Genomic DNA, 71,049 nt, shown 5'->3' with positions numbered 1-71,049 from the left:
AGACAACTCAATAAGATAGGTAATGGAGAGAGAAGAGCTGCAGCAGCCCCCAGCTATTCCCTGGCCCAGAGGCTCAGACCCACCTGGCTTCAAAGAAAAAAAAAGCCAGGAAAATGGAAATAAATCATACAGGTGGCAAAGTGTCTGCTGGGGAGAAAGGCTGTGCTTTGGTGGGTCCCCATTTGGCCCCAAGCAGGGCTCCTAGGGTTTGCTCTCCACCAGGACCCTGCCCAAGCTCGCAGCCTGCTTGGGAGCAGCGGGAGTTTTTCTGCTCCAGCTGGATTAGCCCCAGGCTGTGAATGAACACAAGCATGGGGACACGAAGCAGCGGAGGCCTGGCCTGTTTGGGGTGCTGTTCCCTGTCCTGTTCCTCTCCAGGAGGTTCCCCAGGTGTCAGGCATGGGTGCAGACATTCAGCATCCCCTTCCCTCCCTCAGCCAGGACAGCACAGGGCTCCTGGGGAGCAGCTGGCACAGCTGGGGTTTTCCCAAGGGCAATGGGGGTCCCCCGAAGGGGACAGTGGTCCCCAGGGGCTGGGTGGGAAGCAGGGACAGCAGGATGTGCAGTGGGACAGTTGTCACAGCAGAGCTGCTGGACCCGCTGGCTGCAGGGCTCCTGTGCCCTGCTGGCTGTGCCCAAACAGCAGCACTTCAGTGATGTGTGTGCAATTAGCAGTGGGCTGTAATTGCTGTTTGTAACCTCTGGCTCTGCCCTGAGCCCCTGCTTAGAGCCCAGCACAAACACAGCTCCCCTGCGGCATCCCCCAGGCCAGGCCAGGGTTTTTGACCCCGGAGAAGGGGCAGGGGCCTGGACAGAGGCTGGGCAGTGAGTGCAGCTGCTGCTGAGCAAAGCTGTGGCTTCATTACCAACCTTTTCAAAACCAGAGCTTAAAAATATCCCCGGCTCACAGAGGCTGGCTCAGCTGCACGGCTGCTCCTCATCTCCCTCTTGGGATATAAATATATCTGAATAGCAGCGCTGGGCCAGCGCTTTTCCTGCTGCTGCACGGGAGGGGACGGTGACACCAGCCCCGTGGGTGCCTGGGGACATTGGCTGGGCAGCCTGGCCACGGCTCACAGGGCTGGGCTGTGCCTTCCAGTGTCAAAACAGGAGCTGCTTCCAGCTCAGAGCAGAATGCAACCAGGAGAGCAGCCAGGAAAATAGTGGTGCAGTTTTGGGATGAGGATGAAAGAAGAGAAGCTGGGGTCTGCAAACCCCTCCTGGCCCCCTGCGACCTACCCTGGGGACAGTGCTGCTTCTGAGCAAGCTTGGCTTTTCTTTCACGAGGTTCTACAGTCTTTTAGGGGAAATGGGTGATTTTTGTGATGAATTTTATTATAAATTTGCCATTTGCGAAAGAAGAGTCTCCTGCATTATGGTCCTTTGGTGGTACTGGATGAAGATGTTCCCACATCAGGTGTCCTCCAGCAAATCCTGACATCAGAGCAGGAGTACCCAGGAGAGAATGAAATAAATGCTGAAGTAAAATTAAAAAAAGAACACTTTTCCTTTTTTGGCTTCTAATAAGAGCCTGGTATTTAACAATGAAGGCAAGTCAGATGCCCAGATATGCCCTTATTAAATGAAAGGTGCAAATGTCTTTGCTTAATCCACAAGTGCAGCTCTCAGTCTAAACACAGGGCACAAGATCTTAGCACCTCTTCTGAACAAGTGGATGCTCTCATTATTATCCAATGCAGCTGTAGCTTCTCTGCTCAGGAAGCTCCTCAACTGCTTCATCACAGTCTCCCCCAGACTAATCCCTCTGTCCTGCCAGGAATTCAGCATTGCTCTCCACATTTTTAGAAGACAATCTCAAAGGGAAGTGGAAGAAAAGCTCACATGAAGCCTGTCCCGTTGTGCCCTTGGAAGCAAATTATTCACCATGCCACCAGGAGAGGCCATGAGACAAAACTGGGTGCTCAGTGGGCTGAGCAAAGCAGGAGGAAAAATTCATGCCCAAAGGCAAGGTGAAGAATTTCTTAGCTGTACATTTTATTTTTAAATTGACAATGAGGTCTCTTCTGGGAAAGGGTTGGGAAAATCTGCTGCAAAATTAGAAGCCCCTCACATCTCCATCACTTTATCCAGGCTGGGGCTGGGCTACAGAGAGCCACCAGTGGTGGCTGTGGTGGCATAAGGGCTCTACTGGAGGGTGCTGCAGCTGGGTGTCCCTTTCACCTGGTGTCCCTCCAGGTTAGTGTCCCCAGCTGTGGCACCACACTGAGCTTGGGGACAGACCTGATCTCTGCAGTCTTCAGGATTCCCACTGAAGTTGGATCTCGCTTTGTCTCCTATTCCTTTCCACCAGCAGCAGAAATCTGCTCCATGTCCTCCTTAATTTGGAGGACAGGGATATTGAACTGCCTGTGTTTCCTCCACTGAAATGGTCTCTGCCTCCAGATCTGTGCTGGAGGAGGGGATGCTCTGAGCCAGCTGCCTGCCTCAGTGGCCTAGGAGTTGTCATGAACACTTGAAACCACCCCTGTCCTGTTGGCCAAGTTACCCTTTAAAAAGTAATTTTCTGTGGAAAATGCTCATCTCATAACCATGACAATAAGGGAAAGCTCAGTTTTGGGCATCCCTGCTAGAGAGGGCAGAATCAGTGCCCAGACCGGGAAAGGCAGTGCTACCCTGGGAAGGGCCAGGAGCCCTCCTGTCCCAAGGGTAGAGATGGCCTTTGCCTCTGTCCCCAAGACAAAAAAAGCTGTGGCTCGGTGTGATCTCATGAGTCATCCCCAGCATGAGTCACTGCTGCTCCCTGGGCTATCATTTTGTTGGGAATGGGCTCGTGCTGGTTCCTCTGCAGCAGGCAGGGCAGGGTGGGAGCCAGAGCAGAGCCAGGGGACACTGCAACCACCCCTCTGGAGCAGAGACCTCTCTTCCCAGCCAAGGCACCAGAATCAGCCCTGCCAGAGCCACTCTCCTTTGAGTCTCCAGCTGCTCTCGGGGAGCTGGAATTGGTGGTGCCACTCCCGTTGTAAGCAGATTGTTTCTGCTGGGCGCTGGGCTCTTCGCCTGTGCACGGTCAGTCCCTAATCACATCTTTTTCACCAGTTAACTTGGGGGTTTATCAGTCTGAGCCCTCTCCCTTATCAGATCTCAGCCTTGCTGGGCCGATGAGCATCTCTTACCCTTCCCAGGCTCCCTGGAAGATCTCTGCTACTTATTTGAAGTGTACTGAAATGATGCCAGACTTGGTGAAACTGCCTCTCCTGGAACTCCCCGCAGCTCCATGAGGTGCTCCCAGCTCAGGGCACAAACTGGAGGGCCCCCAGATGCCTCGTGCCCACCATGCCACAGCCCCAGGGGGATCCATCCCAGCAAAATCTGCTCCTGGGAGATGCAAGGTCCTCCCAGAGGGTCAGGGGCTGATTCAGCTGCTGCAAGGGGCAGTGGCAGAGGAGAAAGCTGCTCCTGCAGCCCAGGCTGCTCTGTGCACGGTGCCCATGTGCCCACACACACACAGACGCACACACACACTCTGTGTGTCAGACCAGAGCTATCACTCCTCTTGCTGTGACCCAGTGACGCCCTCAGTGCCCTCGGGGACAAGGTGATGCCCTGGGTGATGCTCCCTGGCCCCTGGTCCTCAGCAGGGTGAAGTGAGGTGAGTCCTGTTTCATGGATGATCAGAACAGGAGGAGGAGGATCTGCACCTCAGCCCTGCCTGCAAAGCTCCTCCAGCCCGGGTCACAGTGAAGCCACCAGCCCCAGGTCACCCCTGTGAGAGCCCTGCCTATGGCAGCCCTGGCAGTGCCAGCTGGGAGGTGCCATTTGTTTTGTTGGCTCAGAAAGATCCCAGTGGCTCCCAGCACTGCTTCTTCCCTCAGTGGGGTAAAAATGACCCTGGAGCTCAGCAAGCAGGTCCAGAAAGAGCTGGAGCTCTGCTTTGCACCCCGGAGCCTCTGGAAGACCCAATGGGCCATGTACTCACCCTGCCTCAATGTCTCATGTGTGAAACAGGGATGAAAAGACCTTAAAACATGGCCAGGGAGCTGAGGAAATGGATGGGCTGTTTGAGAAGCACCTCAGAGAGCAATGCTGAGTGCCACGGGGCAGCCCAGGTAGAAATCAATGCCCTGGGCTCTGCTGAGCTGTGCAAACCTGGGCACAGAGTAATGCTCACTGCCCTGCACCTTCCACTTAGGGCCAGCCCCTGCTGCAGGCACAGCAGCTCAGGAAAGGCTGGGTGTCACTTCACCTGGCTGTTTTTTAGCTTGGCTGTGTTTGTCTCTGTGACTGAAGAAATCTTTTTAGCTAGGAGAGCATGTGGCTTCCAGGGGGCATCCTCACAGGATGGATACAAGCCAGGACTGGATACACTCAGGATGTTCCCTCTGCTGCTGTGGGACGCAAGGGTTAACCGAACCCTGCTCAGTTTATTATCTTAACTCAAAATAAGCTTTTTCACAGAAAGCTGCTGGGTGCGTGGAGCGAAACACGTGACTCCAGGGATGCTCAGTGCTGCTGAAGCCAATTTTCAGGAGTAAATACCTATTTTTGATGTATATTTTTTATGAAGCAGAAAAGTGACGTGGCTGGATGGTCAAGAACTTACCTGAGCTAATGGCCCAGCTGGAGCACTTCCAAGCAGTCTGTTTAAGGAAATGGATGATTTGGTGCTTAGCTCAGGCTTTAAATGCTTTTAAATAGATCTGTGCTGTTTCCCTGCTGTCCCTGTCGTGGTGAAGGAGATGGGTTCTGCTGGGCTGGCTCATGCTTGCGTGGGAGAAGTCCAGAAGATGCTGAAGAGGATGTGGCAGAGGGCTCACTGCTCTGAGCGGTGTGTGATGCTCAGTGCTGGAAAAACTCCTGGCCCCTGTATGCCCCCCGGGGAATGATTGACCCTGCCAGGCAGAGAACTGAGCTTGTCACCCTCTCTGGGTGCTTGCAGTGGAACCTGGGGCTCTACAAGAGCTTTTGGGACTCTGCTGTGGCTTCCCAGCAGCTCTGTGCCTCTGCCCGAGGGAAGGAGCAGCACTGCTAGTGACCCAGAGTGGTAATTAGCCTTTTAATTTGGCTACTGTCACTGCCAGGCCAGTCTCTGAACTGTGAAATTCTGCCAGGTCTGACACACACTGGGAGGTTGTTTAAACACCAGCAGCTCCTGTTGGAGCTGGAGAAGTTCCTTCTCTCAGCTGGAGAAAAGCCTCACAGCAGCCCAGATGCCTGATCCCAGGTTCCAGGCTGCTAGTCCCTCTTCTCTGAGCTTGGATCCCAGAAAATCTGGGTTTTTTTGAGCTTTCTGTGCTTTGTGGCACTGACCTCCAGAAGAACACTGCTTTTGACTTGAGGCCTTGGAGAAGGCTTCCAAATGTGAGTGATGGAAATAAAATCACTGGTGTGTAGTTGGAATAGAAGTGTGTGAATTCACATGGTGAAGGGTTTGGAAATTGGGGTTTTTATAATGTAGTAATAGGTATGGGACAATTTGGAGGATTTTGGGTGGTGTCTCTTTTCAGTGTCCTTCCTCCTTCTTCGTGATTTCAGGCAGTAGTTTCTGGTTGAACAGTCAGTGCTGACTGAGGGTCACGGGAGTTTGGTTATTGGGTTAAAAGTATAAATAATACAGGTATTAATTCTCTATTGGACTGTTAAGCTTTAAGAGACCTTTTAGCAGCTGGGTGTGAGATGTGCATGCTCACCACTAATCTACAAACCAGCTCAGAAACTCACTGAAAAATAGAGTATTTTATATGTATTTCTAGATTATAGAAGAATAATAATGCTTCTATAATCTATATATAGATAATAATCTATATAGATAATAATCTATATTCCATGATATATCATTATATTGTAGAATCATAGACTGGTTTGGGTTGGAAAGGAACTTAAAGCTCATCCCATCCCACCCCTGCCAGGTAGGGACACCTCCCACTCCCAAGCCCCAATGTCCAACCTGGCTTTGGGCACTGCCAGGGATCCAGGGGCAGCCACAGCTGCTCTGGGCACCCTGTGCCAGCCCTGCCCACCCTGCCAGGGAGGATTTAGAGTAGAGATGGATATATATACATATATATTTCTATATTATCTATATATTTCTATATAAATATGTAATGCTAGACATCTCTATCTATATATTTCTATATATAAAAAAGGAATTATTATATTTCTATAGAATCTCTATATAAGGGAAAAGCCTGTTGCTTATCAGGATGTGCCTTCAAGCCTTTCCACCCTTCCAGCAGCAGCTGCAGCCCCAGGGACATGCAGGCTGAGCCTGCTCCTGCTGCCCACCCTGGGCTTCCCACAGCCCCAGGTTTTTTGGGTGGCCTTGGGGTCAGGGCTTCTGGGGGGTTCTTCATGTCAGGGGGTTTGTCCCATAGCTGTGCTGGGCTTTGGGCTCTTTGTGTGTGAATTAATCAGCTGAATTTGCTGGTTTGGGCGCTGAGTTATTGCCTGGCACAGGGTGTTTGCTGCTTTCCCTGCACTCCAGGAATCTCCTTTGCTGGAGCTGCACCTCCCCTCTCCTCCCAGCTTTGCAGGAAGCTGTGACACAGTGATGGGGACACCATTCCCAACCTTTCCCAAACACCCAAGGGTGCTCTGGTGCCACCAGACCCCATCGATGGCCAGCAGCCATGGCTCAGTACAGGCAGCAATATTTGCAATAACCCTGCCAAGATGCCATGGTTTACTACTATTATTATTATTATTATTATTATTATTATTATTATTATTATTATTATTATTGTTGTTGTTGTTGTTGTTGTTGTTGTTGTTATCAAAGGTACCTCAGAACCCTTCAGGGTGGTTCCCTGGACAAGCTGTGAGCTGGACAAGCCTGGCTGGATGTACAGAAGGGTCATTGAGGAGAAGTCCTGCTGGGTCCCCTCCAGCCAAGACCACGCCCTGGAGATGGTGACAAGCCCAAAACAAGCCCTGAGTGCTTCCACAGGAGCTCAGGGGCTGAGCTGGCTCTGGATAATCGCTGCCTTTACAGGCTCAGAGGCAGCTGCCCCTCTTCAGGAGGCCAAGACAGAGGCAAGGCTGTTTCCCAGATTCCAAACAGAGATTCTGCTCCTCAGATCCTGCCTCTGGCTCCTTCCCACATGCAGCAGTGGGTGATGGAAGCTCCTTGGTCCTGGCTTAGCAAAACCTGAGCCACGCTCTGCTGGGCAATGAACCAAACTCACAGTCCCCAGATTTCACCCAGCCAAAATACACGAATGCTCAAATGTGTTGGGGATGTTCCAGGTCCCTGCTGGACATCTGGTTTGAGGGGGTTATTTTAGAGAAAAATCTGCATTTTGCTGGTGAAGGCAGAAAGACCAATTCTTGTCTCTTCTCCATTAATCTAAGTTCCACTTGCTCCCAAGTTGACCCAGTAATTGTAATTCTAAATTAAATGTAAATGTATTGGCTGCTGGTAAAGGTCATTCCACAGAAAATGGCTATGTTTGCCTCTCCTTCAGATGCATGAATACTAAACATGTATAATTCACAGGATCATTAGCAGATAAAGACATTTCCCACCTCTGCTCCCTAATCCTCACACAAACCCATTTTATACGTCAGTGGGTAAAAGGAAAACTGTTCACTCTTATTTAATGCTTATAGATCTGGCTGTCTGCTGTGAAAAAATGCAAGTGCTCAACATCCATCAGGATCCAGCCCTCTGGAAATGAAATCCATGTCCTAGAGGAGGCAGAATGACCACAGGATGTCCTTTAGGGCTCTGTGCAATTGAGTCTCTGCTCTGCCAGATCATTGCCCTGTATTGAAAAGGGTGGGCTTGGGGCAAGGTGAAACTTCCTTCAAACCTCCTCTCAGGGCAATTAGGGAATGCAGGTCTAATGAGGACCCGGGTACAAGGCACTGATTGTCTCTGGAGCTCCCTGGGGTGAGCTGGGTCACGTTGTGCCTGCTCAGAGAGCTCCTCAAACTGAGCAGTAACAAGCAGGTGGAGCAGAGCTTTGGAGCTGAACGAGGACTTTCCGCCCACCAAGTGCTGCAGAAGGAAAATCCACAGGGTCCAGCAGGAATCATGCCCTGGTGATGGCAGGAGGTGGCCAGGGAATTTCCCTGCCCAGACTAAGGCAGTAATTCGCAGCATCCTCAAATCACTGAGCCTCTTGTTGTCTGAGAATGTCACCATTTCCTCAGCTGTGATCAGGAGCTGGAATTGCTCAATACTTTGGATTTTCTCCCCTCTTTGTTGACTGATTGCAAACAACCCACCACAATCTGCTGGAGCTGCCACACTGGAGGCAGAATGAGCAGTGGATGCTCGTGCCAATGGCACAGCTTTGCTCTCAAGGCCCTGCTGGTGAATTCTGAGCCAGGGGAGGGTCCTGCAGCCTCCCCCCTGTGCAGGGCAGCCCTCGGTGGGAGGCTGAATCCAGACCCACTGCCTGACCCTGGCACAGGGATGAGGACGCTCTGTCTAACCTGTGAGCAGCTGAGATTCACTCCTTGCAGTTTTGGGGTCCCCTCCTCCATCCCCACTGGATGCTCATTCCCAGAATGTGCTGCCCTGGAAAAGCACAGGTTTACTGACAACAGAGGTTGTCAGCTCAGCATCCCTGAACACAGCCCCAAACCACCCCAAATTTGGCTGCAGATGGACACAGGATGGATGAGCTCCAGCTGTTCCCTGTCATCAGAACCACTTCCCAGGGAATAGGAGGGGTTGGGATGTCACTTCCAGTGCCCAGAAGGGCTGGGATAACCCCACAGGTCTGAGGGTTTGGGCTTCAGGATCAGAGGTGATGGGATGGATTGGGGGATAAGAGGTGATGGGATGGATTGGGGATCAGAAGTGATGGGATGGTTTGGGGATCAGAGGTGATGGGATGGATTGGGGTTCAGAGGTGATGGGATGGATTGGGGATCAGGATCAGAGGTCATGGATGGATTGGGGATCGGGATCAGAGGTGATGGGATGGATTGGGGATCAGAGGTGATGGGCTGTGCTGCCCAAGCCCTCTGTGTGCAGGGGCTGAGTGGTGCTGGGGAGCAGAGGAAGCCCCAGCACAGACTCCAAGCCTCTCGGTAGCCTATGCTGATTCCCAAATGTGTCCATCCCCGAGGGGCTGCATTTGCTGCTGGGGTTTGGGGGTGCTGTGCCTGGCTCAGGCTCCTGTGCCAGGTGGGCAGGTGGAGCAGGAGGGCAGAGCAGCCCCTGGGATGCTGCAGCTGCACAGAGACCCCAGCCATGGGGTGGGTGAGCAGGGCTGGCAGTGGTGACCCCACTGTGCTGGGACATTCTCTGTCACCCCCTCAGCTCCTTGCATCATCCCTCCTGGTGCTGCCAGAGTTTTCCAGGCTGTCCCACTGTAGGCAGGGGCTGCAGCCAGGATTTGGAGCCCTGCAGGCTCTCCCTGAGCCACTGCTGCTCACCAGGCAGTGACCAGTGAGGCACTGGCTGTGCCCATCCCGAGGGTGGTGCAACTCGTTCCTCTGTGTTCCAAGGAAAAGCCAAGCCTTGGTGGATCTCAGGGTGCCCCTGGGTGCCCAGTGGGGCTGAGGGCTCCCTGCTGCACTCACAGCACAGGTGGAGCTGCTCTCCCTGCCCTAACAGCACCTACCCAAATGTTCAGGGAGCCTGGCAGGACCTGGGCATGGCTCCCAGGGGCTGCTGGGCTGGCCAAGCCTCCTGTCCTTCAGCTGGACAGGAGGTTTGCAGCAAGGAGAGGGCTGGCAGCCCCTTCCTGGAAGGTGCTCATTCATGCACTGACATGTTTATTTGCATACAGACATTTTAGGCTTTTTGTTGTTGGCTGACTTATTGTACGAGTTCTCAAAGCTGTGATATTGAATTATAAATTGAGACAGTGTATCCATGAAAGATTGCTCTTTGACTATAGGCAGCACTATCAAATATGACAGTCACAATAAATGCATGCTTTAAAGCCAAGCTAAATATGCTCTGCAATCCAAGATGTGCAAATCAAGCAAGTAGAAAAATAACCATAATATTTTTTTTCCCCACAAACAAATCCCAAACCTTGGGTGATGATTTTGTTTAGCTTTATGTCTGGGCTCCTTGGCAAAATACTCAGGCAGCAAATAATGAAATGACCTACTTTTTCTGTCTTCATTCATGACAACACATAAATTAAGAATTATGCCCTTTCAAATTAAACTTATCGTTTTTGCAGGAATTAGGGTGTAATTTCTGCTGCAGGTTGGAAGTGAGGGAGGGGGAGGTGGCTCAGCTTCTGTAGGGTCCCCCTGTGCTGTGCCCACTTCCAGGAGCAGGAGCTGAGCATCCCTCTGGTCCCCACTACCAGCAGGGTCCTCTCTGCTCTTCTGACTCACCTGTGCTCACCTGGGAGCCTGAGCGGTGTCAAATTAACCAGATTTAACCAAACCCCCGGGTTTTACCTAAACCCACGATGGGCGGCACTGGAGGGAGCTCTCCTCTCCTCCTGCAGGGGAATTGTTTTGCCTCCACCCGCATGCGATGCTGGCTGCTGTGATGGTTCCTGACCGGTTGACAGCAATATAATGCTTGCCTTAATTGAATTTCAGATGGGGAGCGTGGGCTGCAGGGCCGGGCGCTCCTTTGGGGTGGGGGCTCCCCGCAAGGCCGCAGGCGATGCTGGGGGACTGAGCAGTGATTTATTCATGGCTGGGGTGTGTCTGGCTGTCCGGATCGGATCGCACGGCTGGGTCACAGCAAGGTTGTTCAGCAAGGCTGTGTCATTTCCTGAGGATGCTGGCGGCAGGAGGGAGGATGGAGCGTACCCGGGGGTGATGCTGGCCAGCTCCAGGTGGGCTGTGGAGAACTTCTGTCCTCCCCAAACGCCTCCGATGGATTTCATGGTCTACAAAATCCATTATGAAACCCAACGATGTATTTCCACAAACAAGAGGCTAAACACAGCCCCTGGAGCTCTCCATCCCTGCTGACACTGCAGGAGAGGGGTCACAGCCCTGCAGGGTCCCTGGCCCAGCCCTGCTCCCCTCCACTTGCCCACCCTGCCCAGAGGTGGCCACTGGGTCCTAGAGGTGAGAGCACTGCTGGTCCTCCTCCCTGGCAGAGCCCAGCAGGATCCAGGGGCAAGGTGTAGGGGATACAGCAATGCACCCCATGAGATAAGCAGGGCACCCTAAACATATCCCGGAGCCCCACAGCCCCCAGCTCCACGTGCAGTGATTTCTCTCCCCCAGAAGCTCCCTCCCAGCTTGCAGGTGATGGGTGAACTGCATTGCCCCTGGCAGGGTTTGGGTGGAGATGGGATGGACTGGGATCAGAGTTGATGGGATGGATTGGGATCAGAGGTGATGGGATGGATTGGGGTTCAGAGGTGATGGGATGGATTGGGGATCAGAGGTGATGGGATGGATTTGGGTTCAGAGGTGATGGGATGGATTGGGGATCAGAGGTGATGGGATGGACTGGGGTTCAGAGGTGATGGGATGGATTGGGGATCAGAGGTGATGGGATAGATTGGGGATCAGAGGTGATGGGATGGATTGGGGTTCAGAGGTGATGGGATGGATTGGGGATCAGAGGTGATGGGATGGACTGGGGTTCAGAGGTGATGGGATGGATTGGGATCAGAGGTGATGGGATGGATTGGGGATCAGAGGTGATGGGATGGATTGGGGTTCAGAGGTGATGGGATAGATTGGGGATCAGAGGTGATGGGCTGTGCTGCCCAAGCCCTCTGTGTGCAGGGGCTGAGTGGTGCTGGGGAGCAGAGGAAGCCCCAGCACAGACTCCAAGCCTCTCGGTAGCCTATGCTGATTCCCAAATGTGTCCATCCCCGAGGGGCTGCATTTGCTGCTGGGGTTTGGGGGTGCTGTGCCTGGCTCAGGCTCCTGTGCCAGGTGGGCAGGTGGAGCAGGAGGGCAGAGCAGCCCCTGGGATGCTGCAGCTGCACAGAGACCCCAGCCATGGGGTGGGTGAGCAGGGCTGGCAGTGGTGACCCCACTGTGCTGGGACATTCTCTGTCACCCCCTCAGCTCCTTGCATCATCCCTCCTGGTGCTGCCAGAGTTTTCCAGGCTGTCCTGCAGTGCTGCTCTGGCTCCAGTGGCTCTGAAGGTGTTGGCTCTGCTCCCTCTCCAGGCTGGCTTCTGTCTCCTGCTGGTTTTGAGCAGGAGCACTTTGCACTTCTTCATTCCAGCCTGTGGCTTCCAGGTTCAGGCATCCTTATAGGCTGTGATTTTTAAAATTAAATCTTTAGGATTGAGAACAAGAGGGCAGAGGTGATATTCCTGCAGTGTGTGCTGCTCTAGCTCCCTCTGGGATGCGTCACCTGATGGATGTGTCCCTTGCAGGACTTTGCTCCTGCCACTGCTCCTGGTGCTGCTGTGGCCAGACAGAGCTGGATGGGGCCACTTGCTGCAGACCCAGACCCAGCTGAGAGTGGATGTGCAGGTCACAGCTGCTCTCCACACTGATCTCAGCTTAGAAAATACCTTATTTAGGTCAATTTTTTTTTCTCCAGGCAGATCTTCTGCCATTCTTTGTTTAATCTGAGCTGTCTAATTGGGGCCCCCAAATTCAGCTGAACATGCTGTTAATCTCATTGAAGAGCTCTGGCCTCATGGGTTGGGTTTTTCTTTTCCCTTTTTTCCAGAGGATTGATTTTGCTGCCAGTGTGATTCCTCCCCACTGAAGTTCCCATCACTGCAAAGTTCAGGCTCCTCTTTGTTCTAATTATCTCTGTCTCCACACAAAGTGGAGGAGGCAAATGCTCTGCTCTATTTTAGGTGGAACTGAGATGATAGTCCTGCACAGCTGGGAAGGCTGCAGGGAGCTCTTGCTCAAAGGACCATCTTTCCTTGACCAGAAGAAAAGGAGCAGCCAGTCTTTGGGAGCACCTCAGGAAAGGCCACATCTCCATGGCCAGGCTGTGCTCAGCAGGGAGCAGCATTGCTGTCCCCTTGCCAAGGCAGGAGCTTTTCCTCCCCTGGGGAGACACTGGAATTTTTATCATCCCTAGATGCCCTGAGGATGCTCCTTGTCCTCCCATGACAGAGGAGCAGGTGGCCCTAGGCTGGATGGAGCTCTGGTGAAAGGCATGGATGATCTGTGAAGGTCCCTTCTGATCCAAACCATTCTGTGACAGGAGAAGGAGCCCTCCCATGGGCTGCTCCAGGCTGGAGACCTTCTACTTTAGTTATTCTTAATTCCTCAGGAAAGTCCACAAAGAGCTGGGGCTGTTTCTCCCCCCAGCCTGCCACAACTGCTGTTTGTGTTTTGGGAGCTGCCCTGGCTCCAGGTGAGGCTCTGCTGTGCCCAAGCCAAGCTCTGCCTCTCCCACACTCACTCATGGCTCTGCCCACAAATCCCACCTGCCCTAGAAGTGACATTGCTGGGGTACAAACAGCCCTGGTGGCCATGAGTGCCACTAGCACCGTGGCCATGCCTTAGCCCCCAGAGGGACAGGATATTGTTCTGGAGAAGGAAAAATGCCAGGGCTGGTCCTCTGGCTGGCACAGCAGGATGTGGGCAGCCCCTGCCAGCCCCAGAAACACCTCCAGGGGCTCAGCCAGACCCTAGAACTGCTCAGAGTGCTGCCACCCCCTTGTATTGGCTCTTCTAGGCCATGCTGGGCAAGCTGCACAAGGGCCACGGGATAAAATCCATCCCTGCTGCATTCCTTGGGATTTTCCCTCTCGAGCTGGCCTGAGCTGGGCTGTGGAATTGCAGGAGAATTTGGAGCTGGAGTCAGGCAGCCGTGAGCAGATGAAGTTACTGAGCCCCCTGGGCTCGGTGGCATTTCTCAGGTGAAGTGCTCTGTTACTGCCAAGATTAATTGGTGATGAAAATGGCATTTTTTGAGAAGGCTCTTCCTGACAAAATATTTGAAAGAGTTTTAAAATAGTTTGCGTGGAAACATGGAAAAGCTCAGGCTGAAAGGAGCTGTGGGGATCATCTGTTCTGCCCCCACTGCCAAAAACAAACTCAACCTGAGCTGCATCCAGTTTTGATTCTGTACCTTATTTTTACATTTTTTTAGTAGAAATCTGATGAAAACTTTCATCTTGATGCAACCCTTAAAATCTCTGTCAAAACAGTTCAACTGAAACTTCTGCTAGAAGTAGCTGAGAAAGTTGGCATGGAAAGAAATGTTTCCAAATGAAATGTTTACTGACCCCCTCTGGATCCTTTCAGTGATTTTTATTTTTCTATCTGGTTTTTGAGCAGGAAAATTTTGTAAGATCTTCAGATCTGGAGGTGGGGACGGGCTGGGCTGAGCCAGCTTTGTTGTCCCTCCCACATGGGATGCTTGGGCTGTGCTGAGCCCTTTTTGGGAGCTGGGGACAACAGCACTGGCCACAAATCCTGCAGATTTGTATCAGACATGGGCTTGATTAAAAATAAATGAATGAGTTTAAACCTTCTTGCTGTGTATGGTGAGGATGGGACTTTCAGAGGCAGAGGGACCAGTGTGTGCACAGAAAGGATCTGTATTTCATTACGCTCATCCTGGTTTCTTTTCCCCCTTGTTACTAATCTCATTATGTTTAAGACTATAAATTTAGGTTGGCACAAATCTGTATTGCTAAAATATTTTACCTTGAGTTCTTAGAAGCTCTCTCCATCTGTGAGGATAATACCAAGTATTAATTCACCAGCTAATCCTATGCAGTGCTTGGAAAACAAAACATGACAAAGAAGTGAGTCCAAAGTGCAATTCCATCCCACTCAAAGCAAACCTGTCTTTTTGCCTCTTTGGGGCTTCTTTTTGCTTTGAGATCAGCACTCAGCTTGCTTCAAGTATCTTCTCAAAGCTTCAAGTCACTTTTTTGGGTCAGAAAGGGAGATGGAAGGGTGGCCAGGACAGTGTGAGCTCGTGGCTGTCCCAAGGGCCAGCTGCTGCTCTGTCCCTGCCAGGGCAGCACACCCAGCAGGCAAAGGGGTGGAGCAGTGCTGGTTCCTGGGCCAGGGGCTCACTTTTGCCCCCTGACACTTGTGACACTTTCTGGCTTCTTCTCTTGGTGTGTTACAATCGAAGAGGTCACATTTAGCACCAAACCTGCTCCCCTGGCCTCTGGGGAGCGTTGGGTCCCAGATTCGGATCCAGGTGTGGAGGAGGCTCCAGAGGGAGTACAGGTAAAGGTGGACTGGGCTCTGTGGGGGTGCCTGGCAGCCTCCCCTTGGTGCTACAGGCTCTGTGCCCTCTGCCACGTCCTGAGCTCACTGGGATGTGTCACAAGAACATGGGGCACTAGAATGTTAGGGACAAAATGAGGAGTATGGGGATGTGGCTGATGGACACCCAGGGACACCCAGGGACATACGGACAGACAGGGAAAGACAGGGACAGACAGGGACACCCAGGGACAGACAGGGACAGACAGGGACGGGTAGGGACACCCAGGGACATCCATGGACACACAGGGACAGACAGGGACACCCAGGGACACCCAGAGACACTCAGGGACAGACATGGACACGCAGGGAGACACAGGGACATACAGTGACAGACAGGGACAGACAGGGAACCCAGGGATGCCCAGGGACACACAGTGACAGACAGGGGCACCCAGGAACACTCAGGGACAGACAGGGACACCTGGGACAGACAGGGACAGACAGGCCTAAGGGACATTGCCCTTCAGAGGGGACCATGTTCTGCTGCAGTCACAGCAGAGCTGCAAGTGCTGACTCCATCTCTGACTTCAAATCAAGCTCCCATGCTCACTCCAGCTTTCAGAGCTGTTCTTCTTCACTGTTTTCAGCTCTGGAGAAGACTTAGTGTAAATTAGGATTAGAGGGTGATGAACTGAGGTTGGGAACAGAGATATGATGCAGACTGTGGGGTTTAGTGGTCAGCACAATGCACAGCAAGGCAGGACATTTGTCCCCAGCCCCAGGCAGTGCGTCCCCACCCCTGTGAGACCAGCACAGACAGCTGGGTGTGCAGCTCCCCAGTGCCAGCAAAGCCCTGCTCCCCATTGCAGGAACCCACTGTGGTGCCCCACCTATGGCAGGGCGATGGAATGAGCTCACCTGTACGGTCCCATCCAACCCAAACCATTCTGTGATTCCTGTCTCTGAGCCTGTCTGCTCAAACAGTGCTCTCTTGGTCTTGAGTTGGTGTTAGGGTTTGAAAAACCTACACTGGTCTTTGAATGACCCAGATCAGAAAAAATGTGTGAAGTGGCTGCAGCCAGGTGCAGCAGGGAGCAGGAAGATGCTGCTCAGCAGCACAAACCTGAGGGTTGTGATGCATGAGCTCAATTTTGGCCCTGCACACAGAAAGCAGAAAATGAAAGAGTGTGAGGAATTTAAAAGGGGACCTGAGGCCAAGTGTTACCTCTGTGCCAGGAGTTATAGAGCAAGGAGTTGTTTCATTCAGTGCTGTGTGAGGAGGGACTGGCTGCCTGACCAGCATTCCTGACCTTGCAGGGATCCAGGACCTCACTTGTGTTCTTGGAGCAAAGCTGAGTCCCCATGGTGGGACCAGCTTCCCCCTTCTCTCTCTGTCCTTCACGTTCAGACTCGGCAAGTGGCAACCGCTTGGAATTCCTGATAACCCGGGATGGTCCTGCTCACTCCTGAGCCACTCCTGCCCACGGCCAGGCAAGGTCAGGCCCAGCTGTGAATGTGCTGCTCTCAACCCTCGCACTGCCTTTAAACAGCAAACACACGAAGGAAGAGGATCTGGAGGCCCTGGGAAGAGCAGCATCCCCTTGGTGGCTCTGGGAGGAGAAGCACTTGGGGGTTTTGGTTGTTGTCCCTGCCCAGCCATGTGTCCTGGGACATCTGAGGGGCAGCAGTGGCCACTGCTGGGGTGGCTCCCACTGCTGGGTTTTGTTGTGAGCCAGGGCTGGGAGGATTCTCTGGGCTCCGTGCTGATCCGATGTGACGTGCCACATCTGTCCTGCTCACAGGGCACGCACGGTCCCTGCCCAACACTGCAGGACAGGACCTGGCACAGCCACCTCACACCAGCTGGAGGTACTTTTGTTGCAGGGCTTGCGCCAGTTCTCTTCGAGATATCAACTGGAAACACTTTTTCTTTCTTTTTATTTTTTTCCCTCTAAATGCACAAGGATTTCTGCCAGCATTGTAATGTCACGTGGAAATCTGCTTCTGCATACACACCTCTTATTACTGGAGTAGCAAATGATCCTAATGGGGACTTGGCCAAACCTCTCCAGCTTGAAGGATGGATGCAAAATTTGAATCTGTGCTTCCTCAAAGCCTATTAAGAAACCTCTTTCACCTGCAGTTGCTGGGGCAGGAGCACATCCCAGCTTTGAAAATCCCTTCTCAAATGTGGCTGGGCAGCCCAGGCAAGGCATCTCCTCTCCACAGCAATGCCTGCACATCCTCACAGCCCTGGGCTCTTTGGTCCCCAGCTCTGCTCTGAGCTTGTGTCTCCTGGCTGAGCCATTTCAGCTCTGCCAGTCCAGTGCTGGGCAAAGCAGGGACAGTTCCCCATCCCAGGGCAGGTGCTGCCTGTGGGGCATCCCTGGGCTCAGTTGGAAGGTGGTTATGGGATCCCACCAAACTGGGGTGGGGCCCTGAGCAGCCTGACCTGGTGCTGCCAGCCCTGTCCCTGGCAGGGGGTTTGGGACTGGGTGTGCTTTAAGATGCCCTCCAGTCCAAACCATGCTGTGATCCCTGCTGGCAAATGGGAGCAGAAGAATGGCACATTCAGCATGTCAAAACTGGCACCTTCAGCATGGCAAAACTGGCACCTCCAGCACAGGAAAACTGGAACCTTAGCATGGCAAAATTGGAACGTTCATCGTGGCAAAAATGGAACCTTCATCAGGGCAAAACTGGAACCTTCATCAGGGCAAAACTAGAACCTTAGCATGGCAAAATTGGCACCCTCGACACAGTAAAACTGGAACCTTCATCATAGCAAAACTGGCATCGTAACATGGCAGAACTGGAACCTTCAACACAACAAAAGTGGAACCTTAGCATGGCAAAACTGGAATCTTCAACGTGGCAAAACTGACACCTTTAATGCAGCAAAACTGGTACCTTAACATGGTAAAACTGGCACCTTCAACATGGTTAAACTGGCACCTTCATCAGGGCAAAACTGGCACCTTCAGCACAGAAAAACTGGAACCTTAGCATGGCAAAATTGGCACCTTCAATATAGCAAAACTGGAACCTTCATCAGGGCAAAACTGGAACATTCATCATGGCAGAACTGGCATCTCCAGCACAGATAAACTGGAACCTTCATTGTAGTTAAACTGGCACGTTCAGCATGGCACAATTGGTTGTTCCAAAGCACCAGGATGAGCCCCATGGCCGTGGCAGAGCCTGCCCTGCTGTGCAGCAGGACGGGGCTGCAGGAGCTGTTTCTGCTGACTCCTGCCTCCCCTCAAACACTGCCCCAGCTCCCTGGGGTGATTGAGCCTGTGCTGTCCACACTCCCCGAGGAGCTGCCTCTGATCTGTTTATAGACACCTGTGAAGTCCTCACCCTGCTGCAGTCAAAGACTCCACTCCTGTTGCCTTCAAAGGCAGGACGCTTTCCTACTGAGCCTGCATCTCCCATCCCCTCCTCCTCAGATCCTGCTCCTGGACCTTTAGATGTCCTTCCCTTTTAACTCGACTTGATTTGTGCAGTCTGGAGCTATATTTGGGTTGGAATAAGCTGTGTTTGCCCCCTAACATCATTTGCTGAGCAGTCTGGAGCTGGGTTTTGCATCACTTGTCAAGCAGCCATGTCCCACGGCGGTGCCGTGTCAGCTGTGCTGTCTCGGGAGCTGCTCTGGAGCAGGAGTCTCTGAAAGCATCTGCACCCTCTGGGCTTTTTTCTTCTGGATTTTTAGGCTTGTTCCAACTTGGAAAAAAAAAATAAAAATATTTCACTCCCTGGAGGGGCATAAAGTTCTGCCCTGGCTCTGTGGGCCGTGGGAGTCTGGGGAATCTGTTCCAAGGGCAGTCCTAAGCCTGCCTGGTTTCCAGCTTAACTGATCAAAATCCCTGTGGAGCTTCCCAGTTTTGACAGATCACTAATTCCACCAGGAAACTGTTTAGCTCTGAATTTTCCTGACTCCTGGTAATGTATCTAGACTGTAGGAAGCAACTAAGAAATGCATTCTCCCTTCTCCCTTGGGTCTCAAAGACAACTGTGCATGAGCCAGGGATGCTGGGCTGCCTCTGAGGAAATACAGCTTATTCCTCTGGAATTATTTTGAATTTACATAGTGTCCCTGAAATCAGAATCTCAAGCATGATCTTTAATTATCATTAAGTTTTTCTCTGCTGCTTCATGCTTTCGCTCAGATTCACAAATTTCTGGTAATTCCAGCCTTCCCCCATCCCTCCAGCTTTAATTTGCAGCCTATCACAGAGCTGGTTAAGAGAATCAATCTCCAAGTTCATTACCTCAAGCTCTTTCCCGATACATTCTCCCGTAGTTTGGATAGATTGTGGTGTTCTTCCTTCAGATCTTTATTTTTTTTCTCTGCTGTGGCTGATTGAGACAAATTACCCTGGGTGAGGAACACAAGGTTGACGTTGCATCCTGGGCAGGGAACATCCCAGTGCTGGCTCCAGTGGGTGCAGAGTGGCCCCAACAGAGAAACCTTGGTCACTGGAGTGTCATTCATGGCACTGGTGGTGGCATTCATGGGATCTCAGAATGCTTTGAGTTGGAAGGGACCTGAAACTCAACTTGTCCCAACCCCCTGCCATGGCAGGGACACCTGCCACTGTCCCACGCTGCTCCAGCCTGGCCTTGGGCACTGCCAGGGATCCAGGGGCAGCCACAGCTGCTCTGGGCACCCTGTGCCAGCCCTGCCACCCTCCCAGGGAACATTTTCATCCCAATATGCCATCCAACTGTGCCATTCCCTGTGTCCTGTCCCTCCATCCTTGTCCCCAGTCCCTCTCCAGCTCTCCTGGAGGCCCTAGATGCACTGGAAGAGCTGTCAGATCACCCTGGAGCCTTCTGTCCCCAGTGCCATGGATTTCTCATTGCAGTTCTGTGGGGGAGTTGGCATTTGTGCAGCTGTGAGCTGGGCTGTGCCCAGGCTGGGTGCAGAGCTCTCCTCCTGGTTCCAGGTCTCCCTGGGGCTGCCCTGGCCTGGGGTGATGGCAGCAATGGGTGATGCCAGGAGAGCAGGGTACAGCTCCTCTTTCCCTCTGCCTTTCCATGCACAGCAAGGGCAGCTGGTGCAGCACAGGATGGAGCTGCAGGGCCATAGGAGCTCCTGCCTGGCACTGGCCATAAATCACTCCCTGGAAGAGCTGAGGCTTTCCTCAGTGCCTGAGCATCCCCAGTGGGCACAGGCACTGCAGAGGGCTCTGCCTGCACTCAAAAAGCTCTTCAGTAACTCCAGGTTCAGCTGTTCAGATGGTTTGTGTTTATTAAGGCTCAGACCAGCTCTTGGGACAGAACATTTGAGTGCATCTGTCCCAGCCCGGAACCTCAGCCTGCTCTGTCTTGCCCTGCTGCTGCTGCCCTGGGGGTGTTGGCTGGATTTTCCTGCTGACAGAGACAGGCTCACTGCTGGAATCATGGCTTTTTATCAGTCCTTTGTCCTGGGGACCAGGAGCACCTCATGTCCCAGGGATGAAACCATGGGTCAAGTTAAACACCCATGAAAAGCTGTCCATAGCCACAAACAATTGTTTCTTTAAGGTGTGTTGGCCTTCCACTGGAAAGAAGAAGGAAAAACATTTTAAGGGCTTGAAACATGAAGTCTCAAGTGAAGGATTTGTTTTAACACCACCCCCTTATCCCTGTTCCCTTCAAGCACAGTGAGCTTTCATAACCTCGTTTGGCCACAGTCTGGGTGGCCTTGGGGGCAGCCATAGCTGTCGTTTTGGGGGTGGAAAGAGGAAAAATTAGCCAATATGTGCTGGAGAAATTGGTTCTGTTCTTCATCTCAATGTCTGATCCCATTTCCCCGAGGAAAAAGACCAGAAGAAGGCAGAACAGGGGAAGGAGCAGCATACTTGCAGCCTGGAGAGCTCTTGTTCCCACTCCTCATGGGCTGGCAGCAGCACCAGCCTCTTCCCCTGGGGCTCCACACACCCAGGAAGGCTTTAGGAAACATTTGGGTAATGGGGCACTACCCCCAGGACAGCTTTTGCCCTCGGTGCCCTCTCTCCATCCATGGGGGACAGCATCACTCCTCTGCTGGAATGTGGGAATTCGGACAAACTGCTCGTTTTTTCTGCAGAGTGCAAAGTCCCAGTGGACCAACCACAAAACCTGCAGCAAAGGACACATCCTCCTGGCCCTGTTATTTGTGTCTGCACTGTCCCTGGCTCTCATTAGTGGGGATTTATTCCTGCAGCTCCTGCGGGATGCCTGCCTGGGCTGCAAGCAGCCCTGTCCTTCGCAGTGCTTTTGGCTCTGCCTGTCCCAGCATCCCTGCCCTCCTGGGAGCTGCCTCAGAGCTGCTCCCCAGCTAGGCAGGAAATCAGATTTGTAGCCCAATCACAGTTCCCTGAATTTGGATGAATTTTGGGGAAGTTTGCTGAATTTGAATGTAAGAGAAGCAGGATATCAAGCCACACTCACACAGCATACTGTGACCCCACGGCGCCTCTCCTGCCCTGGCACTGCCATCTCCTGCTTTGCTCTGGGATCATTTCCCTGCAGAGGAGCTTCCCCAAAGCTCAGACACCTGCAGGTCCCCTTCTGCGGGCACATCCATGGGATGTCCAAGGGATCCTGGCTGCCCACAGGTGCCACGTGCCCAAGGTTATTGCTGGCTGAGACTCCCAAGTATTTGTTTGCTTTCCTTCATTCCTCTGTTGACTTTGCAGGAGCAATATGTGCACGCAGGGACCTGCATACAGATGTCCCCGTGTGGCTGGCAGCTGAATCACGCCTCTCCTCCTATTTTTTCTTCAAACCCAGCCCCTGCTGACATTGAATTAAGGGCTTTTATTGTCACTCGTGCAGGGATTTTTCTTTGCCGGTGCCTGTGCAGCCACGGCCAAGCACTGCCCCACTATTAATAGCTGCTTTTGCCTTTCATGTGCGAGGCCCAGCACTTTTAGTACAGCTCTTTGGATGTACTTCAGGTGTTTCCAATTCTGCCAGCAATGTCTTCTCCTCGTTCAAATTCTTCCTGCCTGTTTTTACTTCTTTTTATCTCAAATCCTTCTTTTCCCCACCCAGAAACCTTCCTGCCAGAGGATGATTTTGGTGGTAGTACTGCTCCTGCATTTCAGACTTCTCAAGGACTAATGAACTTTATTAGATTATAATGAACTTATTACTCAGCGCTGCTGACCTGCTTTTGAAAGAACTTGAATTATTATTTGGAACAGGCCTGTTGAGGGACTGTATTTTTAATTTTTTTTTTCAGAGCAGTGTGGGTATATTAACTAATCAGAGGTGCATTTTTTTTCTTTTTTGCTTTACATTAATTATCTAAGATTCCCGTGAAATAGAGCTGGTCTGCACTGATGGAGAGCCTGGGAGTGGGGATGGGGCTGTTCCATCCTCCAGGTGGGCTGGAGGAGCTGTTCTATGATGAACTATTGGGTTCCCATCTCTTGCCTCCCTCCAGAGCATCATTCTCCATCCTGCCCTTGAGTCTCACCCTCCCCAGGTTCTGGGCTCAAGCTCCCACCCTCACAGCCAAGGGATGCTCTGGGTGAAAGTCCAGAGCTTGCACCCTCGTGCTGGCTCTGGGAGTGCTTTAATGGCCATTAGATTTGGGGTGTCCCCAGCTGAGCTCGAGGGAGGGTGGGTGAGCGTGGCTCTAGAGGAGGAGTGGTCAGTGGGTAGGAATGGATGGGCAGGAACACTGGGATAAAGCTCCAGGGAGAGCTCAGAGCTCTTCCAGTGCCTCCAGGGGAGCTGGAGAGGGACTGGGGATCAGGGACAGGACACAGGGAATGGCAGGGTTGGATGGGATCTTGGGCAGGAATTGTTCTCTGGGAGGGTGAGGAGGGCTGGGAGCAGCTGTGGCTGCCCCTGGATCCCTGGCAGTGCCCAAGGCCAGGCTGGAGCAGCCTGGGACAGTGGCAGGTGTCCCTGCCGTGGCAGGGGTGGAATGGGATGAGCTTTAGGATCCCTTCCCACCCAAACCCTTCTGTGATAAACTCAGAGATGCCACTTGGTGATTCCAGCAATGCCACATCCATCAGTGCTGTTCAGTCCCACACACTGGGAGCTGGAGCTCGAGCCCCCATGGCTGGAACTTTCCACTTTTCTGTGGATCTGTTGAGCACCTTTTCCTCCCTCCCAGCCCTCTTCTCCTGCTGCTAGGTTTTGGTTCCAGATTCTCCCCTGGTGCCGTGTGGCTCCTGCTGCTCCCGGGGCTGTGGCTCCTGGTGGCCAAGTGGCCAGGGGTGGTGGCCACCTTTCCTCAGCCCTGCTGGAGCTCCAGGCTGGGAGCAGGATGGTTTATGAGTGTGGGGGGATGTGTGTGCACTGAATGGATGAGTCAGGCATTGGCAGGGCACCAGTTCACTGCAAATCAATTTTCACCTGCCTGCAGCCTGCAGCCAGCTCGGGGGAGGAAAGGGAGAGACAGGGCTGAGGGAAGAGCTCCCTGCTCTTCCAAGATTGGGCTGCAGCCCTGCATGGAGAGGCAGGAAAGCTGAACAGCCAGAGATAGGAAGGGAGAGAAGGAAGAGAGGTGCTGGAATGAATCCCCAGCCACTGAGCTGCAGGAGAAAAGCATGGTGGGAAAAGAGCAAGTGCTCCTTACTGCATCACATCAGGGCGAGATCCCATGGGAAAGGCAGGAAAGGTGTCCAAAATATGCTCTACCTGCAGGGCTTGGCTGGTGGGTGACAGCTGAGACTGTTTGATGTCCCCAGGAGGTCACTGCTGGCCCCAAAAAATGTCACTGAGTGAGGGTAGTGCCCCAGAGAGAGCTCAGGGACGCCCACCTGCAGCACATCATCTCCAGAGCAGCACCTGCTCACCCCATGAACATCTGTGGGGCTGGGGACAGCATCTGTGGGGCTGGGGACAGTGTCTGTGGGGCTGGGGACAGCGTCTGTGGGACTGGGGACAGTGTCTGTGGGGCTGGGACAGCATCTGTGGGACTGGGGACAGTGTCTGTGGGACTGGGGACAGTGTCTGTGGGGGTGGGACAGTGTCTGTGGGACTGGGGACAGCGTCTGTGAGACTGGGGACAGTGTCTGTGGGACTGGGGACAGTGTCTGTGGGGCTGGGACAGTGTCTGTGGGACTGGGGACAGTGTCTGTGGGGCTGGGACAGTGTCGGTGGGGATGGGGACAGCATCTGTGGGACTGGGGACAGTGTCTGTGGGACTGGGACAGCGTCTGTGGGACTGGGGACAGTGTCTGTGGGGCTGGGACAGTGTCTGTGGGGATGGGGACAGCATCTGTGGGACTGGGGACAGTGTCTGTGGGGCTGGGGACAGTGTCTGTGGGGCTGGGACAGCGTCTGTGGGACTGGGGACAGCGTCTGTGGGGCTGGGGACAGTGTCTGTGGGGCTGGGACAGTGTCTGTGGGGCTGGGGACAGTGTCTGTGGGACTGGGGACAGCGTCTGTGGGACTGGGGACAGTGTGTGTGGGGCTGGGACAGTGTCTGTGGGGATGGGGACAGCATCTGTGGGACTGGGGACAGTGTCTGTGGGACTGGGGACAGCGTCTGTGGGGCTGGGACAGTGTCTGTGGGACTGGGACAGCATGTGTGGGACTGGGGACAGCGTCTGTGGGACTGGGGACAGTGTGTGTGGGGCTGGGACAGTGTCTGTGGGGATGGGGACAGCATCTGTGGGACTGGGGACAGTGTCTGTGGGACTGGGGACAGTGTCTGTGGGGATGGGGACAGTGTGTGTGGGGCTGGGACAGTGTCTGTGGGACTGGGGACAGCGTCTGTGGGACTGGGGACAGTGTCTGTGGGGCTGGGACAGTGTCTGTGGGACTGGGGACAGTGTCTGTGGGGCTGGGACAGTGTCGGTGGGGATGGGGACAGCATCTGTGGGACTGGGGACAGTGTCTGTGGGACTGGGGACAGCGTCTGTGGGACTGGGGACAGTGTGTGTGGGGCTGGGACAGTGTCTGTGGGACTGGGGACAGCGTCTGTGGGACTGGGGACAGTGTCTGTGGGGCTGGGACAGTGTCTGTGGGACTGGGGACAGTGTCTGTGGGGCTGGGACAGTGTCGGTGGGGATGGGGACAGCATCTGTGGGACTGGGGACAGTGTCTGTGGGACTGGGACAGCGTCTGTGGGACTGGGGACAGTGTCTGTGGGGCTGGGACAGTGTCTGTGGGGCTGGGACAGCATGTGTGGGACTGGGGACAGCGTCTGTGGGACTGGGGACAGTGTGTGTGGGGCTGGGACAGTGTCTGTGGGGATGGGGACAGCATCTGTGGGACTGGGGACAGTGTCTGTGGGACTGGGGACAGTGTCTGTGGGGATGGGGACAGCATCTGTGGGGCTGGGGACAGTGTCTGTGGGACTGGGGACAGCGTCTGTGGGACTGGGACAGTGTCTGTGGGGATGGGGACAACGTCTGTGGGACTGGGGACAGTGTCTGTGGGGCTGGAACAGCATCTGTGGGACTGGGGACAGTGTCTGTGGGACTGGGGACAGCGTCTGTGGGACTGGGACAGCGTCTGTGGGGCTGGGACAGTGTCTGTGGGGCTGGGACAGCATCTGTGGGACTGGGGACAGTGTCTGTGGGACTGGGGACAGCGTCTGTGGGACTGGGGACAGTGTGTGTGGGGCTGGGACAGTGTCTGTGGGGATGGGGACAGCATCTGTGGGACTGGGGACAGTGTCTGTGGGACTGGGGACAGCGTCTGTGGGACTGGGACAGTGTCTGTGGGGATGGGGACAGTGTCTGTGGGACTGGGACAGTGTCTGTGGGACTGGGGACAGTGTCTGTGGCGCTGGGGACAGCGTCTGTGGGGCTGGGACAGTGTCTGTGGGGCTGGGACAGTGTCTGTGGGGCTGGGACAGCATCTGTGGGACTGGGGACAGTGTCTGTGGGACTGGGGACAGCGTCTGTGGGACTGGGGAAAGTGTCTGTGGGGCTGGGGACAGTGTCTGTGGGGCTGGGACAGTGTCTGTGGGGCTGTGGACAGTGTCTGTGGGACTGGGGACAGCATCTGTGGGACTGGGGACAGTGTCTGTGGGACTGGGGACAGTGTCTGTGGGACTGGGGACAGCGTCTGTGGGGCTGTGGACAGTGTCTGTGGGACTGGGGACAGCATCTGTGGGACTGGGGACAGTGTCTGTGGGACTGGGGACAGCGTCTGTGGGACTGGGGACAGTGTCTGTGGGACTGGGGACAGCGTCTGTGGGACTGGGACAGCGTCTGTGGGGCTGGGGACAGTGTCTGTGGGACTGGGGACAGCGTCTGTGGGACTGGGGACAGCATCTGTGGGACTGGGGACAGTGTCTGTGGGGCTGGGACAGTGTCTGTGGGGATGGGGACAGCGTCTGTGGGACTGGGGACAGTGTCTGTGGGGCTGGGACAGCATCTGTGGGACTGGGGACAGTGTCTGTGGGACTGGGGACAGCGTCTGTGGGACTGGGGAAAGTGTCTGTGGGGCTGGGGACAGTGTCTGTGGGGCTGGGACAGTGTCTGTGGGGCTGTGGACAGTGTCTGTGGGACTGGGGACAGCATCTGTGGGACTGGGGACAGCGTCTGTGGGACTGGGGACAGCGTCTGTGGGGCTGTGGACAGTGTCTGTGGGACTGGGGACAGCATCTGTGGGACTGGGGACAGCGTCTGTGGGACTGGGGACAGCGTCTGTGGGACTGGGACAGCGTCTGTGGGGCTGGGGACAGTGTCTGTGGGACTGGGGACAGCGTCTGTGGGACTGGGGACAGTGTCTGTGGGACTGGGGACAGTGTCTGTGGGGATGGGGACAGCGTCTGTGGGACTGGGGACAGTGTCTGTGGGGCTGGGACAGCATCTGTGGGACTGGGGACAGTGTCTGTGGGACTGGGGACAGCGTCTGTGGGACTGGGGAAAGTGTCTGTGGGGCTGGGACAGTGTCTGTGGGACTGGGGACAGTGTCTGTGGGGATGGGGACAGTGTCTGTGGCGCTGGGGACAGTGTCTGTGGGGATGGGGACAGTGTCTGTGGGACTGGGGACAGTGTCTGTGGGGATGGGGACAGTGTCTGTGGGACTGGGGACAGTGTCTGTGGGGCTGGGACAGTGTCTGTGGGCCTGGGACAGCATCTGTGGGACTGGGACAATGTCTGTGGGGCTGGGGACAGTGTCTGTGGGGCTGGGACAGTGTCTGTAGGGCTGGGAAAGTGTCTGTGGCGCTGGGGACAGTGTCTGTGGGACTGGGGACAGCGTCTGTGGGACTGGGGACAGTGTCTGTGGGGCTGGGGACAGTGTCTGTGGGGCTGGGACAGTGTCTGTGGGACTGGGGACAGTGTCTGTGGGGCTGGGGACAGTGTCTGTGGGACTGGGGACAGCGTCTGTGGGACTGGGGACAGTGTCTGTGGGACTGGGGACAGCGTCTGTGGGACTGGGGACAGCGTCTGTGGGGCTGGGACAGTGTCTGTGGGGCTGGGACAGCATCTGTGGGACTGGGGACAGCGTCTGTGGGGCTGGGACAGTGTCTGTGGGACTGGAACTGACTTCGGGGTTCGGGTGCTCTTGCCCCCATGAATGCGGCCCCCAGCTGCCCCGGCTGCAGGAGCAGCTCTGTCCCAGGAGTGCCCCGTGCTGTGCCGGCCATGTTGGCCCTGCGGCCGCCCAGGCCCGGGCGCTGTGGCAGGGCCGGCTGCAGGGCGGCACAGCCCGGGGATGGAGTGCCCAGCTCCTGGCAGGCTGGAGTGCTGCCGGCCAGTGCTGACAGGAGCTCCTCGTGCTCTGTGGGGGCACAGCCCCCACAAACCTGCCCTGGGCCAGGCTGGACACCAGGCTGCTCTGGGGGGTCCACTGTGAGCCTTCACTGCCCCAGAGCCACCGAGCCGAGCCGTTCTTGCTGCCAAAATCCAAGGCGCAACCAGGCACTCTGTGATCTCTCCTTCCCCTCTAGCAAACTTTGCTGAAGACCCCACTGAGTCTGGGGGTCACAAAAAAAATGAGAACTCTGGTTGTCATTTAGCTGCTGAAGTTAGAACGAGATGATCAAAAAGCCCCCTGTGGGCACCAGCCAAGAAGCGTGGGGAGGGTCTCACCCCTCCCCCTGGCAGAGGCAGCTCGGTGCCCAGGACACTGCAGTGCTACTCCGGCAGGATGTCTTTGGGAACTGCAGCGATAAAACTCTTGTGAGGAGTGTGGGCAGAGCCCCGGGCAGGGTCTGTGCCTGCAGCAGCCCCGAGCTGCTCCCTGGGCTGCCGGCTGTGGATCAGCCCAGGCACGATGCAATAAACAGCTCTGGCAATCGCTGACAGCACTGCACAGATAACAGTGACCTTTTCTTCTGCAATTATCTCTTCTCATAAAAACCACATGCTGACTTTAATAAAAGAGAGAAGGGAGCGGATGGTTTCATATATGCTGCCATACAGGAGCCCAGTGTGTGCCTCCAAACCCAGGCAGAGCTGGGACCCTCTGGGCACTGGGAGGAGGTGATGCTGTCCCAGCCCTGCTGTGCAGGGTGAGGTGATGCTGCCCTCCCACACCCTCCTGCTCATCTGGCTGTGGGGACATGGCAGCTGAGCTGCTGCTTCAGCAGCCTCTACACACAGCAGAAACTTTTATTGCTTCCATCCTAGGTGTGGTTTGGCCATCCCTCGACTCCAGGAGCAGGGAATTCAGCTGGGATACAAGAGATGCTTTAATAGCATTGTCAGCAAGGAAACGGGGAAGGAATTCCTGGGATGTCTGTGTGCCTGCCCTGACTCCCAGCAAGCCACGTTAGCGTTGTGGTTCCCTGTGCCCTGGATGAATCCAGGGTGTTGGATCCATCCCTGTGGTGCCATCACAGGCTGCAGAGCTGCCCCTGCAGGCAGCTGATGAACAACGAACTGGAGATCTACATAAAACAAGCTGGAGATCTGTAAAAACCAACTGGAGATTTATAAAAACCAATTGGAAAACTGTAACAGCCAACTGGACATCTGTAACAACCACCTGGAGATCTGTAACAACCAACAGGAGATCTGTAAAAGCCAACTGGAGATCTGTAAAAGCCAATTGGAGATCTAGAACAACCAACTGGAGATCTAGAACAATGAGCTGGAGATCTGTAACAACCAACTGGAGATCTGTAAAAACCACCTGGAGATCTAGAACAACCAACTAGAGATCTACAGCAACCAACTGGAGATCTACAAAAACCAACTGTGACCTCCTGGCTGTTAAGTGAAGGGGAAGAGTTAGCACTGGGCCACTCAGAAATTATGGGGAATCATAAAGGCAGCCCCTCTGCACTGCTGCAGGGAAGCTGGGCAGGGAAGGATTCTGCTGGGAGGGGAAGGATGCTGCCAGGAGGGGAAGGATGCTGCCAGGAGGGGATGCTGTCTCTTCCCAGCTCAGAGTTGCTGAAGGAGGATTTGTGGCCCAGCTGGTGCCTGTTAGAGGGATGGGGAGGCAACTCTGGACCGTGGAGAAGGAGCAGAGAAAGGGGCTGGGCTGCAGGACAGCACAGTTCCCATCACAGCCACTCCTGTCACATCTCACTCACATCCTTCAGAGGGAGCAGCTCAAACTTCCAGCGTGTCCTGCTCATCCCCTGCTCTCAGAGCGTGCACTGGTACTGAACCTGAGACCTCTGAGACCTCTGTCCCCTGCCAGTGGGCTCATCAGCCACGCTGGCTTGGGTTGGGTTCCACTGGGTGAGATCTAGATTGGATATTAGGAACAATTTCTTCACCAAGAGGGTGATCAGGCACTGAACAGGGCACAGGGGAGTCACTGAGTGCATGTGGCATTTGTGGACACAGTTTAGTGGTGACCATGGCAGCGCTGGGGGGAATAGCTGGACATGATCATGACCTTAGAGGGCTTTTTGAACCTTCCATGATCCAGGGACAGGAGTGCTGTGCATCAGGGTGACATCTGCATCAGGGGTCCCCCAAAACAGCCATCACCTGGTCCCAGGGCACCAGGGATCCCCCAAAACAGCCATCACCTGGTCCCAGGGCACCAGGGATTCTCCAAAACAGCCATCACCTTGTCCCAGGGCACAAGAAATTCCCCCAAACAGCCATGACCTGGTCCCAGGGCAGCAGAGCCACCCTCTGGAGAAGGAGGAGCCCCATACTGCTGGGTGTGCACTGATGGCTGGAGATCACTGGCAATTATGATAATGGCTGGGATAGCCAGGGCTGACATCTTCCTCCAGGATGATGAATACACTGTCTGACTCCTGCTCATTTTTAATTCCCAACTTCAGTGCTGCCTAATCCCGGGCTCCGGGTGCTCAATGCTAATGAGCAGCGCCTTGCCTGACTCCCATACTTAACAGCAAAGCAACTCCCAGGATCAAGGGGGTTAAGTATTGAAATTGTCTCATACATTAAATAATTAGTAGACAAACAGGCTGACTTCTCAAGCCATCACCAGCCCCATCTGTTCCCTGCGTGTTTGCTCCCTCTCTTTGCTTGATCAGATAATTGGGTAGGGCTTCACTGAGAGGCACTCGCCTCACTGTGGGCCTCTGTGGTGTGTCAAGAGGGGAAATGTGGTGCTGAGGCTCTGACTGAGCCTGGCTGTGAAACTGGAGTCACCCTGCAGGTTGGTGATGCCAGGGATGGCTGGTGTGGGCTCCTGGGTTTGGGCTGAGATGAGAAACAGGCAAATGGTGCAAAAGATGTGGTTGGGCTCAGTCTGGATCTTGCTGAGAGAAGGTGTGAGCCCAAAACTCTGTGTATGGGCATACCTGTGTGTGGATGCGTGTGGAGGGAGACAGAAACATGGGACAAATAATCACAGAATCAGGGAATATCCTGAGCTGGAAGGGACCCACCAGGATCATTGACATCCAGCTCCTGTCCCTGCACAGACACCCCAACAATCCCACCCTGGGCAGCCCTGGAGAGGTGATGGAGCTCTGGCAGCCTCGGGGCAGTGCCCAGCACCCTCTGGGGGAAGGAACTTCTCCCAAAATCCTGCCCTGGCCCAGCTTCAGCCACTCCCTGGGTGCTGTCCCTGTCCCAGGGCAGAGCTCAGTGCCTGATGTGCTCCAGCCCAGCATGCACTGAAACTGTGAAACACAAACTCTGTGGCCCACCCAGAGGGGAACGCTCCAAAAATTCATTTCTTGCACTGAAATGTTTCTGTAAATGTTTCAAATGGATGTTTGAAAGCTTTTATTCTTTTATTTCCTTTTCAGTGCTAATGCTCGAAGGTTTCCTGTAATTGCTTCCCTGTTTTTACTGCTGCGTGGCTTTTGTGAAATATTTTTGTTTTAACTACAATATTGATTTAGATACAATGCTAAGAAGACCCCTGAAAAAAGGTAAATGAAAAGCAATTACTAGAGAGTGCTTAAATGGAAAGGAGCCTCACATGGGGAATCAGCCCAGAGCTCAGCAGTTATTATTATTTATAGGGCCCTGGGAAGGAGCACTTGCCTGGGCTGGCATGGAGAGTTATGGATGGGCAAGGCTGGTTCCATCAATAACTCAGCCAGGTCTGTGCCCAGCACACAGACAGGCTCTGCCCAGGTCCAGCATGGGGAGGAAGGCGTCTCTCCTCCTCCTCCTCTGCACCCCAAACCAGCCCACGGCTTGGTGAAGCCTTGGCTTTGGCAGAGTATGGAGGGTGCCAGCCCTTGGGAGGTCAGGGAGGTGCCCCGAGGGCACAGCACCCTTGGTCCTGCCCAAGGGGATGTGAGCATGAAGCACTCCAGGATTCTTTTGTGGTGTGCTGGGTTGTGGGCTTTTATTTGAAAAGCTCTCCAGAAGCTGTCACCATGACAGATCCCTGTGTTCGTGTTCATGGTGCTCATGTTCATCCCTGGAATGCTGTGAGGGTGATGTGGGCTGGGGGAGGGAGGTGGGCGTTGGGAGAGGAGGGGATGTTATTTTGTCAGGGCCATAAAAGAACTGAACCCTGGGTGTGCCATAAAGAGAAAGCTGACTTTTACCTAAAACACACCAGACATATTGCTGGAAAACCTCGATTAAGGATTTTAAGAGGTGAAAACCTTTCATCCAATTGACTCCTGAGGAAGTTCCTTGACACGGAATAGATAAATAGAGGCTCCTGCCCTTAGCTGTTCTAGCATGAAAGGGGAGTCTCAGGAATGCTCACCAGATTAATGAGACAGAGCACTCATAAATATGTCAGAAAAACACAATAGCTGGAGATGATATAGATATCTCCTTGGGATGCACATTAATATTCATGAGGTTTGGGGTTTGCCAGGGACCAGCAGCCCCAGAGATGGCTGTGCCCCGGCCAGCTGTGCCAGGCAGGTGCCAGGGCTCAGCCTGCAGGAAGGAGCTCATCCTCTGAGCAAGGCTCCAGCCCTGCTTGACCAGGGCAGGCACAGGAGGTGCCCATGGCCTCAGGGACAGGGTGAGAGGTGGGCTTGGCAGTGCTGGGGTAATGGCTGATTATCCCAAAGTCCTTGTCCAGCCTGAATGATTCCCTGGTTCCATGGCTGTCCCTCCAGGGTGGCAGGGCTCAGCTGTGCCACGTCTCCGGGGGGCTGTGCAGCTGAGTCTCACGTCTGCTGTAAAAATCCCCTCTTTGGGGTGTGCAGACTGGGATGTTCAGGGTTTCCAAGGTGGGAGCAAGTCCAGGCTGTGGAAGGAAGAGCAGCAGCTCCCTTGGAGTGTTCCCAAAGCACAGAGCAGGCAGCAGCACCCCCCATCATGGTCAGGTCCCCTGCACAGACACCTCTTGCAGATCTCCCAGGGGTTGGCAAACAGATGTGCTGCAGCTCCTGCACTGCCCCAGGCACCTCTGCAGAGCCTGGCCAGGGCTGGGAGGTGCCCTGCTTGAAATTGGGGGTGGTTGAGGGCTGTGGGGAGAGGGGATGCAGGGCAGAGGGCGAGCAGGGCAGAGTGCCCCCTGTGCTCACTCAGGGAATGCTCACAGGGAGGCTGCTGTCCTGGGAAAAAGATGGATTTGTTCTCCTGGCTCTGTTCTTCTCACAGGAAAACCCTGCTGTGGGTGGGTGATCCCCACAGTGACAACTCCCCTGGGCTCTGGAGAGCCACTTGCTCCAGGGGCTGGAAATTCTGTGTATTCAGGCTGGGAAGGGGGGGTGAGGATCTGCCCTGGCAGCCACAACCCTTCCTCCTCCAACCCCAGCCATTCCCCACTGTCACACCCCCCCAGCCTTGTTCCACCTTGTTCCAACCCTGCCTGCTGGGCGCAGCCCCCTCCTGCCTCCTCCTGCCTCCCTCATCCACCAGGGATGCTGGTGGTGGGGAACCCATCCTAAAATGCTGTGTGTGTGTGCAGCAGGGGACTGGCTGGTGTTCAGTGGGGCAGAGCAGCATCCCAGGGAGCAGCCTCACAGCCAGGGCTGCACCCAGGTGTTCCACAGTGCCAAGGTGAGCTTGGAACAGCAGCTTGGCCTGAGCACTGTGAGCATCCCAGCTCCTCCCAGCGCTGAGGATCAGCAGGGACAGGTGGCTACTGTCCACCTTCCCTCCAGCCTCTGTGTGCTCCGGGGATTTTGGGGAAACTCCCTGTGCATGTCAAGTTAAACAAGTCCCTCCAGCAGTGGCTGCAGGGCTCTCCAGGGGCAGGGGATCAGTCCAGGGCAGGTGGATGGGCACAGAAAAAGCTGCAGCAAGGGGAGCTGGGCACAGGCTCCTGGGGCATGGGGAGCTCATCCCCAGCCCTGTGTGTAGGTGTTTAATAGAAGTGCTGCACGGAGTGGCACTGCATTAATCACCATGGGAACACGGAGCAGTAAACAGTCTGAAATCATCCCGGAAAATATCACGCCAGCCTTCCCATCGGCCCAAACATGAATTAACAACCGAGCTGGCAGTGAGTCAGTGCAGCACAAAGCACAGCCAGGGCACCTCTGAGGTCCCCCAAAGGGCAATACCCGTGTGGCAGTCGGGGATGGAGCCCAGAGAGCACAAACCATGCTTCACCAGGGTCAGCCCACACAGCACAGGCATCCCCTGCCCACGGGCAAGGCTTGAGTGGAGCAGCTGGGAATGGCCAGGGCAGAGCATCCCCTCCTGCCTGCCCCATGGGAGGGGGTGAGGGACGAGGGCAGAGCCCTGGGGTTGGGACAAGACCCATTGTGGGCTGCTCTCGTGGCATTTGTCCCCCCCCAGTGTCACTCATCCTCACCTGGTATCCCTGCTGAGGCAACTTCCACAGCAGTGTTGGTTTTCCCAGCACAGGGGCTGAGCTGGCAGCACTGGGGAGTTCAGCCCGTGGCAGGGCTCTGCATCCAACAGCAGCCACGAAGGGTTCCCACTGTTTAAAAGGTTTAAAACCTCCTTCCTGGCATGCCTGGCTCACCCTCATCTACAGCTGGGTGTTGTCCCACCCTTGGTCCAACAGGTCAGTGCCTCCCTGGCACATCTCCTTAGGGTCCCTGAGCATCCTGTGCCCAACCCTGGCAGGGCCAGCAGCAGCTGAACCACAACCTCCAGCCCAGTGAGTGCTGCTGGTCCCCAGAGCCACCTCCCCTGGGGATGGCTTCAGGCTCTCCTGAGATGTCAGCCTTGGCAGAAAGCTCTGGACAGGCTCACGGGGCTTTTGGGGTGTCCTGGGGCCCCTGAGGCAGCTTCACCAAGGCAGAGCCTCTTATCCCATCCTTCAAACCTCTCTGTCTGGGGCCTACACCCACCCTGGTGCCTACATGGAGCTGATATCCCAGAATTTCTGGCACAGAGGAGATGGTGGGGTTGGCAGGGAGTGAGGTACCAGGTACGGGGAGCTCTGCATGGGGTGGGAGATTGTAAATCTCATTTCTTACCTAATAAAGGTACCAAGAGGTACCTTTCCCTCCCTTCCTGGTTCATCTACCTGGCACCTGAACTCTCCCTCAGCCCCACCTCGGCTCTCTGGCAGGTATTTGGGGTCTCAGGGCTGCCTGGGCATGCAGGGGTGGGTGCTGCAAGGGCTGCCCCTTGAGCTGGACCAGGACTGTTTCGCTTTTCCTGCTCCATTTATCTCTCCTGGTCCAACAGCTGCACTGTTGGTTTGTCTGGCTCCATCCTGCTATGCTCTCTGTCCTGTGGCCTGGGAGGTGCTGTACAAACATTTACAGCCACAATACCTGTGCAGCACTTGTGTTATGGGATGGCAGAGGGCTGGGACCTCCCCTGTAGCTCAGAATTCTTTAGGATCAGTTCCAGAGTGGAAGCAGCATCCTGCTGCATCCCTCCTGTGGGTGCTGCTCACCCCCAAGGAGGGAGGGGAATGCCTGCAAGGTGCTGGCAGATGCTGCCACCCTGCTGGGCCCTGATGTCAGCCTGTGTTAGTCATCGTCATGGAAACCAGGGGCTGGTACTGAACAACACAAACCATCCCCAAAAAGAACCCGCACAGGATGCCTGCGGAGACATGGCTCAGGGGCAGGAAGGACCTGCCTGGAAAACACCCCAGCAGCTTCCTGGAGGTGCCAAGGCACAAGCAAGGAAGAACAGGGACCCCAGTGGGTCAAAGAACAGGGACCTCAGTGGGTCACCTTGTCATCAACAGCTCACCTGGGTGTGGGCTGGGAGTCACCAGTGAACCCAAACATCATGCCACTGCTCCCCATTGGGTCCAGCACAGTGTGCTGACCACAGGAGGGACCCAGAGCCGGCTCTGGCCAAGCTGAGCAGCAGGGGAAACAAGAGAGAAAAGAGCAGAGGAAACAACAGGGGAAACAACAGAGGAGGAAGCAGGGGAAGGAGCAGGGGATGGAGCAGGGGAAGGAGCAGGGGAAGGAGCAGGGGGATGGAGCAGGGGAAGGAGCAGGGGAAGGAGCAGGGGAAGGAGCAGGGGGATGGAGCAGGGGAAGGAGCAGGGGAAGGAGCAGGGGAAGGAGCAGGGGAAGGAGCAGGGGAAGGAGCAGGGGATGGAGCAGGGGAAGGAGCAGGGGAAGGAGCAGGGGGATGGAGCAGGGGAAGGAGCAGGGGGATGGAGCAGGGGAAGGAGCAGGGGAAGGAGCAGGGGGATGGGGCAGGGGATGGGGCAGGGGATGGAGCAGGGGAAGGAGCAGGGGGATGGAGCAGGGGATGGAGCAGGGGAAGGAGCAGGGGAAGGAGCAGGGGAAGGAGCAGGGGATGGAGCAGGGGAAGGAGCAGGGGAAGGAGCAGGGGGATGGAGCAGGGGAAGGAGCAGGGGAAGGAGCAGGGGGATGGGGCAGGGGATGGGGCAGGGGATGGAGCAGGGGAAGGAGCAGGGGGATGGAGCAGGGGATGGAGCAGGGGAAGGAGCAGGGGAAGGAGCAGGGGAAGGAGCAGGGGGATGGGGCAGGGGATGGAGCAGGGGAAGGAGCAGGGGGATGGGGCAGGGGATGGAGCAGGGGAAGGAGCAGGGGGATGGGGCAGGGGATGGAGCAGGGGGATGGGGCAGGGGGATGGGGCAGGGGATGGAGCAGGGGAAGGAGCAGGGGATGGAGCAGGGGAAGGAGCAGGGGAAGGAGCAGGGGAAGGAGCAGAGGAATTCCTGTGTGGCTGCAGTCCATGCTGCTCTGCCATTCCCAGAGCTGCATTCCCAGAGGGATGGGGCTGAGCCGCTGCAGCCACCACTGGCCCCAGCAGCCTGCTGTGCCACCAGCCACCCTCAGAGCCTCAGCAGTGGAGCAGACCCAGCTTCTCTGGGTCACCTGCAGCCCCTGGGAGGTGCAACACCACAAAAGCTCCTTCGAGGGCAGAGGGACACACTGTCAGCGAGCAGAGGGGACAGCAATGTCCCCGTCAGGGTGACAGGAACAGGGGTGGTGGGGAGAATTGCCTGCCCCCAGCCAGGCTCACAGGGAAGGCAGTACCTGCCAGAAACTGGGTTTTGGCTTCGAGTTGTTTTGCCTTGATTTAGCAAGTGGAGATGGAGTCAGGGAAACCTCTGGGCAGCTGTGCCAGGGCAGAAGGGCCCATGGGAATGGTGTCACCCTCACCTCCGTCAGGGGTTCACACCCTATCTTGTTTCCAGCATTTTAGAAACCTCCTGGTTTCCTGGTGCCTTCCACAGTGTTTTTTTGGGGAAAGGAAGGAGATCTGCCCTGTCAGGAGCCCTGTTCTGTACCACAGCTAGGAGCTGCTGGTGTCTACACCATGTCCCCAGCCCTCATGCCCAAGGAAATGTTTCTTTCAGAAAGCCTTTCTCCACAACAGTTCTTAGTATTTGTTTTTTCATTAAGAGCCAAATCCCCTGCTTGCCCTCCTTAACTTTTGCTGAGTTTCTTTGTGTTGTCATTTCAGAGGCAGTTCCAAGGTTAAAGCAAACTCCTCACGCTGCAGTGACTGCAGCTCTCCAGGGGAAGGTTAAAGGATGCAAATTGTTGACAGAGGGCTTTTCAATTTAGCGTGCAAAGATCTGATGGTTGAAAGGTGAAGTTAGACAAATCCAGGGGAACAGGATGGGTGATCAGCAATTGGAGCCAGGGCTCCTAATGGATTCCCCTTCACCTGTGATTCTACAATGAAGATTGGGTGCTTTTCTAAATGATGTGGTCATGTTCAGAAAGCATTAACTGGGGGAAATGCTTCAGAGGAGCTTGGACTGGTCCTACCCATGAAGCCATGAGTCCTGAATCCCTCCTGGGCTTTTCCACATCTCCTGTGGTAGCCAGGACAGACCCAGACCACTTCAGCCCCACCCTGTCTCCCACTGCCTTGGCAGGGCTGCTGTCACTGCAGTGAGACAACCACAAAGCCACCCCTGCTACTGCCTCTCCCAGCTCCCTCCAGCTTCTCCCAGCTCCCTCCAGCTTCTCCCAGCTCCTCCTGCTTCTCCCAGCTCCTCCTGCTTCTCCCAGCTCAATCCAGCTTCTCCCAGTTCCCTCCTGCCTCTCCCAGCTCCACCCTGCCTTGTCCAAACCTTTTGGCCAGCAGCCACCTCCTCCCAGCTCTGTCACACTCGGTGCTTGCAGGGGACCCAGGGGTTCTGCCGTGGTTTTCACTGCTCAGTGTTCGCAGTGCAGTCTCTGAGATGTCTGTCCCATGCCTGCCCTGAACTCAGATTTCTCTCCTGGGCTCATTTAAACTGTTTGCTTTGCTCTTTCATTGCTTTTGTTTTCCTGCTGGAGCTCGGTGTCCGGCTGAAGGATCTCCATCCTTCCCGCAGTGCCTGTCCTGCTGCCCCCAGGCCACCCTGCCAGGGGGAAATGTATTCCTCCTGGTTTTTCACTTCTACTTTTGGCTTTCCTACCTGTCTGGTGGTGTCTCTGAGTTCTTAGTCCTAGTGAGCACTGGTTATCCATGCTTGAAAATCAGTGGGACCAGCACTTATTATGGACTGTTGTTATTTATCAGCAATAATTGCAATCTCTTGTGCCTTGGACACAAAAGATTGGGCATCATCTCCCAGGAACTTCAGCCTCTCCTGCAGGTGTGTCCCAGCTGAGCACTGACAAATGATCCCACATGAAATACAACAGCCAGGGAGTGAGGGTCTCTCTTTGTTTCTTCATTTCTGGAATTTTATTTAATGTAAAGCTTTGTCTCTCCTGATGCTCAAGCCAACCCAAGAAATGTGCCCACTCCTTGGGCATTCAGATCCAAGAGATCTGAGATCCCTGTTTTGTGCTGTGTGCACAGAAATAAAATATGAATGTCTCTTGTTTAATGGTCTAAAAGTCTTTCTCACTCTGCAAAAACCCAGCATCCCCAAATCTATTTTCATTTATAACATTATGAGTAATTCTACTGGCAGCAGCTTTTCCTTGCCATATATATTTATTAGAGGGAGAAATTCCCCATCCTGAAATTATGTTCTTGCTTGGATCAAATAGCTTTTGAACTCCAGCTCTGTGTTTAACCCTTTTGTTGCTTTCCATGTCATTGTTTATCCCATACCATGAAGGGCAGAGTGCTCCTCTCAGAGGAGAGGACACCTGGAATGCAGAAAACACCCTCAGCAGTGCTCAGAAAGCAAAACTGGAGTAGTTTTAGGAAAAAGCCATGCCATTTTTTCAAGATTAGGAAGCCATGGGGACCAGCATCCTTCTTCCCAAAGGGCAGAGATCTGGCCGTGCCCAATGATGGCCATCAAATTGTCATCTGGGCATTGTCATGTGCCCACAGACACTCTGGGCTCAGCTGGGGGACACAAGTGAGTGTCCCAGCCTGCCTGAGGGGGCTCTGCAGGGCAGGTGGAAGGAATTTCTGAGCTTCCATGGAGCTCATCGTGGTGGTGGTGGCAGAACTGCTCACAGCTCCTTCTCTGTGTGGCGGTGATTGCACAATGGTTCAGAGCTCCTGGTTTTATAACAGGGGCCCCCATGAAGGAGGGGATCCCTCCTGTTTCCTGGTAAAAAATATCCCTGGGGCATCTGGGAGTGTGGGAAGGAGAGGGCAAGAAGTGAGTGCTGCCCAAGGGAGGAGGTGGGACAGGAGCGCTCAGAAATCCTGGTTCTCTCTGGCCATTCCTGGTTCTCTCTGACTGTTCCTGGTTCTCTCTGACTGTTCCTGGATCTCTCTGGCCATTCCTGGTTCTCTCTGACTGTTCCTGGTTCTCTCTGACTGTTCCTGGATCTCTCTGGCCATTCCTGGTTCTCTCTGACTGTTCCTGGTTCTCTCTGACTGTTCCTGGATCTCTCTGGCCATTCCTGGTTCTCTCTGGCCATTCCTGGTTCTCTCTGACTGTTCCTGGTTCTCTCTGACTGTTCCTGGAGCTCTCTGGCCATTCCTGGTTCTCTCTGGCCATTCCTGGTTCTCGCTGACTGTTCCTGGTTCTCTCTGACTGTTCCTGGATCTCTCTGGCCATTCCTGGTTCTCTCTGACTGTTCCTGGATCTCTCTGGCCATTCCTGGTTCTCTCTGACTGTTCCTGGTTCTCTCTGACTGTTCCTGGTTCTCTCTGACCATTCCTGGAGCTCTCTGACCATTCCTGGAGCTCTCTGGCTGTTCCTGGTGCCAGGGGCACCATCTCCTAAGGAGCAGGAGGTTTGTCAGTGTGGCAGTGACAAATGGCTCTCGGTTGGGTAGAAAAATGGTTTATTGATCAGCTGGTAGAGGTGCCCATGGGGACTGGGCTGCTGCCAGCCAGAGCTCCCTGTGCACCTGGCCCAGCCTGGCCTCTCCTTCCCTGGCTCCTGCAGAACAGAGGCAGAGCTTGGGGAGCTCCTCCTGCTCCTTTCTCTGCTCCCTTCTGGGGCTGAGCAGGGCTGAGCTGTCCCCTGTTCCAGGGGCTCTGGGTGCCCCAATCCCCATGGTGCAGCAGGAGCATCTTCCTGGGCTGTTTTCTGGCAGCCAGGTCTCAGCTTTCCCATATTTCTTATTCCTCTATCTCTTCCTGCACACCCATCTAAGCCCAGCTCCAGCAGAGCACACAGAAGTAGGGCTGGGTAAGCTCTTGAACCTGGCTGCTCTGTTCCAACCAGGAGTTTTTGAATGCTGCAGGCTGGCAAGCAGTTATCCCAGCTGCCTGGGAAATTTGCAATTTTCAAGGCTTTCTGTCTTCTCAGAGCTTCATTACTGAAAAAAAAAAAAAACAGCCCAGTTACTTTGTTTTGCTTTATTTTTTTTTCTCATGTTCATCCTCTGTGTGTCTACCCACAACACACCTTAAGCAAGCTGAGCATAATTAATCACCATTTGCTTCCCCATGCTCACATGGGATCCCTAATCCGCAGTAAATCCTTTGGGGAACAGATGAAATTATAAAAGAAATTCTTATTAAAAAGTATGATATGTGCCAAAAAAAATTGTCAGGACAATTGTCCTTTAGTTGTTGGTCATGCTGCCAGCTGTGATACCCACTCCTGGTGCCAGGTCCCAGCTGTCCCTGTCCCCTGGGTGGGTTCTGTGTTGGGTTCTCTGTGCAGCTGCACCGAGCCCTCGATTTCTGCTGCTCCCCCTCCTCTCCCCCATCCTGGGGGACTCCTACCCTGAGCTCACCCAGCAAAAAATCCTGTCACAGTCACGGACCTCCCACAGCAAATGCTGTCAGGATCTCTCCTGACTGAAATGGATGATGAGCTGCTTGGAATTAATATCTTCTTCACGTGTCAATGTGACCAGCCCGTGATGGAGAAATGTTGGACAGTGATTTGTAGCTTTGACAGATATGGCAGAGGACAGACCACAGCCACTGAGCTGCTCCCATCAGCTTTTGCCTGGCAAGGAGTGAAAAAGGAGGTTACAATCTAAATCCATGTGCTGGGACCGTGATCAGCACTCCTGAGGCAGAGGAGTGTGAGGAAATGAGCACTGTAGGGTTGTGCTCTTGGATTTGGCCAGCTTTTTCTCCAGGTTTAACCTTTCCCCTGTAGGACTGGGAATTGCTGCCAGTCCACCTTCACAGACATTTGGAAGGAGCAGCCAGACAAGCACTGACACAGAGATCTCCAGGAGAGCTCTTTGATAGCCCAGCTGGGAAGCTTTTGGCTGAGGCCAAGTGATTCATGGGTCTGGGGTGGTGTCAGAAGAGAGAGAAAAAGAAACAGAGGAAAAGTGAGATGGTTTTGCTCTCTGCTAGGAATGGCCATGCTCACCAGAGAACAAGGAGATGTGGGACCTACTGGAAAACTGGGGGTGATGAGTGAATATTTCTCATTGTGAGGCTGCTGACCTGTGTTTAATCATGTTTAGGATGGAAAAACCTCTGGGATCATCGAGTCCAACTGTGCCCCAAACACTGCCAAAGGCCATCACTGAACTGTGTCCCCAAGTGCAATATCCACATGGATTTTGAGTCCCTCCAGGGATGGGGACTCCAGCACTGCCGTGGGCAGCCCTTTTGGTGAAGAATCTTTTTCTAGAGGTGAACCAAGTCTTTTTGTGTGCAAATGGAACCGTCCAAACCTGAGGAGACAGGACAGGGCTGTGTCTGCTCATCTCCAGCTCATCACTGACCTTTGGGAGAGGAGGAAATTCTGCAAGAACTGTAATCCAGGTCACATTCCCAAGGTGTGAGCAGGAAGGGATGGAACCAGGCAGCTCAGGATATGAGATGCTGTGCAATCAGCAGGGACTACGAAGGGCAATAAGAATCAGTTGCAGGTAAGTAAAGCATTTTGGAAATGGCCAAAACTAGAATTTTATCTTTGGTTAGTCAAGGAATGGGCAGATGCCATCTGGGCTGTAACAGTGCTCCAGGAGATTGGCAGAGGCAAAGGTAAAATTTGTATTTACAGAGGGGAGAAAGAAGGAGGCTTGGAGAATTGCTATTAACTTTCTAACCTGACTGCTTGAAATTCCAGAAATATATAATCTCTAAATTCTATTTCTTAATGAAAATTTAAAAAAACATCCTTCCCAAAAGAAAAGGCCAATCTGATTTCCCTGTGTGATGAGACTAAATATTCTGGATTGAGAAGCAGCCAGGGATGCTGGATGCCTTGGCTGTGCTGGGAACTTGCTGTGTTTCCCACGACATTCCTTTTAGCAGGGTTGGTGAGCAGGTCTCCACACAAGTGCCGTGGGAGAGGAGCAAAAACACGGCTGGAAACCAGACAAGAGAAATCAATAACTGGCTGTCAAATAAAAGGATGGATTGAGTGACTTTCTGCAGGAATCCATCCTCAGTCTAATACGAGTCAGTGTTCTCCCTAACGATCCAAATGATGGAATATTCACTGCTCAGGCTGCAGAGCTTCAGGAGGGGAATTAGTGCTGCAATTGCAGAAAAGGAGATTTCCAGCCGTGGAGCAGAAAGGACAATTAAGCACTGGGTTGTTTTGCCTGGGGAGGGCTCTGGAGTGTCTGTCATTAGAAGTGTTTAAGAAGAGAAACATCTCCTGGGATTAATGGACAGCTGAACCTATCCTGGGGCAGGGCCACACTTGAGGTCCCCCCCAGCCCTGTTTTCTGTGATTCTGCATCGTTCCAAAAGCAGCATCACATCTCTAATGACCTTTAGGGAAAAGTATGAAAAATACCCCAAAAATCTGCAAATATGTGACGACTTTGAGAAAAAAAGTACTGCATTTTGTTTACCAAAATCTCAATATATTAACCCGGATTTCCAAACAAGTGGCATAAATTGAGTAGCCTGGCTTCCAGGAGCTACTGAAGCTCTTGCTGGCTTCCTCCACTTTGCCTTTGGAACACCTGGCTTGGGAAGGTCTCACTGCAGTGGAAAAGCATTGGATTTCTAAACCAGAAACATGAACAAGGGCATTTATATGAAGTGGGAATGAATTTAATTTTTTTTCCCATCAGTTCCTCTGGCAAAGACAGTCAGGCATTGGCAGTGATGGTGTTTGAAATGCAAAATGCACCTCGCTGGAGAGTTGTTCCATGCCATTCATCCTCCCATCGAGCTCTTGGTGCCTGTTTGGGATGTGCAGCCCTCCAGGGCAGGGGTGGCAGTGTCACACATTCCAGTCCCCACTGCTCAAAACAGGATGAATTGCAAACATCCGACAGGAATGAGGAAGATGAATCAGATGCAAGGTCATGGGCAATGCCAGGAAAACCAGAGAGGCAAGAGCTGTTAATTGCTTCAGATTCCAACAACCCCAGAACGTGCCCTGTGTGCAGACAGCCCTTCCTCCCACAGCACTGGACCTCACTGTCCAAGCCAGCAAATAAAACAGGCAATGGAGGTGCTTGTCGTGATTTTTAATGTCAAAATTAGATTCAGGGATGCCTTATGGTCTCTGTAATTACTAGACATCACTCATCATTTTTCCCTGCTCAAGGGATACTCTGTTATTGACCTCGCTGGGAAGATATAAATACATTACTGAATGGAAATATCACCATTTACTGTTGTGGAAAGGTCTACACCATAGCTCAAAGGACTCTGAAATCTTTATCTCAGTGTACCTACAGCAGAGGAGAATGCCTGATACTGTTGATACGATGCCAAACCACTGTTACTGAGGTCTTATCTTGAGGAGAAAAACCTATTAGAGGTTATTAAAGGAGAGCAGCAAGAGCAAACCACAAACTCAAAGGAATTTATTACAGCCAAAGAGCTGAAAATCCCATGCCAGGCCAGCACAGAGCTGCCAGAGATGGAGTGGCCAGAGGGCATGGTGGTCCCAGGCTGGTGGGATCTCCTGGAAGCATGTTGGGAATCACAGAGTGCTGCAGAAGATGAAGGAATGTTCCAGCCCCTGGATGTGATGGGAGCTGAGAGCAGGGGTTTGTGTGGCATTGAGTGGGTCACAGTGGTGCTGGGGGGCTCTGGTGGAGCTCTGCCTGGAGCAGGTGCTGGACACTGGGCTCTGTGGGTCACCCCGAGGGAGGAGGTGCTCCCCAGCCCATGTTTGTCACTGCAGAGCCTGTGAGGGGACACTGCTGGTGGCAGCCCCATGGGTCTGGTAGGGAGCACGGGAGGAGCTAGCAGAATGGGGGCAGGGAGAAGGGATGTGCTGGCAGGCACTCATTTCACCCAGACTGGGGGATCTGATGGTGTTTTAGGATGGAACCAGCCATGGCTATGCCCTCTGCAAGGGCTGTGGTCTGAATGAGCACCTCTGGTGTGGGCAAATGTAAATTGGTGTGCCTCATCTTGGGGTGTTGCCTGGAAAGGCTGAGCTGGAACAGAGACCAGGCAGAGCAAAAGGAATAAAATCAGTATTTATTGAAAGGATCCACCTTGGGCAGTGCAAGAGCCTGGCCGGGGCTACACCCAAATCAAATCCAAGGTGGATCCTGGTCACGAGTTTTACACTTTTATAAGTTTTGGTTCATCTCCATATTGGGGTCCATTATCCAAGCACAGCCCCAGGCTGTGAAGTCTCAGCCCCCTGCCTTGCCCCCTTTCCCTCGCTGTTGTTTCTGCTCTTTGGGTACCAGTTGTCCTTGATTCTCCAGCTGGGAAGGAATTGTTTTGTCTGACTCCCCTGTGAAGAGAACTCACCAACACTTAATATAAAGTTTCAGAGTTGCACACTATGCAGCAGAGATTCTGGAAAATATAAAAGCTAAAACCCAAGGCATCAGGGGCAGGGCACCAGGGGGGCAGCCCCGGGGTGTGGCAGGGTTCAGCCACATCCCCAGGGACCAGCCTGTGAGCTGCAGCAGGGACAGCAGCAGCACAGCCCAGGACAGGGCTCCGGGCCAGGCTCCCTCTTCCATCCTTGCTGGACCTCGATGGGTGGACACTGGCCAGAGCCTGCATCCCATGTAGAGAGCTGGCCCTGCAAAGCACAGCTTCTCTGCCTGCAAGGGCTCATTACTGTTCATTGAGCCAGGGAGGTTTCTCTGCTTTCTATTTTGGGCCAAGCTCTCCTAGTATTTATTTACAATCAGCAGAGCAGCTGGTAGCCACTGGTGTTGTAGAATATTGCTGCGAAAAGCAGGAAATTGGCTACTTACCTTCTGAGGGGGGCTGAATCTGCCCTGAGGGACCCAGCCCTGCAGTCTGACCCCACCCCAGTCCCATGGCTTGTGCTGGTCCCTGTCACCAGGTTTCAGGTCTCACAGACGTGCCTGGAGGAACCTCCAGTGCTGGCTTGAGGCAAGGAGGCAGCAAATCTGCTTTGGGTGGTCAGTGCTGCCCCTCACCCCAGAACATACGTCAGTAAGCACAGTGTTTGCTCACAGTGTCTTTGAAAGGTACCTGAAGGCTTTTAGCCGTGCAGTTATCATCAGGGATTCCCTTTGGGATGCTGCAGGAGTGGGGAAAGCCTCTGTGAGATGCACAGCCCCATGTTCTGTGTGGGCTCTCTTGTGCCAGAACCACCCACACCCAGCCAGGCACCGCTGCTCCTGAAGCCATCACAGCTCCCAGGGTGGAAGATGAGAACGCTGCTGTGCTGGTGTGGCACTCCCCAAAACACCTGCAGGCCCTCGGTTTTGGGGATGGATCACTTGTGTGACCTCTCTGTGCCGGGGTGCTGAGCCCTGCAGCAAAGCCTGGCTCTGCCAGCTGAGTGTGGCTCTGGTGTTCCCAGTGAGAGCCAGTCGCTGAGAAGAGGAAAAGCTGCTGAGTGCCCGTACTCATCTCTGCCTGGCCCTGTGTAACCACCATGGCACTGCTGGCAGTGTCTAACACATTGAAGTTCAGGCAGCAGGGGAAAGGATGACCTTTTGCATTTTGCCCAGAGCAGGCAAGGGGAGTGTAATTATAATTTAATGTAATTCATCTCCTGGCGCTATGTAACAGCTGAACTTCACTTGGCCAAGGCAGGGATGAGGGAAGAAGGGCAGGAGGAGGGGAGCATCCCAGAACCCAGATAGGACAGCCACCCCCCAGGCAGAGCCACCCAGTTCTGCACAGCTCAGCAGCCACCACGAGGGTCCCCAGCCTGGCCTGGGGGCACACAGAGCCTTCCCTTCCCTTCCCTTCCCTTCCCTTCCCTTCCCTTCCCTTCCCTTCCCTTCCCTTCCCTTCCCTTCCCTTCCCTTCCCTTCCCTTCCCTTCCCTTTTTTTGGGATCACACCATACCCAAAACCTCTGTCTGGCAGTGGGGGCAGGTGAGGGTTGTGCCCCCCAAATCCCAGAGCTGAGGATGGATCAAACCACAAAAACCCAGCCCCATGGTTTTACCCTTAAATAAAGATTTTTCTCCTGTCCAAACATGCTGTACCTGAAGCCCACACAGTGCTAGCCCCCTGTTAATTAGTTCCTTGTTAATTTGCTCTGCTGTCCCTGGGCTGGAGCACTTCCCTGAGGTCTATAGGGAAGGGAGGGTAGAGCAGCACATTCCCAGCCCCTCAGGGTGGGCACCAAAGCACTCTGTGCCCCCCTTGCAGGGTCAGGACTGGCAGGTAGTGCCTGCAGGGCGCTTCATTAGAGCAGGCACTGTGTTTGCAGAAAGAACATCACACCCATTTAAAAGCTGGTGCCACCTGAAATCTATTTCTCATCCCTGACTGATTAAATTCTGCTAGCTGGAGATTTTATCCCGGAGAAATCCTGCAGGAAGCTCTAATAGCAGAGTCAATCTTTATAACATCGGGCACAATAAAACAAGAGCCCTCGTCTTGCCGGAGGTTTGATCTGTGGGTACGTGGTTCCCTGTGCCTACCACCGCCATCCCTGAACCCAACAGGAGTCATGAAATATTTATTTAAGAGGTTTTCATTGCTGAATGGTGAAATAGAAACCAGCAATCATTAAATGGGTTTGTTAAGATAAACAGTTTGGAGGAGAGAGCAGAGTGCTGCCTAGCCCGGGGGATGGGGCACTGGGATGCTGTTTGCTTCTCTGCTGCCCCAGGGGAGATCCCAAGGCAGCATTGCATGAATTAATGCTGGGGTTTAATTCCTGGATGAATATGGGTGATGCAGAGCCCAAAGGAGCTGTGACATGGGCACCTGGCACTCAGCACCTGCAGTCTGACAGCCGTGGTTTGCCACAGGAGAAAGTAGCAGGGATACTGGTTGGGGAGTTTTTGGTCATCAAAGCTGTGCCATTCTGGACTCTCAAAGCCCAGGAAAATGCCACAGCTACCACAACAGAAATCCCTGCATCAGCATCAGGCTGCTTGGGCAGTGCTGCTCCCCACCAAGGCTCCAGCAGTGAAAACAATCTCATCAATATCAGCCTTCAGCTCATCCCCCACCTCCCCCGTGTGCCTCCTGTGGGTCAGTCACAGTGGTCATCCTAAAGCCCTCAGTAAATGGCTTTTTCTTATTAAAAATGACCCTGACCTCAGCTCCATGAGAGCTTTGATTTCCCCCCCAGCGCATGCTTCGGGTTTGCCCTGACAGCAAGGCAGCACACCCCATTTGTGAGCTCTCCTGTCCCTGCATTAAAAGATCTTTCATGGTTTCACTACCACTTTAAAAAAGACCCTTCTGGGCTGCTCTCCTTCAGCTGCCCTGTACCAGCAGCAGCACACTGGGTGGGTGACATGGGCTATGCCACAGCACTGGGCTGTGGAAAAAGGCTGCTCTTGTGTTCTAAATCTATTTTTATCCAGGTAGGAGATGCTTGGCTCCTCCCCCTGAGTGGAGCATCTCCCAGTGGGATGATGGAATTTTATCAGTCATGCAGTGGGACTCAGTGTCCCATGAACAGGAGATATCTCCAGGAGGAAGGATGGGATGTGGAAAAGATAGAGAACACTGCCCCAGCTGGTTTAACAGCTGGTGATAGAATACACAGTGCTGGTTACATCCTGCTTTGCAAGCCAAGACAGTGGGATTGTGCAGCTTCCTCCCGAGCTGACCCAAATGTCTCTGTGCTGCAGGAGCCAGGCCCCCTCGTTCCAGCAAAACCTCATTGCCTGTCCTGGCCCAAGAAGACCCCAAAGCCCCCAGCAGGCCCCACAATGCTGGCAGGAGGGATGAGCCTGCAGGAATCAAAGGGCACTTTGAATGCCACACAGCATTTACATTCAAAAGTCTCTGAAAGGTTTGGGATTTATCTCCATGCTGGGAGGGAGCCTTATTAGTGGCTTTTGGGTACACCGCTCCTGAATAATGAGGACAATCCTGTCTGGGGAAGATAAATCCCAGTATAATGATGCCATTGTCTTTCCTTATTGTAACTCCCCGTCAGCCCCTCATTTAACTGCTGGTTTACCCAAAGATTGTCACTGCCTGGTTTAGTACCCGAAGATAATACAATGCTTTTTAATTGCCACCCGCTCTAAAATTAGCCCTTTCTTCTTTGGCTAATGAGCCACAGCACAGCCCTTTGGGGAGCACGGTTTGAGCAAGGCCAGCTCTAGCTACTCATCCCCATGGATGTGCTGGATCTGCTTCTCCACGTCCTGCAGGACATCACCTGACCCCCCCAGTGCTCTGCTCCAATCCCTCCTTTCCTCCACCTGCCCGCTTCGCACAGGAACAGGAATCTTGGGGAAAGCTTTCTCCAGCTTTGCAAATTCTCCTACAATTATCACATGAAAGAGAGTGGCTGAGAGAAACAACCTGAGGACAGAAATACTGTCTGGAAATAAATTTGGGAGAATATATTTTTGCTGTGACAGGTCTGGGGAGTGCCAGAGCTGGGCTGAACAGGCAGGAGGCTCATGGGTCATTACGAGTTTGATTCAGTTACCTGGGGATGCGAAGGCAGACGGAGATGGATGCATTGTAAGAAGGTTTTCTGGAGATGATTTGAGCAATTTCAACTTACTGCCATGGCTGGGATCGACTTGAAAGTTTCCTAATGAATTTCTTTGTCAGGAGGAAATTGGGCTGTTGAGTAGAGGAATGTGCAGAATAGAAAAGCAGAGTTCTTTCTGTTGAAAATGCACTGGTGAAAAATCCAACTACAGCTAAAATTCCTGAACCTCTTGGTGTGGAGGTTCTGGGGGTGTCCCCGTGCCAGAGGGCAGAGTTTTCCAGGAGCTGCCCTGCTGCAGGCACAGGCAGGATGAGGCCATGGTGAGGACCTGGCAGCTCCTTAAAAGGGGAAGTTTGTCCTTAGGATGCAGGAGCAGCCTGGAGGCTCCTCCTGCCTCTTTTCCCCCTTAACGTGATGTTCTATGAATATTGTAATGAATACAGTTATGCCTTGAAAAAAAAAGAAAACTCATTTATTTATGAGGTTATTTGATTTCCTCTGAAATGCCTCATCTAGCAGCCCCCTCCATTAGAAACCCTCCGAAGCCATGCAAGAAAAATACAAGGCTTATGATTTAAATTAATAAAGCAGCTGCAAATTTCTGCTGCATTTTAAAACACTATTATTGAAAATACTCTTCCACGGATCATTTTCCTGCGGTTTTCTTCCTGAATATTCCTAATTATGGCTATAATTAATTTTAACGAGTCATCCACCATCAATTCCATCATAACTTGTAAGTGTCCTGCGGCTGACTTTTAAAAAAAAATTCAAAGTTTTGCCCTCCTCCGGCTGTCTCTGTAATGAAACCTGGGCTTACTTAAGGAATTGGCACTTGGCCCCAGCGATGCAAAATTGCCTGGTCCTCAGTCAGAGCTGCTGCTGTCCAGCCCGTGATGGATGGCATCATTCAGAGCTTTTATAGGCCCAGCGAAAGAGGCCAATCTGTCCGAACTGATAAATCTCAATCTTCTGCAATATTTCATGGTTCTACCAGACATATGTGTGGAGCTAACGTGATGCTTCATTTTCCTGGGAAAACAGCTCCACCAAGGCCAACACCAAAGTCCTTGGACAAACTCTGACCTCTGAGGAGGACAGTGGGTAGGGCTGGGTGGAGGATGGAAAAGAGGCTGGGAAGGTCTGGATGGAGATGTGGGAAAGTCTGGATGGATGTTGGAACAGAGACTGGGAAAAGTCTGGATGGAGTTTGGGAAGGTCTGGATGGAGACTGGGAAAGTCTGGATGGATATTAGGAAGGAGGTAGGGAAGGTCTGGATGGAGGTTGGGAAGGTCTGGATGGAGATGTGGGAAAGTCTGGATGGATGTTGGAACAGAGACTGGGAAAAGTCTGGATGGAGTTTGGGAAGGTCCGGATGGAGGTTGGGAAAGGAGGCTGGGAAGGTGTGGATGAAGACTGGAAAGGTCTGGATGGAGGAGGTGGATGGACAAAGGTGGATCAGTGAGTGCTCTGGAGCCTCATCTCCATCTCCCACACCATCAGACCTCCCTACCAGAAGAAATTCCAGCTGCTTGTGCCCACTCCCAAGGGTGTGGGAGCCCTCAGGTACATCACAGGCTGAACGTCACCATGTTCTCATAAGAGCAAGGAAAAACTGAGCTACCAAAACAAAGAGAATTTCAGAGCAGGGCTGGCAGGTGGGAAAAAGAGCCAGGCCTCTGTTTAATTCCTGAGTGTATTCCTGGCATTCCTCTCCCTTGATTTCCTTTGGCTTTGCAAATCCATCCAGAGCCAGGCCACAGAATTGTGGCAGCAGAATCCGGGGTGTGTTCATGCCCTACTCCCACAGATCCAGGCTTGGGCTATTGCCACTGGATGGGAAAACAAATTTTTCCTGCTGGGCTGTTGCTGTGATCCTTCATGACCCTTGTTAGATCCCCTGCCAGCCAGGCTGGGGCCGCCTCAAAAACTCAAACACTGGATCTGGTTTTGTATCCTGGTGCTGCACTGCTGATCCACAGGCTGTGTTTGCAGATCACCATGAGCAGCCAGAACGTTTGGTTCCAAGCAAGAGGAACATTCCAAGCTGAGGTTTCTCTGCCCCATGCCATCATCCTGGGGAATGCTGCTCTCTTCCATTGGGCTGTGCCTCTGATGCAGGTGCCTCAGGGTGTATATACAGATATAATATAATCAAATATATACAAATATTTGGGATGATATCAATACCCGGGATGACACCAGAAAATCAGGAGTAAAAGGGGGCCCATAATTCCACTTTAAGTGCTTAATTCTCACAGCCTTTGGTGCATGCTCGGGTGCCCATCCTCGTGGCAGCGTGCCTGGCTCCCGATCCCAGGGAAGAGCTGCTTCAGCACCCAGAGCAAGGAGAGCAGGCAGAGAGAGCATTAGGAGCATTCAATTGACTGCAAAGCCCACGAGGACATGAAATACGCTCTCTACACACACAGGGTTTAGTGATGATAGCACAAATCTGGGGAAAAAAGCATTTCCTCTTTAATGTAGCTTGGAAGGGTGAAAGGGAGGCTGAGCAGCAGCCACTGCTTTATCCCGCAATTTACTGCTCTCACTCCCAGCCTGACCCTGAGAGCCCGGCTCCCTTCGTACCATTTTTGTATTAGTGGGTTTTATTTGTGTCCAGAGCTTTGGACCTGCAGAGCCGAACACACCTTGGGCACTGCTCCAAGCCCTGCTGAGCCTGGAGAGCTGCAGGACCTGGTGGGGTCCAGCTGGGTGCTGGGACCAGGAATTCTGCCAGGGTGTAGTGCCAGGAGCAGGGTGGAGCTATGGGGCTTCACATTGCACAGTCAGACCAGGAAGAGCTCAATGAGACCAAAGGGATCCAGCCGTGCCTCAGTTTCCCCCCCAATCCCGATTAACCCCCCAGGAGGCTCCACAGGTTAAGGAGGGCTGTGAGATGCTCAAAGACCTCTTGCTCTGGCCTGGCCACCCTGCCAGCCCAGGGGACCCTGGGGCACCTGGGACAATGCTGATTTTCACACAAGCTGTTTCCCAGCAGGCTCTGGTGAGATTTGCTGGAGGTGCCAGATCTAACTCCAAGCATTGTTTTCCAGCTCCTGACTGGCCTGGGGGTCTTCTGCACCTTCCTCTGGCCTCATTCCCAGCCCTCCCAGTCCCCAGAGAATAAACCCAGTGAAAGTTGCCCTGTGCTTGGCTGAAGACATTTAATCACTGTCTGGACATGATGGAAATATGAGCTACTCCTGTGCCAGTCAGGACACGCTCTTCTTGCACAGACAAAGATGAGCAAGGAGCCATCCAAGCATGAAATAGTTGTCAGGCTTCCAGAGGGTCACAAGATATATGGATTATGAAGTAGAGACTCCCACAGATCTCAGATTATCAAACACAAAGACTGCAGAAGATTGCTCCAATGGCAGGAGTGCTGTCCTGAATTCAGAGCTGGGCTGGAGCACCAGCCCAGGGGTTGTTGGAGTCCACGGAGCTCGCTCACAAGCTTTGGGTTCACCCCAAATTCAGCTGTGTCTGCACAAAACTTCTCAGTATCAGAATCATCTCGTGCCTATTTCTGTCTCCAGCTCATGGGATTGGGCAGGTTTTGTGTATGGCTCTGCCCTGAGGAGCAGGGATTGGGATGAAAGTGGACACTTTGGGGACAAGAATGAGCAGGATTTGTTTCAGTTGGAGCCATGCCCTGGGCACGGATCAAGGGCTGTAGAACAGGCAGTCACCATGGGGAGCCTGATGGAGTTGGGGAATCCCTGAGACACGGGGGAGGCTTCTGCTCAAGGGAAGGCCCTGCTGTGCCCATGAGCCCCTTTGCAGAGCCCCGAGGGTAAGGAGAGGCTCCTTGGGATTTAACAGCGGCTCTCAGCTGCACCCTGCAAGGACCTCACTGCCCCATCACCCTTTCCCACAGCCTGTTCCAGGAGCTGGGAGTGACTGAGCTGAGTTCTTCTGTCTCAGTGCTGGAAGTGTGGCCCTGGCCAGCAGGGCATGACCCTGGCCAGGAGAGCACAGCCCTGGCCAGCAGGGCACGGCTCACTGGGCTCCTTTCCAGGAGCAGCCACTGACACAGGCCACGCTCATGAAGTGCCAGGGCTGTGAGAGCAGGGCAGGGGCTCAGTGACCCAGCAGGTCCTTCCAGCCCCAGGTCCAACCCTGAGGTGCTGCCTATTCCAGATTTTGGGGGACACAGCAGAAAGGCTGCGAGCACCTCTCCCTCTCTGTGCTCCTGCTCTTCATCCCCTCTCTTCATCCTTCCAGCCCTCAGCACTGAGGGGTTTCCCTGGGGTATCCTTACAGATCCCAGCTGCTCACTAAACCCAGCCTAGCAGGGAGCATAGCCGTGCCCCACCCTCTGCTCTTTCTGCTTTTCACCACCACCCACCAGTTCTTCCTCCCCAAAGCCCAGGCTAAGCCCAATTTGAATTAATTGCAGGAGTCAGACGTCAGCTGCTTTTATGTAATGCTCCCATGTAATTCCATCTCCTCGTTTCCGCTCCCCCACTAATTTATTCACTCCAGGTTTCTTTAAATCAGCCCAGGTTTTTTTCCCTTTTTTTTCTTTCTTTTTTTTTTTTTTTTTTTTTTCACAAGATCTCTTTGTAAATCGTGTTCCTAATGCAAGGATTTTTCATTCCCTATGTAGCCAGGGTGAGCAGGAGCAAGCCGCAGGGGACTGGAGCAGCGGGGCAAGCGCCTTCTCATGGGTTTTACTGTGCTGAGGCTGCCCATGATTCCCTCCTTCCCTAATTACTTCTATTTCACTGTTTTCTTCTACTGCTTCAGAAAAGAGACAACCTAGTCTTTAAAATCTTGCAGCATTAACATATGTATTTTTTTTGTTCTTTCCACTGATAAATTATGAAGATTTGAAGTACAGCTATTGTTCTCCAATACAATAAGATGAAGAATTACCCTGTACACTTATTGATCTCCAGTAGGTCCAATACTTAGACATAAACATCCCTGTTGGAGGAGGGGGCCTTGCCCTCCATTTCACCAGAGGTGTTGGGATGTGCTGGGATGTACTGAAAGGTGTACTAGGAGGTGCTGGGATGTTCTGAGAGGTGCTGGGTTGTGCTGGGAGGTGCTGGAGCAAGCTGGGGTGTGCTGGAGTGTGCTGGAGTGTGATGGGATGTGCTGGGGTGTGCTGGGAGGTGCTGGGGTATGCTGGAGTGTGCTGAGAAGTGCTGGGAGGTGCTGGGGTGTGCTGGGAGGTGCTGGGGTGTGCTGGAGTGTGCTGGGAGGTGCTGGGATGTGCAGGGATATGCTGGAGTGTGCTGGGAGGTGCTGGGGTATGCTGGGGTGTGCTGAGAAGTGCTGGGAGGTGCTGGGTTGTGCTGGGTTGTGCTGGGGTGTGCTGGGTTGTGCTGGGGTGTGCTGGGAGTTGCTGGGGTGTGCTGAGAGGTGCTGGGATGTGCTGGGAGGTGCTGGGTTGTGCTGGGAGGTGCTGGGCTGGAGCCCACGGATGCCTCATCCATGGCAGAGCTCACTGACCCCACCAGTAAGCCAACTGAGGGCCCAGGTCTCTCTGAGCACTCCTTCTCACAGAAATTACTCTTCATTTAGCTCTTGTGTTGACAGGGCTCAAATTAAGAGGCAATTGAGGCGGCTCTCAGAGGGAGAGATGCTCATGAGTCCTGAGCAGGCAGCAGGGCTTGTAGGGAACCCAGCACCCCAATTCCTGCAGAACTCAGGGATAATTGCCTCGGGCTTCCTCTGCACATCAGGGTTAACCCCTCGCTACTTAATCCACCCCCAGGTGCCAGCAAACATTCCCAGCAGAGTTAGGCAAGGATACCCAGCACAATGCTGGAAAAGTCTCAGAGTGGGCTTGGCAATACCTAGGCCCTGCAAGAAGAGCTATGGAGGCATTAGGACCAAAAACCCATCTTATTTGCTTATTGATTTCCAATAAAATCTAATAATTAGAAAAATAGCCCTGCTGACTAGTGTGTGCCATGCGTACAAAGGAAGGAGGCAAAATCCCTTGGGGGGTGACAGGGCATCCACAGCAGCTCTGCAATTCCTGGGGCTGGCAGAAAAGTGTCCCTGCAGCTGGCATTAGTCTGTGTCCCCAGGGAGAGAGCAGAGAGCACTGGAGCCAGTAGCCTGGGACATCCCTGGGGCCAGGGAAGGGCTCCTGTGGAGTGGGGACTGGCACAGACAGGGCTGGCACAGACAGGAGTGTCACAGATAGAAGTGTCACAGACAGGAGTGTCACAGAGAGGATTGTCACAGACAGGAGGGTCACAGACAGGGCTGGCACAGACAGGAGTGTCACAGACAGGAGTGTCACAGGCATAAGTGTCAAAGACAGGGCTGGCACAGACAGGAGTGTCACAGACAAGGCTGGCAGAGAGAGGATTTTCACTGACAGGGCTTGCACAGACAGGAGTATCACAGACATTTGTCACAGACAGGGCTGCACATACAGGATTGTCACAGACAGGGCTGGCACAGACAGGAGTGTCACAGACATTTGTCACAGACAGGGCTGCACATACAGGAGTGTCACAGACATTTGTCACAGACAGGATTGTCACAGACAGGGCTGGCACAGACAGGAGTGTCACAGACAGGGCTGCACAGACAGGATTGTCACAGACAGGGCTGGCACAGACAGGAGTGTCACAGAAAGGGCTGGCAAAGACAGGGCTGGCAAAGACAGGGCTGGCACAGAGAGGAGTGTCACAGACAGGATTGTCACAGAGAGGGCTGGCAGAGACAAGAGTGTCAGGACTGTCACAGACATGGTTGGCACAGACAGGGCTGGCAGAGACAGGAGTGTCAGACAGGAGTGTCACACACAGGAGTGTCACAGAAAGGGTTGGCAAAGACAGGGCTGTCACAGACTGGAGTGTCACAGACAGGAGTGACACAGACATAGCTTGCACAGACAGGATTGTGACAGACATAGCTGGCACAGACAGAATTGTCAAAGACTGGCCTGGCAGAGACAGGATTGTCACAGACAGGGCTGGCACACACAGGGAGGGCACACACAGGAAGGGCACAGACAGGACTCTTATAGACAGAGCTGGCACAGACAGGGCTGCACAGACAGGATTGTTACAGACAGGGCTGGCACAGACAGGAGTGTCACAGACAAGGCTGGCAGAAACAGGAGTGTCATACAGGAGGGTCCGAGACAGGACTGTCACAGACATAATTGTCACAGACAGGGCTGGCACAGACACGGATGTCACAGACAGGAGTGTAACAGACAGATTTGTCACAAACAGAATTGTCACAGACATGGAGCATCACAGGATTGTGACAGACAGGAGTGTCACAGACAGGGCTGTCACAAACAGGAGTGTCACAGACAAGGCTGGCAGAGAAAGGAGTGTCAGGACTGTCACAGACAGGAGTGTCATAGACAGGTCTGGCACAGACAGGGCTGGCAGAGACAGGATTGTCACTTACAGAACTGTCACAGACAAGAGTGTCACAGACAGGACTGTCACAGACAGGAATGTCACAGACAGTGGTGGCACAGACAGGGCTGGCACAAACAGGAGTGCCACAGACGGAACTGTCACAGACAGGAGTGTCACAGTCATAATTGTCACAGATAGGGCTGGCACAGACAGGAGTGTGACTGACAGGAGTGTCACAGACAGGGTTGCACAGACAGGATTGTCACAGACATAATTGTCACAGACAGGGATGGAACAGACAGAATTGTCACAGACAGAACTGTCACAGACTGGATTGTCACAGACAGGGCTGACACAGACACGGACGGCACAGACAGGTGTGTCGCAGACAGGATTGTCACAGACAGGATTGTCACAGACAGGACTGGCACAGACAGGAATGTCACAGACATGAATGTGACTGACAGGAGTGTCACAGGATTGTCAGAGACAGGGCTGGCACAGACAGAATTTTCACAAACAGAACTGTCACAGACAGGATTGTCACAAACAGAACTGGCACAGACAGGATTGTCACAGACAGGATTGTCACAGGGGTGGCACAGGTCTGGCACAGGCAGGAGCCAGCCCCGTGCTGTGGGTATGGGGCACCTGCTTGCCATCACTGACACTGCAAACCCCTGTGTGACCTCGTCCCTGCCAGTACCATCCCCAGCTCCAGTTTGCCCCAGTGCGGGATGCTGCCATGGAGAAGCTGCTGCTGTGGCCCTGCAGTGACAGGAGTGTCACCTCAGTGCCAGCACAGGGCCACGGTGATGCTGCTGAGGATGAGCTGTGCCTGCTGTGCTGATAAACTGTGTTTTTCTCTCTGCAGGTTCCTAATGCAGTGCCTGCTACCCTGTGTAAACAACACACTGGCAGAGTGGTTTGTCAGAGGCAGGGCTGGGGAGTTCTCTGAACTCAGTCTGTGTGGTGGAGGGCTCTCAGCCCTATCCCGCATGGAGGGAGAGCAGCAGCACTGAAGGCAGGACACATCTGCTGCCCTTTCCTGCTACTCAGACTGAGCAGAACACCCCCAAGGTGCTGATGTACCAGTGCCAGGCACAGCGAGGGCTTTACCCACAGCTTTGCAAGGGACTGACAAAGTGACGGGGAGGTTTTTGCAAGTCAGCCTTCGATGTTTTACCTTTGGTTCATGGAGCTTTGGAACATTCTCATGCCAAACACCTGTTTGTTTGCTTTTTTCTGCTTCCCAATGCCTCCTCACAGCTGCTCTGCTGCACCTCCTCTGCTGTTGCATTTGCTCCTATTCATCCAAGCAAGAAAAGAAGCATTAATCCCTGGAGCGCAACTGCCCTTGCCAGGGATTTTGGGACTCCCCCAGAGCTGGCACCCCAGCACAGGGCTCAGAGTCCAGCCAGGGTAGGGCAGGGCACCACCCTTGGCCTCCAGAACCCCCCTCCCCTGTCTGATGAGGCAGAAAGATAAATCACTATGGTGAGATAACAGACAGAGGGGTTCCCAGCCTGTGCCTGGGCTGGAATTTGGACATTCCCATGGTGGCTTCACATGGCAGCAAAAGCCACTTGTGTCACACTCAGCCCCTGCCACCTGTCCCAGCCTCTGGAGGCCCTCCCTTGTCCTTGATGTTTATCAGAGGGGTCACAACCAGGGAAAGAGCTGGGAACAGGCTCTACCCAGTGGCCAGGCACACTCTGGGGCAGGAGCAGAGTCCCTGTCACAGGCTCTGCACACCAGGGGAGGGAGTTCACTCTCCTGTGGGGCTGGAACCACAGCTCCATCCTGCCAAGGCTCCCCCATTAGCATTCTGCACAAGCCTGCCTTCCATAAGCTGCTCTGACTCCCTAAGATAAAAAAGTAATAACACTGCCCTCCATTATTTATTAGCTGCCTTTATGTCTCCTGGCAAAAGTCCTTCCTGCTCCTTGTGCTGAGCTGCTCCCAGATGTGATGCTGCTGTTCCACCAGCACCCAGGGCTCCACCAGGCTCCAGGAAATCCATCTCCTGAGCTGTATTCCAGAGATGACAGGTACTGGTTTAGCTCCTGCTCTGCTTTCCTGGGTGCCCAGGGTGGCCTCACACTCCTGGGACAATTCCCTGCCTCTGGCAGGAGAAAACCTGGCAGTCAGGGGCTACCTGGGCAGGGTCCCCACAAGGGCACTTGCCTTTTGCCCCCATTTCAGGGTTATTAAGTTGTCAAATTTTAAATTATTTTGCCTCCAAGCTCTAAAATACCACTTCAAACCAAGCTGTTTCAGGAAATTTATACAAAGCACCACACCTGTGCTCATTGTTCAAGTTGGGATGCAGGGGTATCTCTGCTCTTTGGGGTCCTGTGGATGTTCTTTTGGTAGATAGGTGTCCTTGGTGTCTTGGCCAAGCTTTTCTAGGGGATTTTCTCCACTTTGGAGCTGTTCAGTGTCTCCCTCCCTGGGCTCTGCCCAGATGAGGGACTCCAGCACTGCTGTCCCTGCTCACCCATTATTGTGTTGACTGTATTGACTGAATTAATTACAACTGAGCCTCAATGTTGAGATTACTCAGACCTCTGGACAGCCAAGCTGAATCAATTACTTTATTAGTGGAAGCCAAAGGCAGCTGAGCAGCTAGAGGGACGCTGCACCCTGGGAGAGGAGGAAGAGCAGCTGCCCTTCCTCAGAGATCACCCCATGCACGTTTAAAGCCACAAATCCCTGTGGGTTTGCCCTACCCCAGACTGTTGTTTCATCCCTGGTTCCCCAGACCCGGTGAGCAGATGATTTGATGTTTGCCAAGGCTGAGCTGGCTCCGTGAGCAGCTCTGCAGGAGCACACAGCATCCCCACGTTCTGCAGGGGATGGGAAACGTGCTGGGGGGACGGGAAACCCGGAGTCTCCGTGGCTGTGACTCACACAGATGGTATTTCTAAGCTCCAAATAGAGATGTGGATAAGAGCAAGAGAAATTTATCACCAGCTAATACAAAGATGCAAGACTGGGGTTGAACTATGGATCTGTGCTGTTGGCATTCATCAAACACCCCGGGATTCCCAGCAGGAAATGACTCTTTAACACACAGACACGTTCATCCTGCTCACTGCAGCCTGCCCTGGCCCTGACACTGACAATTAGGTGACACTTCCCAACCCTCTCCAGCTCCAGGTGTGTCTCTGCCAGGAGGGTCCAGGTAGGATTTTGGCTCTGCCTGGTTCACAGCACGCTCCAGATTTAATTTTCTTCGCCTTTTCAGCTGCCCTGGCTGCAGAAACTGTGGAGCTGTTGCACATCCAGGAGTTCAGCTGGAGATTTCCTGGATTTTTCTGGAGGGATTGCTCTCTTGGCTCCTCAGAGGTGGCAGGGGGTGGCATTGCCAGAGAAACAGAGAGGTGCAGATGTGCCAGAGCAGCGGTGCTGTCTCTTTTTCCTGAGTAGGTTGGCTCAGTTTGGCATCCAGCCCTGGTGAGGAAAGCCACAGCAGAGCCCAAAAGTAGCCCCTGCTCCTTCCTTGGCATGAGCAGAGGCCACCGTGGCCCATCAGGTGTCTCCTGTAGGTGTAGAAGAGGCTCAGGGCCAAATAGAATGGGCTGGGACCCAGGGAATCAACCCCAAAACACAGAATGCCCCCCTGAGATCAGGACTTCAGCTCCTTTCCAAGCTCAGCCTCCCGCTTTGGACTGAAAATCTTCTTTCCTCCTCCTGAAACTTCCAGGAGAAGAAAGTTCCCAACCTCCCGAGCTGTCAACATGTCTTGCTTAAATAAGATCTTCACAGGGATGCTCTTTGGATCCTCACAGTTTTATTTATTTAGTTGGTTTAGTTTAAGATTAATCATAAATGGGGAAAGTGCCAGAGATGTACAAAAGAGGTTCTAAATAATTCTGAGTGATTGAGAGCACCATGATTAATGGGATCTGCTGATGCCATTCGGGTGGAAGCAGCCTTCCAAAAAATAGATTTATGTTAAATGGAAAAATGCAATAATGTCATTCACAACAGGAGGAAACACGGAGCACAGAACCTGCCCTGAACACACAATTCAGCCTCACAATGAACCCAAATTCACTCCTCCAAGCTCACTGTGTCCTGATTCTAAATCCATTCATTAGATTTTATGATCTTCCGTCCTCCCCAAGTGTAATATATTCTTTCTCACAGAATTCACCATATCAGGCGTGGTTTAATATTTCATACAGTTCATTAAGTAACGCATTCAGCTCAGCTCACAACGCCTCACTCCTAATCCCATGTTCATCCCTGTGAAACCCCCAAGAAACAGGAAAAATGGATGGGTGGAGAGACACAGGGGAGAAGTGAGATGGTTCTGTGAATGGACCCTGGTAATTAAAGGAATTCTGCCGAGGCAGAGGGAGTGAGGATGATCCTGGGTCGTGCCTGTGGCCCTGGGGCAGCACAGCTGGCAAAAGGATGTCTGGATTTTCCTTCATCCTGGTCATGCTGAGCAGGGCTGAGGTTCCTCCCTCCTGCCACACTCCAGACATGAACCAGGGAGAGCTGCTGCTCGTCCCGTGCCCACCCCACAGATGTGATTAAAGCCACAAATCTGATTAAAGCCTTAAATCCTGCCAGGAAAGTGAGCCAGGAATGGGGAACTGATAGCCCAGCTTGCTGAGGGCAAGGAGGGCTCTGTACAGGCTCTGGGTGGGTTTAACCAGCTGATTTGAGTTTGGGGTTTCCAGCTGAACCGATTCCATCAGCCCAGCTCCTCCTGGAGTGTCCTGCAGGGACGTGGGGCAGGGGGAGCACAGCAAACATCCCTGTGTCCTCACAGGACTCAGGACAGCAGGAGCATGTTCTCCCACTGGCTCTTCCTCCTCGCCAGGGCAGGACTGGCAGGAGGAGGCTGAGGGGAGGAAACTCACCCCACGCACAAGAGACTTCTTTTGGTAGGGACTTAGAGCCAGCAGTGGGTGGGAATTTGTGCCCTGCTCCGGAATATGGTGAAATATTGGAAATTTCTCCAAGGAGGGGGAATCAGTCCCTGCATCCACAAGGACACTCTGCCTGATGGGACAAGGCTTCTGTGCAGAGCAGTCTATTATTCCTCCATGTGATGAAAGTTAATAATTTATATGGGGACAAAGTGATTTCACTGTAATTTCTTGATAGCTTTGATTCCTCCTCAGCAGCCACGGGGATCCCAGAGGAGATCTGGGGGAGGAATGATGGGAATGGATGAAGATGTCCCTGTGAAGGGAAGATGTCCCTGTGAAGGGCAGTGCCCAACAAGGAATATCCCTGGAATATTCCTGTGCACAGCAGGTGAAGGTTTGTGTCCTACCCAGCCCTCCCTAGCTGGGAACAGCCCCAGAGCTCCACAGGGCTCTTCTGTCCTTGGCAGGGGTGATCCCTTGGGTTTTAGCTTTTATATTTTCCAGAATCTCTGCTGCATAGTGTGCAACTCTGAAACTTTATATTAAGTGTTGGTGAGTTCTCTTCACAGGGGAGTCAGACAAAACAATTCCTTCCCAGCTGGAGAATCAAGGACAGCTGGTACCCAAAGAGCAGAAACAACAGCGAGGGAAAGGGGGCAAGGCAGGGGGCTGAGACTTCACAGCCTGGGGCTGTGCTTGGATAATGAACCCCAATATGGAGATGAACCAAAACTTATAAAAGTGTAAAACTCGTGACCGGGATCCACCTTGGATTTGATTTGGGTGTAGCCCCGGCCAGGCTCTTGCACTGCCCAAGGTGGATCCTTTCAATAAATACTGATTTTATTCCTTTTGCTCTGCCTGGTCTCTGTTCCAGCTCAGCCTTTCCAGGCAGCAGTTTAACCCTGGGAGTGCCTGATCTCAGGAAGCATCCCAGGGGATGCTCCACTCAGATTCAGGGAGCAGCAGAGTGCCAGGCTGGGGCTGGCTGGTCACTGTCCAGGGGTGTTTTGGAGCAGGGCTCTCTCTCCTGCCTCTCTCTTCTTCTCTCCAGCTCCTCCTTCCCCAGCTGTGCACAGCAGCCAGGGAGTGCTCACCCCTTGTGTCACCCTCAGCACAAGGGGGGACCCTTTGGAGGCTCCAGTTCCCACTCCCTGGAAATCCCAGTCCCTCCCGAGGGCAGCTCCAACCTGCCAGCAGCAGAGAAACCCAATCCTGCAAACTTTCTGCTTCAGCTGTCCCCTCACACACGTTTGTGCTCAGTACGTTTCTCCCTTGGCAAAGGGAACCTGTGCTCACTGATAATTCACAGGTGATGCTCCAGGGCCATGGCACCATTCCCCAGCTGTGGCCTCAGGGGGGATTTTTCCTCCTCACTGTTGCTTTGCACAAGTGTCCCCTCACTCTCATCCTTCTCTCCTTCCCCCCTCTCCTCTCAGCCCCCTGCTGCCCCATCCCAAATGCCAGGAGCTGTTTGGTGTTGGGTCTCATCCTCCCCCTCCAGAAAGGTGAAAATTCCCCCAGTGTCTGGTAGACCCAAGGGTCAGGGCTGGGAGAGGCATTTGGACTTGGGCATTTCAAATGGGGTGGATGGCTTTAGCCCCAAACTCCTGGGGCTTTTTTTCTTTTTTTCCTCCTCCTAGTGCAACATTCCTGCCTCCATCACTGGGCTGGATTTCTGCCTTTTTTCCTTTTCCTCCTCCCACCAGATTTGCTTGCACAGAAGAATCACAAGAACAGAAGGTGAAGCTAGATCTTTCTCCCCAACCCCCCCCCCCCCCTTTTTTTTTTAAATTTTATTTTGGCACCCATTGCCTGCTTTTTGCCAAACTGCTCCAATTCCTCTTCCCCAGTGCCCACGCTGCCTGCGCAGCGTGGGGGCCAACAGTGCCAGGCGTGATGGCCATCGACTCCCTGCAAGAGGAGAGGGTGCCAGAAACACCAACCCCACAGCCAGGGGAAGCACCTGTGTGGGCTTGGGTCACCTTGTGATGGAGAGGAGAGGAGAGGAGAGGAGAGGAGAGGAGAGGAGAGGAGAGGAGAGGAGAGGAGAGGAGAGGAGAGGAGAGGAGAGGAGAGGAGAGGAGAGGAGAGGAGAGGAGAGGAGAGGAGAGGAGAGGAGAGGAGAGGAGAGGAGAGGAGAGGAGAGGAGAGGAGAGGAGAGGAGAGGAGAGGAGAGGAGGTCACTGCTGTCGCCCAGTGGGTGGGAAAGGCTCATGAGCACGGGTGGATCCCCACCTGCACCCGCACTGACTCTCCTGAATGCAGTCAGCGTGTTTAATCATCCTTCCCACCTTTCTTCAAAGCCTTCCCAGCTTTACGCCATCCCTTTCCACCTGTGCAGTGCTGGGTGTGTGGGTGCACAGGGAATTTATCCTCTGGCAGCGTGACTGGGGCTGTTTTGCTCTGTTCATCTCTGAGTAATCCCTAACATTCGAGGTGCGTTTTTTTCTTTTATCTCTGCTGAGCAATGAGCTGATGTTTTTTTTTTTTTTGGAGAACTATCTATTATAACTCTGAGATCTTGTTCCTGAGACTTAATAGTGAGCTCAGAGCCCATCATTTTATTTCTGAAGTTGGGGATGGCTTCTCCCACGTGTGCCACTATTTATCTGCACTGCATTTCTCCTGTCACTTTCTTGGCCACTCGCTCACTCCAAGGTCCTTCTGCAATTTCTCACGGTCACTCCTTGTCCTTAATGTCCCAAATAATCTGGAAGCATTAACAGAAAGCTCTCATTTCACTCTCCACTCCCTCCCTCTCCAAGGGAGCCTCCATATAGGGTGTAGGAGAAATTTTGGGGGAACTCAAGGACCCACTGAAAAAAATGTGACCCATGGAAAGGGAGGGGAAAGAAGAATCTGAGTGGCTGCCCATTGTCCTGATGGGCATCAGCACCTGGGAGCAGTGGGGGCAGGCTCCAGGCAACCTGAGCAGCAGATATCTGCAGGGACAACTTGTTTTGATACATTACCCCCAAGATTCATCAGTAAAAGGGATTGAAGAGCCTTTAATGACCATAAAGAGTGAAAAATTCCAGTGGAGGGAATGGCCATGGCTTTCCTGCTCAAGCAGATGCTCGTTAGAATTGGTACTCTCCAGGGAATTGTTCCAGAAGGTGGATGGAATAAAGTGATTCAGAGTATTAAAAAAATAAAATAAAAAGAGAGACATCAGAGCTCCTGGAAGCTGTTCAGCTGGCACTGGGAAGACTGCAAATAACAGACGCCCAAGGGAACCAATGTTTGAAGCCAAAGCAATTTGGGTAACAGGAGAGGCTTGGAGGGGAAAAAAAACCACACAGATTTTGGATTCTGCTTCACATCAATGCTAAAAAAGAAGCCCCACATGTTGTGAGTGTACAGCCCAGGAACACATTTTGTAGGCACATTCCTAACGTGGCACGAGGTGTGCTTGTTCCTGTTATAGATAATAGGAACTGCAGCTCCTCCTCCTGCTTTTCCCTGCTCAGCCATGGGAAATTTGGGATCCAGATGCTGTTAGACAGCTTTAGAAATTTCCAGGTGAACATATATTGGCTGTTTCAAGTGTCTGCCTGGACCCTGCAAGGCTTACAGCACGGAGCAGCTGGGATGGATCCATTTGTGTCCTATATTGGTCCCTAAAAGGGAGGCCTGGAAAGGCACATTCCATCCGAGTAGCTCTGGCATTGGCTTTATTTGACCAGTGAGGCTGTGGAGCAAGAATGGCAGGATTCAATGTGACCAGAAATACTTCTCTTTAAAATGTCAGGCGATGCCTGGAGCCCCCACAGAGCAGGGAGGGTGTTTTCCTTCTGCAAACCAGAATCAAACCTCTCCATTCCCCTTTATCTCATTTATAACCCCAGGGGAATCCCTGGGAAGCTGGTGATAAATTTTCTCTGGGAGGAGAGGAAGAAATGTTCTTCATCTTCCTCTACCCAAGCCGCAGCCTCACCTCTGCACTCTCCACATTTCTGTCTGTGCAAAGTGACAAGGGACACATCACTGCTCCCACAGCCACCTCAGCCAGGCAAAAACTCGGCAAGTTCTGAGCCCCTGAGCCACCCAGAGTGCTGCATCTGCTGGGACTGACACCTGCCAGCCCCATCACCCTTCACCACAGAACAGGGTAGGGACCTTGAGGATCATCCAGGGACACCTGCCACTGTCCCACGCTGCCCCAGCCTGGCCTTGGGCACTGCCAGGGATCCAGGGGCAGCCACAGCTGCTCTGGGAATTCCATCCCAGCCCCTCCCAGACAAGAATTCCTAATTCCCAATATCCCACCCATCCCTGCCCTCTGGCAGTGGGAAGCCGTCCTCTGTGTCCTGTTCCTTCATCCCTTGTCCCCAGTCCCTCTCCAGCTCTCCTGGAGCCCTTTGAAGCCCTGGAGGGGCTCTCAGATCTGCCTGAAACTCTCCAAGTGAGCACCCCTATCTCTCCCAGCCTGGCTCCAGAGGGGCTCCAGCCCTGGAGCAGCTCCATGGCCTCCTCTGGACTCCCTCCAGACCCCTCTGCAGGGGGGTCTCACCTGGGGGGAGCAGAGGAGTTCTGCTGTGATTTATCACAGTGCTGGTCTTGTTGGAGTGTAGCATTTTCTTTGAGGCTGGTGCTATCCACAGTGACCTTTCCATATCTGACATCAATTCTACCTGAAACTTCCACAAATTCCTTTTAGCAAAGATGCTGGGGATGTTCACCAGGCTGGTAAAACAACTCCATCCACATGTACAATGAATATCCCAGCCCTGGGGGATCTGGGGTGTCTGTGCCTGGAATGCAGAGGCTTTGTCACCATCAGGACAGCCCCAAGAGCTGAAGCCCCATTCCCCTGAGAGATCTGGTGCTGCTGGTCTTTGCTGGCAAGCTGTTCATCCGTACCCAAGGCTCCTGCACACTGACCCCTGGGCTTCCCAGCGTCCTTGCTGGGTGTTATGGACACGCGTGGTCCTGGAAGCATGTGTGGTGTTCCTTCTGGAGCTTTCACACACAAACATTTCCCCTATAGCCAAACCCACAGCAGTGTCCACCGGGGCCTCTGCAGCCCCACAGACCCCGGGCTCTGCCAGCCTTGAAGGGCAACAAAAATTCTCTTTCCTGTCAGAGCCCAGAGATGTGCTGGGGGATTTGCAGACTAAACCCAACAAGTTTGGGGGTTCTGGTACCCCAGAAGTGGTGGAGAGGCAAAAGTTGGCCGGGGGGTGGTGAGGCCAGCCCAAGAAGGCCCTTGGCTGGCCATGGTGAGGTTTTGTGGGTGGGATGATGATTTCCTGCAGGGTCTGGAGGAAGATGGAGCAGAACAACAGGGACAGAGCAGCTGCAAGCTGAGTGTCCCTGATGGATGGCAGAGCCACCATCAGATTTCAGATTCTGCCCTAAACCTCCATCTCCAATGTTTCTCAGCACCCTGAGGAGGAGCCCCCCCATCAGATGCCACCTGGGCCACCCATCTCCCCCAGCCATGGCCACTTGAGGCCACTGCCCCAAAATACATGGGAGGGCACTGAGCTCATGCCAGGAGGGTGATGAGGATGGGGCTGGATGCCAGCAGGGGGGACAGAAGTGTGGCTCACCCCCAGCCCCTGACTCACAGCGGGTCCCCACGGGCTCGTTGTGACAGCCTGCAGTTGTCTATGGCAACTGAGCCACCTTGGCAGGCTGCACTGCCTGTGTGGGCTTGAAATTGTGCTTGGTTTTGTTCCCTCTTGGAAAAAAAAAATTTAAAAAAATTTAAAAAAAGACAATCTGATTTGTGTGTAACTCCGAATAAATTCCTTGTTAACCTTTACAGCCATCTGGAGGGAGTCACTCCTCGCTGCTGGGCTGTGGGAGGAGCGGGGCCTCTGCTGGCAGATTTGGCAGAGCTGGGCAGATTTGGCAGAGCTTGGCACCGAGGGAGCTGGGAGGCCCTGCTGGGTGGGAGCCAAGAGCCCTGGAACAGCCACAGGACCCAGGAGCTGGAGGGTGCTGGGCTTTGGAGTGGCCTGGGCTGCTGGGAGCCATGGGGAGTGTTGGGCTGCCCCTTCCCTCCCAGTGTGGGGCACAGGCAATGGGAATAATGGGAATAATGGGAATAATAATGGGAATAATGGGAATAATGGGAGTAATGGGAATAATGGGAATAATGGAAGTGGGAGAGGGAATGGGAATAATGGGTACAATGGGAATAATGGGAATAATGGAAATAATGGGAATAATGGCAATAATGGGAGTGGGAATAATGGGAATAATGGCAATAATGGCAATAATGGCAATAATGGGAGTGGGAATAATGGGAATAATGGGAATAATGGCAATAATGGCAATAATGGGAGTGGGAATAATGGGAATGGGAATAATGGGAATGGGAGTGGGAGTGGGAGTGGGAATGGGAATGGGAATGGGAATGGGAAGAATGTCCTTACCTGGACAGTCCTCACCTGGGTGTGACAGTCCTTACCTGAATGTGACAGTCCTTACCTGTCTCACCTGAGTGTGACAGTCCTCACCTGGGTGTGACAGTCCTCATTTGTCTCACCTGTGTCTGGCAGTCCTCACCTGCACTTCATGCAGCCCTGTGTGTCCCCTGGCAGTACTGCTTGGCAGGAGGGATGAGCACAGGGGACAGGGGACAGTGCCACCCCTCTGGCAGCCCCATGACAGCCTGGACAATGGGGTCCGTTTTCTGCAGATGAGAGAGAAAAGGGGCAGCACCAGCCAGATAAACAAAACACAACTTTATTTTCTTTCTTTCTCTGCTCATTTTAAAATTGATAAATATTTTGAAAGCTTTCCAAAGGGAGGGGAAAAACACCAAGTTGTACATGAGTGACTCAATGCAGCATCACCGTGCTCATTAAGAAAGAAGGAAATCAAGTCATTAGCAGGCTGAATAAAGAAGAATCTTTTGGTTGACTAAGAGAGGGGAATGCACTTGCAACGGGTGGGATAACACAGGAGCATGGCTCCCTTCCAGCCCTGCTGAGCTCTGTCTGAAGGTCTTAATTATAAGCAGCTAAAAAAAAAAAAAGAAAAGCCAGCAAGAAAAGGAATTTACAACACAAAAGAAATAAATTGGATCTCAGATGCCTCTATACATATTTAATCATTGGGATGCTGATGAAGAGGAATCTTTAATATGAGCTGCCTCCATCCAGCTTTGCTGATGGCTCCGGGGGAGGCGCCGTGCCCGGTGGATTTGGGCAGTGCCAGAGATGGTACCAAGGGGCACGGCTGCGAACTGGCAGCCAGGGAGGAGAAAAACTCGACCTTTGGGTCTGGGAGCTCGGCTGGAACAGCAGTGGGGTCAGGGAGCCCCTTGGAGAGCTCTCCAAGCTCCAGAGACACCGAAGGTCAGGGAGGCTCTGGCTGGCTCCAGAGCATCTAAAGCCAGCCTGGGCATGGAAAATCCTGGCTCAGCCTCTGCCACCGTGGAGCACAAGGGATGATTGCAGCCCTCTCTCATTTTTAAGCCAATTCTCTCTCATTTTTAAGCCAGTCTCACTAAGCCCTCTCTAAACTCATTCAATTCGTTTTGCCATCTTAGCTCTGATAATCACAAAGATTATTCGCCTTTACCCTGTGGCCAACTCCAGCTCTCCTGAACCTTCTTCCCCTTTATTGATCTCCCACAACCTCCCAGGAAAACACTTCCACTGCATCTTTGGATGGCTGGGTTTAGATATGATCGGTGTCCCTGTGTTTGCATGGTGCATCCTCATTAATTAGGACGTCTTGTTGGACACAGTGTAGTCTTCAGGGAGTTCCCCCAGTGATTTGCTTACAGATCAGGTTAGCAATAAATTGGGAGGAAATAATTGACCTTTCCTGTTAGATTTTGCTAATCCTGTTTCTTCTTAACCATTTCCAATTTTCAGTGTCCCGTGGTGTTTTTCTTAATCAATTGTTCAGCCTGTGAGAACATCACGGGAGATGTGATCAGGAACGTGCCGTGGTGATGCAATTTTAATGATTCATTCTCTTTTTCTCATTATATCATTGCATTTCATGTTTCTTCAAGTGCTGACTTTGGAAGTTTTCAAGGCTTTAAGTAATTTTTTGTTTTTTTTTTTTTTTTCTTTTAACAATTAGAGTGGCCTTCTTGGTACAAGTTGCGTTGCTGCAACAGGCTGTGGGCAGGACCCACCTGCTGGAACGATGCAGGGATGGAGCAGGGAGCTCATCCCAGACTCAGGACCTGGCATGCCAGAGCAGATTCCAGCTCCAATCCAAGGAGAAGAGTCAGCAGAACATTTCTATTAAAACCTGCTACTTTTAAACAAGTTAATTTCCCCCATGAATCAAGCTGCTGTAAGGAGAAACCCCGTGTGGCAATCTAAGTATAATTGTGATATTCTCATTAGAAGTGCTCAGACTGAATCGCTTTCATTTTTATTTTTTTTTATAGAAGGAATGCAAACTTTTTAAAGTTAAATTACTTGGAAGAGATCCAGCTTTTGATTTAAGGGAAATTGTTCTGTTGTTATTCCACATTCCAGAAATGATAAAAAAAACCACTTCAGGTTTTGAAAACAAAACCTAGGGAATTGGAACGTTTTATTCCATGCAAAATAAAACTATAGGGCTTTTCCACGTCAATTATTTCAGGAGAGTGATAACATCCCCGTTAAAGCAGCTGCACTAGCACATAATGCTGCTATTAATACATATTAATCTGTGAATCCTTATCCTGACAGTGAGCAAAACAGCGATGAAGTGTTGTGCAAGGAAATCCTTTCTGCAGCTAATCGCCTCATTAGAAATGCAGAGATGGTCTAAAACGGATGGATTAGAGCGGGGGGATGGATTCAGAGCGGGGGGATGGATTCAGAGCGGGGGGATGGATTCAGAGCGGGGGGATGGATTCAGAGAGGGGGGATGGATTCAGAGCGGGGGGATGGATTCAGAGCGGGGGGATGGATTCAGAGCGGGGGGATGGATTCAGAGCGGGGGGAAGGATTCAGAGCGGGGGGATGGATTCAGAGCGGGGGGATGGATTCAGAGCGGGGGGATGGATTCAGAGCGGGGGGATGGATTCAGAGCGGGGGGATGGATTCAGAGCGGGGGGATGGATTCAGAGCGGGGGGATGGATTCAGAGCGGGGGGATGGATTCAGAGCGGGGGGATGGATTCAGAGCGGGGAGCAGGCGGGTTCTGCCGTGCCGGGATCAGGAGCTCTCTGTGCCTTCCTCGGGCTCTCCCGCCGCGTTTAAAGCCCTGCCAGCCCCGTCAGTTCATTAATGACACCTTCATTAGTGCGAGCTGCTGCCTCACTTAACTCTCCATTTAGGGCAGTGATGGAAATGAGGCTGGAAATGCCGGAGGGATGCTCTGCCCTTCCCTGGGGGAGGTCCCGGGATCGGGAGGTGTGGGATGGGATGGGATGGGATGGGATGGGATGGGATGGGATGGGATGGGATGGGATGGGATGGGATGGGATGGGATGGGAATGGGAATGGGAATGGGAATGGGATGGGATGGGATGGGATGGGATGGGATGGGATGGGATGGGATGGGAATGGGAATGGGAATGGGAATGGGAATGGGAATGGGAATGGATGGGATGGATTTTCCTGCCTCACCACTACAGTCCGTGCCAGGGATTTGGGGCATTGTGGGCACCACTCATCCAGTAGCAGAAGGACACTTGTGCATGCCAATAATTCAGCTGTTTTAACACAAGTGCATTCTCCAGGAGAAATGTTTGACTTAAAAGTCAAGGCAGTGCAGCAAGGTTCGTGAGGTGGAGGGAGATTCCGGATGTTTTGTTTAGAATTTAAAAACCGTGTTGATAATTTCAAGAAAAGCCCTCCTCATGTCTAAGACAGTCTCTTGCCAAAGGCACTCTTGTCCCCTTGGGTTTCCAAGCATGTCTTGGGAAGGGGAATCGGTGGCTGAGCCGTTGTAGCCAGGAGGGAAATCTGATGTTCTTGCTCTCTTTCAGGATTTTGGGGCTCCTGGGGTACAATGTTTGAGCGGTGCTCCCTAGAGCACGGCAGTGTCACCCAGCAGGGACCAGGCTGGCGTGTCCTGCTCGGGCTCCCTTCCCAAAGCCCATCCCTGCCTGGTGTGCCCTGGGCAGC

This window comes from Cinclus cinclus, chromosome 14 (assembly GCF_963662255.1).
Source record: "Cinclus cinclus chromosome 14, bCinCin1.1, whole genome shotgun sequence".
NCBI classification, from domain to species: Eukaryota; Metazoa; Chordata; class Aves; order Passeriformes; family Cinclidae; genus Cinclus; species Cinclus cinclus.
This window is presented reverse-complemented; position numbering follows the sequence as displayed.